The 60,948-nt window shown below is 34.4% G+C and overlaps 1 protein-coding gene and 2 non-coding genes across 3 annotated transcripts; all 3 read left to right on the forward strand.

Moving 5' to 3' along the window:
• The first annotated feature begins 3,607 nt into the window (after positions 1-3,607).
• On the forward strand, positions 3,608-3,679 carry Trnaq-uug (transfer RNA glutamine (anticodon UUG)). Its single transcript has one exon. It is a non-coding gene; the product is annotated as a tRNA-Gln (tRNA).
• Positions 3,680-39,370: 35,691 nt separating this feature from the next.
• Positions 39,371-39,442, forward strand: Trnaq-uug (transfer RNA glutamine (anticodon UUG)). The gene has a single exon. It is a non-coding gene; the product is annotated as a tRNA-Gln (tRNA).
• A 14,136-nt stretch (positions 39,443-53,578) lies between these two features.
• On the forward strand, positions 53,579-57,826 carry LOC129947293 (uncharacterized). The gene is made up of 2 exons (XM_056057808.1): positions 53,579-56,211; positions 57,199-57,826. Exons 1-2 carry the CDS (start codon positions 53,579-53,581, stop codon positions 57,824-57,826), a joined length of 3,261 nt encoding a protein of 1,086 aa, XP_055913783.1.
• The last annotated feature ends 3,122 nt before the right edge of the window (positions 57,827-60,948 follow it).

Genomic DNA, 60,948 nt, shown 5'->3' on the forward strand with positions numbered 1-60,948 from the left:
CGTCTCGAAACTTTGCTAAAACACTCTACATATTTACATCTAGTATTAAGGATCTTACTTTTCAATATTAATATTTTATTATTTTATACTAATTTTCAATCGTATGTAAATTGTTCAATAAGTAGTATCAAAGATTTCAAAGCCGACATAATGGTTGATTTAGGTATGTTTATTAATATTATTCTTGTTGTTATGTTTTTGTTAATAATGTTTTTATTTGATAATTTAATTATAAAATATAGTTCTTTACTGCATCAACTTGTGTCTTTATCAAATTATTGGAATCATTTTTATTCCACCATCGAAGTTTCAAGCCAAACAGTTGAAACTTACAATCAAATTATTGGAATCATTCTTATTCCATTATCGAAGTTTCAAGCCAAACAGTTGAAACTTACATATAGATATATAAATTTCATTAAAAAAGAAATATTTATATACGCAGTCTACAGCCAGAAATGGTATTCTTTGCAAATTTTATCACTTCTATGGGACAGACCTTCTGGCTATCAAAAAAGTCCTGTCTTGACTCAATGAAAACTCTATACCGTCTTCAAATATATTTATTTTCTCAGACAGTCCAGCCATAAATCATCGGACTCTGTCTCTACAAATTCAGAAAAAGCCAATTGGAAACAGATGGATTAACACCAATACTTGATTTTTATTAAAACTAATTTGACCAAAACTTGTGTCAAAACACAAACTTAAAAGTTGCCCGAATGGGCGACAGAATGGTTTCGAAACTTATAATGATTTCAGCGCTCCAATAGATTCAGATGTCTATTGACTTAAATGCTTCATAATAAATTGCCAATGGTAGTATAACGAGAAAGATCTAGAAGAACGAAAGTTTCTTAATGACTGACAATATTTGGTCTACTTGAATTGCACTTAAAATTTGAAAAATGTTTATTAGAGTTTGGCATTAAGCTCTTTTGTCGAAAATACGTGTACTTACTTACTTATTTACTCACTTACTTAAGTTGGTGCTCAGTCCTCAATCAGAGTGAATAAAACCAAGTGGATCTATTTATGGACTGAATAGTATGGTGCCCATATAACACAGCCGTATTCAAGTATTGGCCTGACAAATGATACATAAAGAAGTTTTAAGACGTATGGGTCACGTAAGTCACGAGAAAAACGTTTAATAAAACCTAGAATTTTGTTAGCTTTTTTAACTGTAAAGTTATAATGGTCACAGAACGTTAATTTACTGTCAAGAATAACACCTAAATCAGAGAAAGCGGATAGCTTACAAAGGGAGGAAGAATCTAATAAATAGTTATAATCTATAATTGTTTTTTTGCGTGTAAAACACATAGTTGTACATTTAACAATATTCAATAAAAGTCGGTTTGTATTGCACCATTCCCTAAAACTATGAAGATCTTCTTGAAGATGTGAGCAGTCATTAATTGAACTAATAGATTTGAAAATTTTAATATCATCAGCGTATATTAAAACGGAGGAGTTTTTTATAACGGATGTTATATCATTTATATATAAGATAAATAATAAAGGACCTAAATGGCTTAACTGTGGAACACCAGAGTTGACGTAAAATTGGTCGGAGAGTTCATTTCTGAATATAACGCTATAACTTCTGTTCTTAAGATAGGGCGAGATCCACGTCAAGAATTTGTCGTTAAACCCTAAGGCCTTAAATTTTTTGAACTAAAGTGAATCCTCACATATTGTCAAGTCAAGTGGGTTAAGGTGTTGATAATTTTGGGCTGGAAAGAACGAATCGGGAATTTGAAAAGAAGGAGGTACGCCGATTATTAGGGAGTCATTATTTGGGAGTCATGACTTGTTGTGTCATTAAAAGACATAGAGTTTGGGTAACCTTCAGTTTTTCTTTTACTTTTCACGAAATCTCAGAAGTTTTTTTGGGTCTGTTTCAATTCATTTTCAATTTTTATAATATAGTCAGAGTATAGAATATTGGAGCAGTTTTTCTGCTCTAGTTTTACTAAATTTTAGTCATGTCTTATTTATTTTATTTTTAAGTTTTTAAATTAAGTGTCAAACCATGCTGGAGTTTTAGATTTATAGCGAGATTTCCGTAATGGCGTAGTTTCATAAAAACAGTTAAAAAGAATACTATACAAATTTAGACACATGTCATCAATATTACGATTTAGGAGCAATTGATTCCAGTCAACATTACACAATAAGTTAGTTAGTACATTAAAGTTACATTTTTTAAAATTTGAATTCAAGTTTTTCATTTGATGTATTAGGGATATTGCATACATTTATATTCAGTGATATATTTAAAGCTGGATGGTGACGGTCTTCTTCTACTAGTTTAACATCGGCTGGAGATACAGATACGTCAGTATTTATCGTGTCGGAGAAAAATATTAGGTCAAAATATTTGTTGTATTGATTGGCGACCCCATTAAATTGACCAAGTCCACAAGAAGCTAAACCATCAATAATTGTGAATTCATTGGTGCTCGTTGGATCACCTACGATTAGCAGTTCATCATTAGGTTCCGTTTGGTCGTGGATCTTCTCAGTTAAATGTATGCAATTTTCATAGACAAAACTGGTAGATCTTGGATGTATATTGAGATGATAAAAAGATAACCTGTTTCCAATTTGATTTTAGCAATTCGTCATAAATATCAAAAGTATCAACCAAAGTGCATATAAGGTAGTTATTTTCATTTATTTACCCTAGACTACAATATAAACACAAAAGCTCAATGAGGTATCACAACAGACTAATAACTAAGTATATTCTAAGTGTTTTTAACTTAATCTAACCATTACAAATTTTAAGGTAATTAAATTAAACTTTAAACTAAGTTGTCATATTGCAATTGTGTTAAGCGATACTTTTGTGTATACTTCCTTTTTATTTTGGTTAAAGTGTTGTTTACGTCAAGATACACAAAAACATGACTTCTAAAATGACTCAGTATATACTCCCCTCTTTTTCCCAAAAATGCAAAAAATATAAACTTATTTTATATCTATCACTTCGTAAACAGGAAAACAGATATAAATTTTCTTTACATTGCCAGGACTTTTTTTGAATAGAAATCTAGGACAGATAAAATTAAGCTATCGAAAAAAGATGAGTGAACTCCATACACAAGAAGTGTCAGGATATCAGCCAAAGTTTTACCACCTACCTTCTTATACAAAAAAGCACAATCTATCTGTAGAGGTGTAAAATGTGGGTTATTTGTTAGACTACCAACAATTCCACATTGTAGTTCTTTTCAAATCTCACCCAATTCAGATAGGTCTTCGAGTATTTGTCGATATCGTGAAATGAAACACGCAACGCAACTTGAAAATACCGTGGACAGAAAAAAAATGTGTTTATTTTAAGAATATTTTAAAATTAAACAAAAACCAGGAGGTTGTGCGACGAGACGACCGACGCACGACGCGACGCACGTTGTCTGATAGAAACCTTCTATATTTATTGACTGTTTACTCGATTAATAAATTCTTCTAAGTTTGTGTGTAATAATAACAATATGTAATTATAGAAAACATGTGTTTTAGTTTGAATTAAAAAAAAAAAAAACAATGAAATAAGTTATATTTTATTGATGGTAGTCATTCACATTTTTCGATCGGTTCTATGGTGTAATGGTTAGCACTCTGGACTTTGAATCCAGCGATCCGAGTTCAAATCTCGGTAGAACCTTGATTCTTTTTTGCTATATAGGGATCTTTTTTAACGGTACAAATTATGTGTATACTTAAATGCTTGGAACATTTAATTCCAACGTATTTGCAACAAAAATATATTTATTTATTTTTAGCCCATAAAGAAAGTAACGTGGTGTACAAATTAGTTTCACCCTTAAAAAGGATCAAAAATACTGAATTACTAAGATGTGAATCTTAGACTGACATTTCGTGTTGCCTACACAGCTGTGGACGACTTAACAATGGTGGATCCAGGTAGGGGTCGTGGAGTTTATACCTCCCTCGTTTGAGCCATACAGTCCATAGAGTTAAGACCATAAACAATGCGGAAATAGCGGAGACATTTTAAGGATCCATATCAGTTTACAATAAAAAAAAAACATTTTTTCTTTTTGAACAGCTGTTTCAGTAAAATTGTTAAAATTGTCCCCAAGATACTTCTAAGTTGTACTTAAATAAAACATATTTAGGAAACTATTGGAATGATTTTATAAGTTAGGACATGTCGAAATATTAATACCATACTTTACTAGTCCACAGTTAAGAAACAAACTAAAAGTGTCACTGTTTAGCTGAACCTCAGCTTATTACTGGTACAAGTAAATCGGTGTAGTTTTAAGATTTTTTTAACATTCAATTCGATTTCAATTTTATTTTGAATTTCAAAGCTTTTACACTATTTTGGTATCTGCAAAGCCTTATGGGCTTGTCTGCAGAAGATTGTGTTTAACTTTTTTCAGCAATAGCTTTTTTGACAAAGTCCGAAATTCTAGGGGAAGCTCGTTAAATACTGTTGGGATTGCTACTTCGTATCGTTTTCGTCCATATTCATTCCAGTATCTCAGTATTTCATATTGCTTTTGGTTTCTTCTTCTGGTGTTGAAAATTTATTGGGCAGCAGGTTTGTATGTGTTATCGTCATGAAAATTAGATATCACTTCTAGTTTGTACATCTGCAGTATACTTAGCAATTTGACATCAGTATCGATTTTTTGTAATTTTAGGTGTACATTTTCGAGGCATTTAAGTTGAGGCGCCCTTCCCCACGCAAGTATACCATATCTAAGCTGAGGTTCAACTGATCTAAAGTAGATTTCTCGCAAGACCTCTGGTGGGCAATGATAACTAAGATGGAAAAGAGCGTATGCACTTTGCTGTAGTTTCTTAGTTAACGCTCTGATGTGGTAACTCCATTTAAGTTTGTAGTCGACTATAACTCCAACGTTTTTATAAGTTGAAACATTTTCTATCAAAGCCAGGGAGCTGTCTTCCTTTTGTAGATCAAGGTGATTCATTGTTCTATGCAAACACTGAACTTCGTGTACTTTTATTTTTATTTTATGTTTTAAAGTGTGTGGTGGATGAATATACATGACTTTAGTTTGTTGTGCATGATCATGGCACCATGTAGTGACAGCATCAAATTCCTTTTGCATTATTTTCTCTGCTATTTCAACGTTTCGGTGGCTCACTACAATCGCAGTATCATCGGCGTATGCATATCCCGTACCATGTGTTAAAACTGAGAGCAAATCATTAACGTATGTTATAAATAGCAGTGGCCCTAACTTTGATCCTTGTGGGACTCCATACGCAATTTCTTCTTCTGTGCTATATTTTCACATGATTTTAACTTTGAACTTTCTTTCTTCAAGGTAGTTTTCAAACCAATTCAGCAAGGAACCTCGTACTCCAACTTTTTCCAACTGCCTTAAGATATTTTTGTGACTTAGGGTATCGAAAGCTTTTTTAAAGTCAATAAATACCACCATTGAGTTCTGGTTTTTATCCAGACTTGTATATAACTTATTTGTAAAGTCTCCAAGCAGTCTATTGATAATATTATTTCTTGGGAATCCAAACTGGTTCTTTTATAGAAGCTTATACTTCTCTAAATAATTGTATAATCTTTTCGGAACCACTTCTTCAAGAACCTTATCTATCGATGAAAGAATGGATATTGGCCTATAATTACTTATTTTTGTCGCTTTTGTGTATTGGTGTTACTTTTGATGTTTTAAGCAGGTTTGGAACTGTCGATTGGTGGAGGCTCATGTTGACTATTTTGGTTATTGGTGGAGCTAGTGATTTAGCATTGTTTTTGAAATCCTTTGGCCTGATTTTATCGATTCCTGGTGATTTACGTTCATTCATTGATCTAAGGATATTTTCTGTCTCTCTTATAGCAGCTTCTTGGCTACTTCTAAGGATATTTTTTGCAAACTGATTTGCGAGGTCTTCAAAGTTTTATGTGTTAACAAAATTTTTGGATATAACTTCGTCTAAATTATTTGATTTTTTCCTAATATTGTATTTACTAGTTTTCAGGTTTCTTTGAGGTTCGATTTTGCTTCGTAAAATTTTTCTTTATAATACCCTGATTTTGTTTGGTTGATCCGCCTGTTTAATTTGTTTCGGAATTTTTTGAATTCCTTTTCGTATTCTTGGTTTCTCCTATTATTTTTAAATTGTCTGTATAGTCTATCCCTTTCAATACATGCGTTTGTAATCCATTCATGTTCTGTATTCCTTTTTGTTTTCTTCACTGATATTGGATAGGGGTACGTATGATTTAATTGAAATAAAAGTGAAATTTCCTTCAGCTGAGTTCCTGAGGCAGTAAATAAAATTAGTATAGCTTTTTAATTCCAATTAAAAAAAAGATGCTGAGATTCGACATACACTGATAATTTCTCATCCTGTCTGTCAATTTGGTTTGCTTAAAAATTTGTAGGTTTTCGTGTTTTTTTATTTTGGTTGTCAGTTGAACTATTCTTAAAAACTTGAAAATTACCAACAATATTTTGCCTTTAATGAAATATTTTGATTTTTAGTCGAAAACTATTTATTACCAATTTTAGTAGCATTTCTCAAAAGTTTTAGTTTCTTGTATAAACAAATACAAATTGGATGAATTAAATTAATTTGAAGTCAATATATTCTTTTGTTCTTCGAGATATCATCAACCGAACATACATTTTTACCAAATTTGCGTACTATTTTTTGTAGATTTTGTTTTTTTTTTTTTTTATAAAAAAAGGAATTTTTGGATTTTTATAAAGCAAATTGGTGAATATCAAAAATAATATTTTCTCTGAGATAAAATTACTTTGAAGCCATGTTTAATTTTTGAAAAGATATTTGAGTCGAAAATCAATTTTTATCAACTTTTACTAATGTGTTTTTTTAGGTTTTTATTTTTTGCAAAAAAACTATTAATTAATTTTTTCTAAAAATTTAACCGAATGTTGAAAACTAAATTTCTTATAAGAAAAAAATAGTTTGAAGCCATAATCTCATTTTTTCGAAAAGATATTGGATTCGAAATTCAATTTTTAAAAACTTTTAGTAATGGTTTTTATTTTTTGTAAAAAAATATTTATTTGATTTTTCTCAAGATTTTAGCGATTGTTGAAAATAATATTTCTTATGAGATGAAATCAATTAAAAGTAAAAAAACTGTACATTTGATATTTCTCAAAATGTTACCAGTTGTCAAAAACGTTATTGTTCATGGTATACAATTGTTTCGTTTTTGTTTTTAGTCAATTACTTTTGAATTGGTGGAAGGAAAATGATAGAATTGTATTGAGTCCTTTTTTAAGAGGATAACATTTTCTTTTTTGTATTTTGAGTTCATTTGCTCGCTATTTAGAAAATTCAAAATTATGAAAAGATGAAGATTTTCGCAGTCATTTAATATACTTTCAAAATATTGATGACAACTATAAGTAAGGAAAACAAATAAAAAAAATATAAATCATTGGCCAAAAAAGAAGTTTCAGCTTTAAAAAGTAAACAATTTTGAATCATAATACTAAATTTTATTTATTTTGAGGATTTTTTAACTTCCAATTACAAGTCACTGTAATTTTGACTTTTCTAGACGTTCCTTGAATCTAAATTCATGATTTTTAGGGATATGTCTTTGGAATACGTTTTTTTTGTATTCAATGTCGAGAAAACCAGCAACGTGTCGACTTTAATTAAATTTTATTCTACAGGCAATAATATCAAAATGTGCAAAAACGATTTTACAAAAAATTTAAAATTTTATTCAACTCGAATGCATCAGTAACGAATAATGTTATCAAATTCAATAAATTTAAATTGCACACATCCCAAAGTTATGACGCTATATATGAATTAAAGAAATCAAACAACTTTTTTAGTATTAAATTAAGAAAACTAAAAAAGAAATAATTTGTTTGTTCCACCAAAAAGACATTTTCAATGTTCTGGTAAAATTTGAGGAAAATAGAGTAGACAATTTTTTGACAAGAAATAAAAACATACCCAAAATTCTAATTAATTCGTTCAATTTCTCAAATATCTTCACGGAAAACAACTTAAACTTTGAATTTTGTGTAGCTCGCATCAAAGGTTTTTTTGTTTTTATTAATATTATGAGAATGGAATATTGGATTGTTCAAAAACTGTACTGTTTTTGCAACTCAAGTTGTCTGAAATAAAGTAGCTGCTGTCTTCAAATGCTTCAAATAATCTATAAGGCTTTAATGCAACAAACGCTTTAGGATATTCTTTAAAAGAATTTGCAAATGATCGTTATTTAACAATTCTCATTGCCCTCCTTCCCTAATGGGAGGTAGAGGAATCTGGCAAAGATCATTTGATTAATATATTAAGAACTCCGGGAACAATCTATAAGACAAAAAATAGGGAAGTTTATCGGAATCCCGCTTTTTAAAATCACGTTTTAAAAAATCCGGAAAAAAAGTTATAAAATCCCGTCTTCTAAAATAACGGTTTTTTTTAATTCCCGCTTATTCAATCAAAACTAGTTGTTTAGTTTTTATAGCAAAATCGTAATGGTAAAAAACGGGGTTATAAAAAATGAGATTATAAGAAACGGGATTATAAAAAGCGGGATTATAAAAAATCGGGATTATGAAAAGCAGGATTATAAAAAACGGGATTTTAAGAAAAGTGGATATATAAACCGGGATATCGAACCCAACATCATCAGTCAGGGCGACTGCAGCAGAATCAATTATCACTACGAAGTTACAAAGTTGCAACAAAAAAATTCATTATAGTTTACATTACAGAAAGTTGCATTCAATATAGAAAATGCTTCGCGATATTTCGTAGAGAATCAGTACATTCAAAGAACATCGTGGGAGAATTTTGTCACCACTATGGAACCATTACTTCATCTAAGAGCATTGTGGAGTAGAATAAAATCAATTCGATCTTTAAAACCTTCTCAAAATGTTGCTTATATGTTATCCGACCAAGACCTCATCAACGACCCAGAAATTAAAGCGAACACATTCTCACAAATATGAAAAGCCATTAGCTCTGACAGCAGTTATTCCGAAACCTTTGTCCCGACCAAACGAAACTTTTCGATTAATTATCTTCCCACCTCAACAATCAACATCACAATCAGAAATCCTAGCATATAAAATATCTCTTGTTGAATTTGAGATGAAAATCCATGATGCAAAGGGAGCTACCCTGGAAATGATAAGAATACGTTAAAAATAGCAAAACACTGCTATAAGAACCTGAAAACCAGAATATGTGACCTTTATAACAGCATTATACATACAGGAAACATTTCACATGATTGAAAAAGAGGGCAACTTAAACCTATTTCGAACGAACCAAGTATATATCATTTCTTCGATGAATATCGTCCGATATTACTTCTGCCTTCTTCTTTGAAAAAATCATTGCGAGAAAATGGTACATCCCGCTCAAATCTCTTGGCTAGATGATTTGTTGTGGTTGTTTTGATAACGAAACAATCATCATTAACGCATCAACAAAAATCTAATGATAACCATTGCTCCTGCTCTGACGGTCAGTATCGTTTCCACATTTTTAATAAATTGAATCAAATTTGATTTTTTAAAGATTCGCATCATAAAAATAAATGGAACGATTCATCTTCAAATACACTATCGATTTCATGTCATATATAATGAGCCACTTGAGAGAGAATGATTCTCCAGAAGATTATATTTTGTTTAAGTCTGTCCCCATCCAAGTTGAATTTATTTTCCCACTTAAAAATATAAAAATACTCTCAGACATCATTTTCAAGACGGGCAAAAACACAAGATATTTTCTTTCTCATACACTTCTTGTGTGTCTAGTTGGGGAATTATCTCTATTATCATCTCTGGTACCATCTATTTAAATGCGATTTCTGTCAAGAGATATCATCTGATGTATAGTTCCCTCAATCCATCAAGAAATCCAACACCACCAGACTAAAGACTTTTACTGCAAAAATAGAAAAGAAAAACATAATAATGTTTAGTCAATATCCTTGTTATAGTCTACGTATCGGGTAGCCTTAGAGATTTCACTTGAAATTGTCACACGTAATTCTATAAATTACGTGATCTGGTAAACAACCCCCTTGCCCTTCGCCACACTATTAGGTATAGGTTTCCCTCTCCGTGTAAATTAAAATCTCCATCACCTAGTCAAGTCAACTATGAACATGTAAGAGGGCAGATATAGGGATGGACAAGGGTAGGGATACATACATACTTTCACTTTCAGTTCTTGAATTTAGGTTGGAAAAGACACGTTTGTCTCTTTCTGTTGCAGGGGATGTCAATTCACTTTTGGTACTATAATACTTAACAGGTTCAAAAAACTCTGCAGAACTGACGTGCCAGACATTTGGGGGAATTGGTTCTAAATTTAGAAATCGATGGATAAATAGGTCTGGATGAAAATTCGGTGATTGTGTATGTTTTTCTGATTGATTGGAAAGAATGGTATCGGTATGTCAAATGTCAATCTCATTTCTTCGTAAGGTGATATGTTTAAGTCACAACGCTCCCCTTATTCCCTCATATCACTAAATTAAATTGCTTTTAATTCTCTTCCGGACACCTGAGTGTTATAAGCTGGCAGGAGCATCAACATTCCCATTGTCCGATCTTAAACAATACAATCACATTAACGTTGGTTGGCATCACAGTGTTTTTTTGGTCTTTATCACGTCTTTCAATTTAACGGTTTAATTGCACGTCCTTTCATGGTGAATGAGATTTTTATGCACACGATTGCAGTTGTTGGATAAATAAAAGTGTAATTCCTCCCCACCACGAAGAACATGCACACTGGGTCCCAAAAGGATTGGGAAAGGCTAAACCTACACCCATGAGGATAGACCATCAAGGCTATGCATGCCCTAGGTAACGAAGCCACCCGTTCTGTACTGAAAAGTCAGTGCAAAAAAAAGATTACAAAAGGCAACTTTCGTAGAGGGGTAGCAAAAGCAATTTATAATTATAATTTTCAAGAGGTGTTTTGCGGGCAGAAAAAAGAGTCTCAAGTGGTTTGAAATCCACCATCACCTTGTTCGTGGCCGTTGGATCTAGGAAATTGGACAGCGAGATTTATATAATGAGGTTTTTTTCTCATCCTGCTTAAATGGGTTTGCAGGAAAAAATTAAAACTTGCCCTCAACAAAGCAATATGAAATAAAATTAAATGATATAATGCTACATAAATGAAAACAAAGAAAAGTCAGCTTTGAAAGTGCTAATTGAATTAGATGGAAAAGGGTATGCAATGAAACACAGGTAAAATTGAGGTATTTGACGTAACAAGTTGGCAAGAAGTGGGCTTTGTGGAATTACATAGTCTAGCATAAAGAAGTTTTTACTTTTTCCTATGATAAAACACCTTTCTGTAAGCATAGTACATTGAACTGACTGGCTTCACCGTGTTAGAGAGACTTTTCACGACTGAGAAGGTTAGATTAATACAGAGTCCATCGGAGAAGTAGAAAGGATTTTAAAAAATAATAGTGCCATCTCTTTTTTGTGTTAGGGAAACTAATATTTGTTCAGTACTATAACGAATCATGATACACGACTGGTCTGTCAACCAGTGAACATTTGCAACAGAGTGCTTTTTATCGCCATGTTATAAGCCAGAGGTCTTGAGGTACTGCCTTTTGCGATTAAATGACAAATCTTCAATGACAAACTTGTCATGAAAAGTGCTTTCTCAAATTACCCGTTTGGACTCGGCTTATCTGTAGTGGGAATTGTTGAGAGTTGTAAGTCGCTAGGCTCTAGTTCTCAATGAACTGTTACTCTACCTAGTTTATTTATTTTATAATTCTTGTTCTGTTACAGGTCAAGAGTTTTATAAACATTTCAATGTGGGTTGTAAATTATACTTATTAAACGAAAAGATTCTGTGAAAATTGGTTACCAAATTCTGTGAAACGGAATCTGTGTGTAAAAATGCAGTTTGGATGGGAGTAGCAGCGGCGTTAGGCGTCATTAATCCTTGTTTTTTTCGACAAAACGGTTAAAGGCGAACCTTACAGATATCTGTAAAACGGGTTAATGTGGGCGGTATTGAGTCAAAAGAGGAAGGTAAGATGGTACAACTTGTCATACCGCCGCACCACTGAAACCATTCATCGCTTACACAAAATGTTTGGCAACCACTTATTTCTGTGTAGCTCAGAAAACGTATAACCGTTGCTCTCGATTGAGTTATCAGTGCCCGACTTTTTTCATGGGGTATTTGAAGCTTCCATTCGACAACATTCTACCAACATTTCAACATTTATGAGAAGAAAAGTTTACGAATTCTGTCCTCAGAACTTATCATACCAAAAAACATTGCTCGACAACGGGTGAGGGAAGTAGAGCATCTAGTATCTTGGGAGTATTGCCTCAACTGACTCAGAATGGAGCCAGACGGCGGCGGCGCGGCGGCGTTTCAGAAAATGATGTTGTTCAATGTTTGATGGGCAAAATAATCTCCCATATTAAACACAAACTACTGTCTGTTCGCTTCAATAGTTGAAACAGTCATTTTATACGGATGCATCATCAATATAATTTGATATAATAATATATAAAGGGTGCTTAAATTTTAAGGGCAGAAGTTGAATGTTAACCACACTTAAGTGTCAAATTTTTGTCTGCATTTCGTTTGACATTTATCAATTTCAGATTAACTCAATTTAAATTATGAAAAAACACAAAACCCATCAAAGCTTTAAAGTTATTCAGGTTTATTATGAAAATGGGAGTTCAAATCAAAATGCATATCGTGCACTTCGTGATTTGTCGGTTAATTTATACGTCCAAATGTGCGTACCTAAAGAATCGGAAAGGTCGTGCAAATATTTAAGAAAACCGGGTCTGTAGGAGATGTGAAAACACCAGTACATGCTTGTACAGCTCGTACTGCTGAAAATATTTCCGTTGTTCGCAATAATGTGGATAGGGAGCGTTTCATCTTAACTCGTCATTTCGTGTCCAATAATTGCACCTCTCACGCACGTCGTTGGTGAATATTATACATAAAGACTTGCATTTACACGCTTAAAAGGTACAATTGACTTAACAATTAAAGACTCTCGACCATTTCAAGCATCGTCTAAGGTCAAAATTGTGGCAAGATATGGCAACAGTGGATGATCAGTTTTCGAAGGAAATCATCTTCGGTGATGAGGCACTTTTTCACCTTATGGGATTCGTCACCCAAAATGAGGCAGGTCAGTCAGCTACTGTGAATGGTGTTCGCTATCGTGGGATGATGTTGAACTTTTTATGGCTTGGGTTGCAAAATATGGATGTAGACGATAAGTGGTTTCAACAGAATGGTACCACTTGTCAGCTAACGAAACAATGGCTCTCTTCCGATACAAATACAACGGAAGTATCATATCAGATTTTAATTGACCACAAAGATATGATACCACGCCGTTTAACTTCTTTATTAGGGGTTTTTAAAAACGAAAGGTGTACGTCAATAAGCCAGCAACAATTGAAGATCTAAAGGGTGGGTTAATTCGGTGCATTAACGACATATAAAGTCATTTATGCTACTACAGTAATTTAATAAGCAATTTGTGTTCTATTCAAAATCAAAATTGGTCCTTACAATTTAACCACTCTTTACTAGGAAACTAAAATCCCTTATTTAAATGCATCTATAAATCATTTAAAAGTTTGTATCTTAGCCCAATCGTATTTTTTAGTGAAGATAAATAGGAAAATGTAAGTATAGTGCAAGCATTGAGATACACGCTCTTCGGTCCGAAAACCTAGTGACTGCGTTTCAGGTCAGGTGATGCAGTAAAATCTGCTTAATCAAGAAAGCAAAAGAATTGGAGAACCAAGAAGCACGTAGAGAAGAACATTCGATGAGATATTGGTAAGATAAGGGAAGAGCTGGAGAAATTTCCTCACATCGTTCACGGACTTAGTAGTTCTAAGGTTACTTTTGTATTTACAGTAATACATTTTTCAGCAAGATATAGGTACTTCGGTCTACCTACGTATATACTTAAACATTTTAAGGGAAAAAAAATGTTGCTTAACTTGAGATTGTTAGCATAATAATTTTAAAGGACTTTGTTTCAAATATGTCCAATGTTAATAGATTTAACTGATGTTGTAGTTTGGTATTCTTTATATATGTTTATATTATTTGTTTTTGAGACATTATTTTTTGTGCAAGGAAAAGAACATAAAAATACAAACTTGCCATCAGTTTTGTTTCTTCTTCTCCTCCTTACAAAAGATATCCTGAGCTTTATTTTATTTTGTCGAAACAAAAATGTTTAGTTTATGTACATACATATACTATGCATACATATATTATTGATGTATATATTTATTTTATAATGTATATGCATGACATCGGACAGGAAACTTGGTTTTTGTATTTAAATTCCTCCTCCCTGCCAAGTAAATTTTTTTCTATTTATTTGTATGTCTGCCCAGGCACAGTTGGATCTGCCGGTTGCTATTTCAATTTTATGACCATTCTTTTCGTCATCGGTGACAGAAAAATAAGTCAATCAAAATGCTAATCAATTAAACTTTTTTTGTTTTATATGCTAGTAGTAGATGTGGGTCATGGGTATTATTAAGCTTTTTTTGAAAGTAACATAAAAATGGTATAGATTTTTATTTATTTCATAACATCACATCCTTTGCATTCAAATATTTATATGATACGAATGTCGAAAGATAATAAGAAAGTTAAGTTTACTAACGGATGGGAAATGCTTCTTTTTAAAAACTTTCAATTTTTATTTTCGCAACTCATGTGATGATTTTTGGTAGTAAGATGGCAATTCTAATGAAAAAATGTTTGAGACACTTTGGACAATATCATAAAATGTGTTTTCATAGAACGAAGCATCAGGGTTTTTGCAATTGAGTCATAATTTTTGGAGTTAGAATTAAATATTGACATATCAAAGAATTGATAAAAAAGGATCCTCGAATGCAAAATCTGCATAACATTAATTAAAAAAAAAAACTAAAATAACATAGCTTCAATTTTTTAATAAATAAGACTTTTAGTTGGTGTCAAAATTCATTTCGCTTAAAATTAAGCAGAACAAAAGGCTGTAAATAATCCTGAAAAAGAAAAATTCTTTTGAGGATGAGGTATCATAACAATTTTTCATTTACTCTACTTTGCATAGTATATTAAGATGGTAGCATGAATTAATATTTTTTCAATAAACCTGAATTTATAGTGGTCCTTAAAAGTTGTTATCATGTAAAGTAAAATTGAAAAGTGTTTCACAAAATTTGTAAAAGTAAATATTTTTCACTTTTTAGACTTTACTTGAAAAGTGCAAGCCGCGTATTACAGCATCTATTGGGAAGAGCTTCACAGAGCAACCTGTAGTTTTGGCATGAATCTCGAACTTATCCGTTTGTGCAAATGACGCTGAATGCACACTACTCTATCAAGGTCAGAAATGATCTCACCGATGCGATTTCTTCAACATAGTTCTTGAAAGAGTTGTGCAAATCTCAACCGTCAAGACTATAGCCACAATCTTTTGAAGGTCCATCCAATCACTCGAAAACGCCGATGATATTGATATAAATGGAAGACTAAAACGTTATGTCAGTGGAGCATTTTCGAGCATTGCGACGAAAGCAGATGAGATGAGTTTTGTGGTAAATGAGGACAAGACCAAGTATATGCTGTCATCAAAAAGGATGTCTTAGACAAAACTTCACCAAGGACAACCATAATTTTAAGGTAGTTAAGGACTTTGTCTAACTATGTTGGTCCCACTATAAATTTAGAAAACGTCACCAGTGCTGAAATCAAACAAAGAAAAGCTCTTGCAAATCGCTGCTTCTTTGGACTTAGAAGGCCATTGAGTAGTAAAGTCCTCTCTCGAGCATCTACGATTACCATCCATAAGACATTCATCATCCCAGTTCTAATTTATATTGCTAAGGCCTGCACCAAACCAAAGAAAGTTGAGAGCGTCTTAAAAGACTTCGAGACAAAATTCTTTGGTTAATTTTTGGTGCCGTCTGCATAGATGGTGAGTGGAGGAGAAGATACAACGACGAAATGTACAGGCTGTACAGCGACATTGTCCCATTTGAAAGAATAGAAGTCCAAAGACGAACGCAGGTGGGAGAAGACTTCAATCAACTTGGTGTGCAGGGACCGAGTTGGGTGGAGGCGCATTTTGGTTTAGGAATAGATCCGCCCAGTACAATAGCGCCAATTTAAAAAAAATAGTAAGTATCCTGCAGAATTATTTCCCTAATCATTTGTATGCTTATCAAGGTATTGTATTTCCCATTCAGATGAATTTGAATGTCTTTTTTATAGTTGGTGAATTTCTTCCAAAGCTATTAAGGATTGAATTTGAATTCTTAGCTGATTCCACTGTTGTAGTATTCAGCTAGAAAAACATTAACTTAATAAAATGAAAAGCAAACAATATTTTCTTAAATCAATCCAAAAATGTTGATCCAAATTTTTGAAACCTTATTAACAAATAATTAAGAACGTTTCTGGGGAAGGAACCTTGCCAACGGTATAAAAACTATATTAAACCAAAATGTAGATAAATATTTCTGAAACTTTGACAAATAATGACTCTTATAATAAACTGAGAAACTGTTCAAACTAATCAATTTTACATCTAGATAATTAACACTTCTAAGGCTTCTACTATAGATTGACATATGAGACTACTTGCCTACATTTTTCGTTATTGCAGTATTGAAATCTTAACTTCAATGCAGTTTCTCAACGAAAAAAATAATTAAATTTAAAATAAAAAATAACTTTTAATATTTGATATAATTTGATATAATCTAGACACCTATTTCACCGAACCATTTTCTTCTGATAAATCAATGGATTTGTTTTCAAAGGATATAAAGTAGTGTATCTTAAACTCTTCGTGAACTTAACACTCTTTTTTTTATAATAAGCGAACACTAAAAGGGTTTTGTATACCATTAATATGCCAAAAATAGTGTGAGCATTAGGGCAAGAGGAAAGGGTTAGATAGGAGGTGCCGGTGTACATTGACTTTGAATTCCTGATCATTGCAATGATAGGGAAAAATATAATGTGCCAAGGCATCCCACATTGGCGTAGTACAGCTAAAAAATGAATATTTGTGCTTCATATAGTAAGCCGAAGTTGGACTCAAGGGTAAACTGATGGGCATTCCTATTAGCGCGGGTATTACGGTTAAATTGTTAAAGGGGAGGAATGTAACTGGCTATTTCACTAGCTAAAAAATTGTAAGACAAGAAACTTTACTGCGATGTTCGAGTGGCGTTATCGTAAGCGTGTTGTTAATGTCACCAATCATTTAAAAAGCTCTTCTTTGACTAATATGCAAGAGGCTTAAATAAGTTACTCTAAATACAAAGATCTACTCATTTTTTTAATTTAACTCAGTTTTCGACCTTGAGGATAGAAATGCACTAATGTATAAAACAACCAAATTCAACTCCAAATTCTTTAAAATTTTGAAACCTTTTCAAAATGTTTTAAGAAATATGTTAAATGTAATAGAGGTACCGGTATATGGAAGACCAAACGACAATAGCCTGCTTGTTTGATATTAACAAAGCATTTGATTCCGTCTGGAAAGAAGGTCTGGTCTTCAAGCTGAAATCTTTTCAATTTCCTGTCCACCTTGTCCGTATTGTAGACAGTTTCCTTTCAAACCTTTAGTTTTACATTTCGATAGGAAACACTGAGTCGACTCTTAGGAATTTCCTAGGGGGGGTTACTCAAGGATTGGTCCTTGGACCTGACTTACACCTTCGGTCAGCCGATCAATAACCCCACAAACAACGAAACGTATGGTACCTTTAGAAGTCCTCAATGAAGAATTAAGATCAACCCCCCAAAACAGAGCAACAAAATGTAATCTGTTATCCTTGACCCTCCCTGACAATACTGTAGTAATACCTAAACAAAGAGTGAAATATCTTGGAATTCATTTCTCTGAGTGATTCAAATTCAACTAATACGCTGAATACACCCTTCGAAAGGTAAACGGTGCCTTTCCTCTTTTGCGCAAAAGAGGCGGTCTTCAAACCCGGAAGCTCTTGCTTTACAAGCAACTCATTCGTTCTATTCTAAATTACTGTTTCCCTATATATGGTATACAATAAGTCAAACCTACATGAAGAAGATTCAAGTTTTTGAACGTAAGGTTCTCCGAGCTTGCACTTCTCTATATAGGAAACCAAATTCCGTTCCCTTTTATAGCAATACGCATCTTTACAAAGCTGCTAGCATCGTGCCAATCGATGTATACCTCCACCACCTTAGCACTTACATGCTTAGGAAAATACCAACCTATCCCCTCCCTCTTGTTCATTTAATTACAGGCAACTCAGCACCAGGCGACCGATATCTAGATGTGCTGTCCATAACGGATGACCACTTGGAATATGGACAAACGAAAACTCCGGCACCTTTTACGTAACTGCCACCCGCGGCACAACAGAGGCTGAAGCTCTCAGAGAAGCCCTGAATCCCTCCGGATCCGTTCCGTAATCGCACCCAACAACAACCGACAAGGACGCATGATTCTGCTCACACCATCCGCTACTGATCATCATTAAAAACCAATTAAACTTATAATGTTAAACTTCAAATTTATCTAAATACCTAAGCAGAGCCTCTTCTGTGTTCGAAAATTCTTATCAATGTCAGTTTGTTTCTTCTAATTGTACAAAATAACCATAATTATCTTTGAGCTTATAATAAACAGCACTATAGGCACCGATATATGGGCTGAATCTTTTTTCTCACCATGGTTCGATATTAATATTGGTGTTAAACAGAATGCCTTCTGAGTGCTTTGTTTGCAAAGCTTTGTTTCCTCTTTTAAATTAATAACGAATCCCACTTACTCAAAGTCAAAAACAGGGTGTTTCTTTGAAAAACAAATCAAAAAACTTAACAAGCTTGCGCTCTTCTACCAAAACGTAAGGGGACTTCGTAGCAAGACTACTGACATTTTTCTTAACTCCCAATCATTTCCACACGACGTATTCGTTTTGATAGAAACGTGGCTTAATTCAAGCTTTTCCGACACAGAACTTTTTAGTCAAGAGTTCGAAGTTTACAGAAACGATCGTCATGTTGGTAATGCAAAGGATTTAGGTGGAGGTGTTCTTATAGCGGTAAAAAATACATATTTCTCTTCTTCTGTATCTTTTCCATTTGTATTATCAATTGAACTTGTATGTGTAAAGATAATGGTACAGACTGAGACTTTTTTCATTTTAAACGTTTACATTCCTCCAAAAAGTTTGGAGTCTGTTTATAATGATCTCTCATTGGCATTAGACTATCTTATAAATTTGTCCAGCTCTGACACCAATATCTTACTTCTAGGTGACTTTAATCTACCACACAATGACTGGATTCCATCCGAAGATGAATCCTGCCTTGAAGCCTCTCCTTCTTCTTCACAAATGGAACTATCTCTTCTCGATAAAGTCCTTCTTACTGACTTACAGCAAACAAGCTGTATTAAAAACTGAAAAAATCGAATTCTCGATTTAGTCTTTTCTTCTGACCCTATTAGTACTCTTGTTCTAGAATCTAGATCAGGAATTACTAATATTGACAAATATCACCCCCCTTTGGACATTTATTTTGACTTAAGTAATCACCTTACTAATCACAGTAATGCTTTTGATTGCTTATACAATTTTGATTTCAGAAGAGCCAATTTCCAGCAGTTGTCAGAAGATTTAACCCTTTCTGGAATTGCTGATACACTAGGATTTTCTAACATTGACGGAGCAGTTTCAACTTTTTATAGGATACTTAATTATTGTTTTGAAAAAAATTTACCGATAAAGAAATCAAGAAATACAAACTTTAGCCATCCTTGGTACACAAAAGAATTGCGTTTACTGCGTAACAAAAGAAATAATGCATGGAAAACGTATCTCAAAACTCTGTCTCCAGTCAACTTCTCTTTTTATGTTGAACTCTTTAACCAATTTAAATCTCTTTCTAATTTTGTATATGCTTGTTATGTTACTGATATGGGCAGTGGGCACCTCTTTTGAAAGAGAATCCTAAAAAATTTTGGAATTTTGTAAACTCAAAGAAAAAATCAGATGGCTTTCTAGTTAACTTCACTTACAAGAACCTTTCGTTAGATAAAACTTTTGATATCTGTAACGCTTTCGCAACGAATTTCCGTGAGTTATTTGTTAAAAGCCCTCAAGAAGTTGCTGAAATATATTTTCATAATCTTCACATTTTTTCGCAAACTATCTGTAGTGACATACCTGTGGTACAGAGTACGGTCCTGATGGTATTCCAACGATAGTACTAAAAAAGTGTAGTAATGCTTTAGTTGAACCCCTTTCGTTTTTATTCAAACTTTCTCTAAAAACAGGCAAATTTCCCAGTATATCGAAGAAGTCATTTCTAACACCAATTTTCAAGAAAGGTAACAAGTCGGATATAAGCAACTACTGGCCCATTGCAAAGCTTTCTTGCATTCCTAAAGTATTTGAACAAGTTGTTTTGTGAAAACGTAGCAAGTACATATATGCCAGGTGAAAGTTGTCAACATACTGCAATAAATAAGGACTTAAGGCCCAACTAATAGGCATAAGCAAACATAAGCTTATGCCTATGCTTCCTCGATAGTGACGTGAATTCCAGCGCAGATATGGGTACAAATTTAATTCTTTGTGGAATGAGAAATTTTATCCCGAACAGGGTAAAATCTATCAAACCCAAAGAGAACTCATGGTTTGATTCGAGCTGTAAAGAGGTTATTAGGATCAGAGATGTAAGTTTCCGTTGTTACAAAGCCAACCCGACTGAGGAAAACCGGAATAAGTTCAAACAAGCTATGATCAGAAATTAAGGCAAAAAATACTACAATGTCAGAAAGGTAGTTAAAATTTCTGGTAATTTGTAAAAAACGTACGAAACACCACGTCATCCTCGGTTCCAACGCTCGTCCACAATGACACTCCCTATGTAAGCTCGATTGATAAAGCCAATTTGCTTGCAGCACAGTTTGCTGTTAATTCGACGCTACCGGAAAGTGTCATGAATCTTCCTGTTCTTGAGAGCGGAATTGATTCAATGGGACGAATCTTCTTTCGCACTCGTGCAGTTGCAAGAGTACTGAAAGACCTTGACATACACAAATCCGCTGGCCTGGATAGTATCTCCCCAATTGTTCTGAAGAGGTATTCTTCATCGCTGGCAAAACCACTGCGTAAACTTTTCCATCTTTCCTACTCTACAGGTCTCTTTCCGAGCGGATGGAAAATAGCATTTGTCCAGCCTGTCCCTAAAAAAGGCGAATCCTCCTCTCCCTCTAACTATCGTCCAATAGCACTAACGTCCCTTCTTTCCAAGGTCATGGAAACGCTGATTAATTATCTGCTCAAGAAATATCTCGAAGAACGGAAGCTTCTTAATGACCGGCAGTATGGTTTTCGTAGCAATAGGTCCACTGGTGATCGCATGGTTCATTTCACCGAACAGTGGAACAAATCTTTCCATCGTTTTGGAGAAAGTAAGATTATTGCACTTGATATTTCAAAAGCATTTGAAAGAGTTCGGCGCCAAGCTCTCTTATCGAAAATGCGTGCTTTTGGTATTGATGAATCTCTTCTTGGTTGGATTAGTAATTACCTTTCGAATCGTTCAATACAAGTTGTATTGGATGGTTTCAAGTCTGAAATTCATAAAATAAATGCTGGTGTTCCCCAGGGCTCCATTTTGTCTCCAACAATCTTTCTTATATTCATAAATGATCTTATGTCTGCCACTTCTAATTCATTAACCTGTTTCGCCGACGACAGTACCCTCAGCTTCTCATACTCGTTTATAGATTCACATCCTTGTCCTTCGGATGTGGAACTTCAACGGCAGCGTATGATAAGCTCATTAAATTCTGATCTTGACAGCATTGTACAATGGGGAATCAAAAACCGTGTAGAATTAAATGCTTCGAAAACTCAATGCTGTCTCCTGTCGTTAAAGCGTAACATACCCCGATGCCACTATCTATGAGTGGCACTTGCATCCAAGAAACTAATCAACTGTCAGTACTAGGTATGTGTATCACAGATCACCTTTTATGGAACGATCAAATATTTGATATTGCCAAAAATGCTGCCAGGTGCTTAGGATTTCTCCGAAGGTGCAAAAAATTTTTCACCCCTTCTGATCTGGCTGAAATTTACAAAGCCTTCATCCGTCCAAAGCTTGAATATAATTCGCATATCTGGGCAGGTACCCTTAAAACAAGTTTAAGTATCTTGGAAAGGATTCAAAAAAGAGCTTTAAAAATGATAGGCGATAGAACTATGATTGAAACATTTACATCGCTAGAACACCGCCGCAATGTTTCATGTGTTTCGTTGTTTTATCGATATTTTTACAAACAATGTTTTGTTGAACTAGACAGTTGCATTCCACCCCTTAAACGATTCTGCCGTAATACTCGCACTTCCAGGAATGCTCATCATCCTTGAGCTCAATTTCGGGCGTACTGTCAAGTATAGAGATTCTTTCTTAAATCGCACATCGAGAATGTGGAATGCTTTAGCGAACTCTGTTTTTCCATCCCATTTTGATGTTCAGAACTTTAAGACCAATGTGCACTGATATTTCCTTTTTAATCCTTCCCTATTTTCCTAATGCTCGCACTGTGTTTAAATATAAACATATAAAGGGTACTAATAACCCCTTGAGTGCCTGCAAATTATAAAAAAAAAAATGTCAAAAACCCAACGAAAATTCACTTAAGTTTGCGAAATTACTGCATGGCCACAATGCAAATTTGCTCACGTATCTACATGTCAGATTTTACTTATGCGGCGAGCGACTGGGATCGCTCTTGCTTAAGTGTGGTTAAGTTAACGAGCTAGACTCCATTATGTTCACTCGTTTTGCGATTCTTTGTATTCGCACGTTTACCCATGCACGCATATGCTAGCTTATGCCTATTATAGTTGTGCCTTTAAAATAAATGAGGAAAAATCCAAAATCATAGTATACAAAAGATCTCAAAGTGCTGTTAGAGACTGTTTGTTCCTTAAAAGTCACGACTTGAAATCAGTAAAGACTGTAATTATCTAGTAGTCAAGTTGAACATTTTTGAAAAGGTAGGTCTTCCAAGATATATTTTCAAAAAAAAAATATATTGTTATTTACTAAATACAAAATATTTGAATGCATTCTGAAAACATCACATCAGCGTGGGGTATGGATGAATTTGAAGAATAGAAAAATTCCAAGCAAATTTTATTAAAAATTGTTTTTAATTTACCAAATAGAACTCCTAAGTACTCAGTTTACTTAGAAACAGCACTTGAAAAATTGTTTATCAACACTCTTACTATATCTTTAAAGTTGTTTCACATTCAGATAATCGCTTGACTAAGAAAATGCTCATGTATGAATTGTGTAATATAGATTGGTTAATCATAAAGTGGCAGAATAATGCCGGTATCTGTAGAGAAATTATTCATTTCGATCTAAACAGCTTAGGTCAACTAAAAAAAATATCTTAACAATATAATTCAAATGAACGAAGACTTTGCTGAGCAATAGTTATTTTTAAGAAACATTCTATTTAACCTTAAACGTAAGTCCATACAACTTACATTTCCAGCAATTCTGTACCCTCTGCAACATTAGGGCAAAAGAAGGCTGCTTTCATGTTATTAGTATTTGTGTAGCATTAAAACACCAAAGACATTATTTTATTTGGAAAAAATAGAATTCTTAAATGGAAACTATTGTACAGTGAAACCTATCAATAACTTAAGTCATTTAAATTATACAATGTTTTTTTAAAATCGCTTTGTATATACTTATCGATACGTACATTGGCAATATGTATACATAGCTTTAAGTTTCGATAGTTTATATGAAAACTGTATTGAAATATTGGTAAATAAAATGAAATGAACTTACTTCAATATTTAAATGGTTTTATTAATTTATTTTAGATACTTTTTCCCGATCTCTGATAATTTTGCATTGCTTGCACTTACTTTGTTACGTTTTGTTACAACAAAGCAACCTTGTTCATATTCTTGCAAAGATATCTTCAGTTCTCTTACTTTACATAATCTCGTACAGCTCAACAAAAATTAAATAAATGACAACAAATATTCTGGCAACACTGTATATTGAAATCCATTCGCAAAAACTAGCTTGTTTATATCAAAGCTCATCACAAATCCCCTGCACTTCAGTTCATACTTTATAAAATGTTAAATGTTCTCCCTTTCCCTCTTTTTCCTTTCGAACGAACGTCAAGTTGTATTTAAAACATTTTCATTTCCAAATAAAATGACAAAAACAACAACAACAACGGAAATCGAAGAATAAGAAGAAAATCCCTTTTTCAATGTGCTGTGCATCCTTGTGTTTGAAATTATCTAAATTTAATTTTCAAGTGCAGAACAAGCAAATAAAATAGTAAAACATCACGACAAAATTCCCTATCCCATACATACTTGGTTGTGAAATACTTTTCTGGAATATCAGAAGATGTCGCTTTCAGAGCAAGTATAGAGTTCTATTTCACCAACATAAGACATAACTCCCTATAGTTGCATTCAAACATATGTACGTATATTGTTTGTTCAAAACCATCAGCCCATACGGAAAAGTCATTAGCAGTAGCAGGGCTTCAATTTATTATGAGGATGAGAAAGTATCACACATCTCGGATGGAGTCGGGTTGACACGTTAACCCAGAACGGAAAGGATTTATAGCTCTTCCGTTCCGTTGGCCTAGAGAAACTCTAGCTCTATAAATATATATATGACTATATATGACAAAACAGAGATTATGTTCACTATCTTACTGTAAATCGGTCCTCTGGACCAAACTGTACCAACCTAACCTATATGGAATAGAGTGTCAACCCGAAAGGATATTTATATTTTCTTATCCTAGAAAATTCGTCTTCACAAGAGTAGAGAGATGGTAGTAGTCCATTTGTTCGAAATCATGTTAAACACACACGACGGTGGCGGCAGCGGGCAGGCGTGTTAATTGCCCCATTGCGGCAATATAATTAATTAACTTCTGCGGCCGTAAAACACCGTTCATGCCTCATTTATTTTGGGGGAGCGTGACATCTAATCAAATAAATAATTTCGCAAAACTATTTTGGTAGCAGCAAAAACGGTCCCACAATAAGCACAGCGAATGCACCGTACCGCACTGCATATTCTAGTTCCGATCCCAGTAGACTCGTACTCGAGTCGGAAAAATAAATTACTCAACAGAATATTTTGGCGTCTGTTTGATCAGTGAAAATTTATTTGTTGCAGATGGCGCAGAAGTTGGATTTTTTGGTTTTGGTTTGGTTTCGTTTTTGTTTCTTTTTTGTATTTTGGAAATATGTCCGACCGTGTGACCGCTAGGTGTGAATTAAATTCCAGGCAAATCGCTCCGGTCTCTATGGACGTTAGAATATAGGAAAACAATTTAGGTCACACCGTTGGGCGTCTATTTCTATACTTATAATACGACGCACGATCGTTCCTATGGCAAATGGAATAAAAGCGTATTTTCATTGATCGAGTTTGTTGTGCGCAAACAAAAATTGCGTGCAAAGTAATAAACATCACGCCTCGCCCAGGCTGCCCCATCAGCCAGTGTTGTTGGTGATGGGGTACGGGGAGGGAACGAGACGCGTGGTGTCGCTTATAGCACACATAATATTATGCGCGACAGAGTTGGCGTGTCTTTTGCGTTTGGGTGGGTGTTTTGATTGCGTTCTTTCACTTTTCATTATTTTAACGCGGCAGGAAGTTTTCGTATATTAATTTGTGTAGCAAAAGCAATTGAAAATGATGGATCGTTTTTAAGCAGGATATGGACGTAGGAGGAATTTTATTTATATAGATTATTATGCAGTTATATAGGCGATACAACAGATTAATTATAAGTTTGATAGAACAGGGTCGTAGCTTTTTTTTAATTCTTTACAATTAACTAGTTTAAAAATTTTAATAGACTAAACTCTGATCGGAATAATAAAGGGTGATTTTTTTAAAGCTGCAGGAAAGTTTGTCAAAAAACCCTAGTTAACCATGGGCGAATCATTATACAGATTTTTTACTCTTCTGTTATTGAAAAGTTCAAATTGGAAGCTTGTCAGATTATTTACCATAGTTAATTGTCTGAATTGTGTTTTTATTAGTCTTTGAATATTATAATGGTGGATGAATTCAGAGTTGATTTTAGCAACATTCGTGGGCTTGGAAAGAATTTCTGTGCCGCATATGCTAACACTGCAACAAACAGGTCAGCTGTTTTGGCATTAAGTGAAACTCAGATAGGTGAAGATTCCGATCATTTGGAATTTAATCTAAATGGGTATAGCTTAGTGCCTTTATTCTTTTTATATATAAGAAATGATGTTGCGTACCAACTTCAACCACAATATGGTTTGTGCTCTAACACAAACTTTAACTTCATGTGGTTAAAATTAACGGTTCATAAGCACATCATCCACGCATGTTTTTTATATCGTAGTCCAAATGTGGACAGAAATTCAACTTTTAACGAATTTGATGCTCTGTCCGACTCCATTCAAAGAATTGTTGCCCATTATCCTCACACTGAAATCGTTATTGCGGGCGATTTCAATGTACACAATTTTTCTTGGCTTCGTTATTCTGGCAAGTAAACATTGGAAGGAAGGTATGTTGAGGTCTTTGCTGAGTTAAATCAATTAACCCAGCTTGTCGATGAGCCAACGCAAATCCCTGACGTTGCAGGTCAATCCGCCAACACCCTAGACTTGTTTCTTACTTCTGATCCTAATAAATACACGCTCATGTGTAAAAAACCCAGTTAAAGAAATAACTCCTATGAGAACCGTTTGGCAATATGAGAAAGCAGCATTTGTACAGCCTATCCCTAAAAAAGGCGAATCATCCTCCCCCTCCAACTATCATCCAATAGCACTCACGTCCCTTATTTCCAAGGCCATGAAAACGCTGATTAATTATCAGCTTAAGAAATATCTAAAGGAACGGAAGCTTCTTAATGGCCGGCAGTATGGCTTTCGTAGGAATAGGTCCACTGGTGATCCCATGGTTTATATCACCGAACAGTGGAACAAATTTTTACATCGTTTTGGAGAAAGTAAGATTATTGCACTTGATATTTCAAAAGCATTTGATAGAGTTTGGCACCAAGCTCTCTTATCGAAAATGCATGCTTTTGGTATAGAAGAATCCCTTGTTCGTTCGGTTAGAAATTACCTTTCGGACAGTTCAATTCAAATTGTGTTGGGCGGGTTTAAATCTGATATTCACAAAATAAACGCGGGTTAAAGTGTAACCCACCCTCGATGCCGCTATAAATGAGCGGCACTTGCATACAGGAAACTAATCAACTTTCAGTACTCGGCATGAACATCACAGATCACCTCTTATGGAATGATCATATATTTGATATTGCAAAAAATGCTGCTAGGTGCTTAGGATTTCTCCCACGGTGCAAGAAATTTTTCACCTCTTGAACTTGAACACCGCCGCAATGTTTCATGCCTTTCGTTGTTCTACCGATATTTTTATAAACAGTATTTTATCGAATTATCCAGTTGCATTCCCCCCTAAAACAATTCATCCGTAATACTCGTATTTCTAGGAATACACATCAGTTTAACCTTGAGCTCAATTTCGGACGGAGAATAGAGATTCTTTTTTTAACCTTCTCTTTAATCCTTCCCTATTTTCCTAACGCTCGCACTTTGTTTAAACTTTAAACATGTTAAGGGTATTAATAACCCCTTGAGTCCTCATTTATTATTAAAAAAAAAAAACAAACATATACAATTCAGAAAAATGCATGAAATCTTTATTTATAGTACGGTCCATATAATTAAATTTTTGAAGATTATTTTATGCAAATATTGACCTTAACTAATCCTCAAATGGTCCATCCGTGGTTCTCTTCCAATGCATCAATTTAAGTGGACTTGTCTTTATATACATAAGGTTTCACATAGCCACACAAAAAATAGTCTAAAGGAGTTAAATCGCACGATCTAGGAGGCCAATTGACCGGTCCCGAAAGTGAAATAAAATGTTCACCGAACTCGCTTGCCAATAAGTCCATTGCTGCGCGTGCAGTTGGATATCATCTCACGGTAGCGCTCACCATTCACAATTACGTTACGATTTCCATCAATTTTGAGAAAGTACGGTTCAATGATGCCACCAGCCGCAACAAACTGAGACTTTTTCTGGATGCCTTGGAAGCTCTTGCAATACTTCTGGCTGATATTCACTCTAAAATCGACAATTCTGCAAAACACGAAACGTGTGTCAGCTGTTTAAACCAGTGTTTCCAAAAAGATAATAGGTAAAAAATCACCCTTTCTAACATTTTATAAGTTGTCAAGTGTCAGAATTTATCAATAAATTAATTAATGGAAGAGTGTGTTTTGCTACTTCTCTAATTATTTACTTAATAACGATTTGATATGATACCTGGCAAACACCAGAATAAAAACATCTTTTTCCAAAATGTAGATGTTATACTCTTAAGCTTGAAAATGTTTATAATTGAATGGATAAAAAGGTGAGAACATTTCTAAAACGTAAGTGAATGTTTCAAATGAAAAAAAAACTGTTATTGTATTAGCCAGAAACTAACAAAACGAATAAGTTGAGTAAAAAGTTAGGTATCAATCAATTTTTACTCGAACTTGTTTCATATAATAAAGATTGCAATTTGAAAAATATTTGAAATTAAAAAAGAGGCTGTGATGCGTCTGATTGCTTCACATTCATACCCGCCTGTCAAAATTTGTAAAAGTTATTAGTAACAAAATGTTGTGCAAGATAAAAAAGTTTAAAAACAACATATCTTCATTTGTTCTCAAGATAATTGAGACGTACATTTCAATATGTGTTTTTGTTCCCGAGACATTTTTCTAGGAAACCAAATTTTTATCAATGTCAAGAAGAATTTTTTTTAAAGGTTTTTAGTTCAAGGTTTTTAGTTCATGTAAAAAAATACAATAGCGTTTTGTTAACAATAATAATACAGGTTTTTTTTTGTCATAAGGTTTGAACGTTGACACTATTTGTGAAACACTAAATTATTCAAATCAACACCACGCGAATTGTTGCAAGCATTTTTGACACATATTGGGCGGTATCTCAGCTATTACTTGACGAATGTTGGTTTTTAAGTGCTCAAGAGTTAAAGGTGTATCTGCATAAACACGGTCTTTCGCATAGCCCTACAAAAAAACGCCACCAAATCACATGAGCTTGGTGGCTACTTGATATCGCTACCATAAGAAACTTCGCTGCCAGGAAATATCTCTTACAAAAAAAGTCATATTCCCTCGAGTTGTGTGGCATGTAGTACCGTCTTGTTGCAACCACATATTCTCTAAGTCCAAGTGGAAGTAAGGTCCAATCACACCTCCGGACCAAAGAGCTTACCAAACCCTGACTTTTTGAGGATGTAAGGGCCTCTCTTCAATTACTTGAGGATTCTCAGAATCCCAATTACAACAACTTCGTTTATTAACATACCCCCCGTGTGAGAAATGTTCTTCATCGCTGAAGAAAATTTTGTTAAAAAAATCAATCGTCGCCCACCGTCTGTTGTCTATACGCGATTTTTTGAATGGTCAGCTGGCTTCAGTTGTAGTGTGAGCTAAACCTTTTATGAATGTATCAGTAGATCTAATTGCAAAATACGCCATAATGAGCCGTAAGACAGCCCTAATTCCTAAAAACGACGAGAAATCGACACATTCGGGTCCTCGTCAACGGCAACTTGGTCGAGAAATTTCAATATTTTCAATGCGACAAATCGTACCGATTGCAATAACTGCTTATGGGAAGGTTTTTATAATGTACACTCCCCTTAAATAGTCTCATAGAATAAGCTTGTTTTGCTCAATCGTTTAGGCAACTATTCAAGATTATGTGTGTGTGGTCAAATTCGAAGTGTTTCGGTAGAGACACGGATAATCAGTCGGTCACACACTACAATTGGCGGCCCGGAAGATAAGAGGATGAATGAAGATTACGATGGGTCTGTTAAGACTTATCAGCATTTTTGAAACTGTTTGCATCACAGAGATGCTGTTCTTTGTTTTAGAAACCTGTTCGAAAGCATGTGTGGATTCGTGTCTCGGAGAGTACGTGTTTTTGGATCCCAGTATTGTTTTAACTTTCAGAGCTTACTTGTGAGTCATGTTTTTATACTTTGTGATTTCCGGGCTGCGTTGATTCAATCGCTCGTGAAGCGCTTTTTTATAAGCTTTAAAAGCTTGGAGTATCAAGTAAAGTCGTTACTCTTGTCAGATCGATGTTTAAAAAAATAATGTGACCTACGTATGGGATGGGTAGTATATATATCTGAAGAGTTTTCAATTGTATTGGAAGTTAACAAAGCTGTGTGTTGAGCACACTACTCTTTGTTTTGTTCATTAATGATATTTTTTAGGAGTTCGGAGGAGGAATCCAGTTTGGAAGTACTCAAGTACCAGGACTTATATTTGCTTATATATTATTATATTTTTTCATCTGAATCGGTGGAAGGAAATGCAGCGTATGGTGAACAGGCTGGAGACAAACTGTGAAAATTGGAATCTGTCAGTTAATTTACAGAAGTCTAAAATTATGATATTTTGGGGCGGAGGAGGAAGATATTCAAATAATGAAAAGTGGATGTACAAAGGTGAATATGTTGTTAATAATAACATCTTACCTCAACATAAAAAATCATTTTGAGTCCAAGCTAGCGGAATCAAGAAGAGCAGTTTCTTCTGTGTGGAAACTTTGCATATTTTGCAAATTTTCATGCGACAACAGCTTCTATAATGCTTTATAGCACGTAAGTTTGGGGATATTGCCAATACGAGGAGGTGGAAAGGTTTTTCCGGTATTTCTTAAAGCGCATTTTTCGGCTGCCAATTTGCACTCCAATTTATATGTTACATTTGGAAGAAACTGAACCTCCATTTTCTTAAGGACCATAAAGCTGCATTTTGACTACATTATTAAGGTGATGGAATTGGACGAAGAACGATTGCCGAGCCAAGTACTTAAAAAGATTTTGTCATCCAGGGGTAAACTAGTCAAAAAGTGGGAGGAGTTAGCTCTTAGCTTAGGTGAAAGCATCGAATTTTTACCCGGTATAAGCCCTTCGGATCTAAAAGACAATTTTAGACCAAAAAAAGAGACAATAAGCCATGTTGCGTATAGAAGTTTTATAGAGGAAGCTCAATCTTCGCAACATAGAATGATTAACAGTCAATTTAATTTAGACCTTCAATAACGAACATACCTCCTCAACCGTTTCCCCACAAGTATGATAAACGTTATATTTAAAGTTAGAGGCGAACTGTTAAATTTAAATTACATTCCGCATCGACCAGATCTGCCGATCGAATGCGACCTTTGCAATCTCAATGAGAGAGAAGATGTACACATCATTGCAAGATGTCCTGTTTTGAAAGAATTTCGTATAAAACGTTTTGGAGCAGCTGTGATGGAATTGGATGAAACATTGGAAGTTCTGAATGCAAAACTGCATTGCGCTCTAGACAACGTATCCGCGAAGGAGACTTTTAATTAAACAACTAGGTTAATTATACAATTAAACTTAAATACATTGTCAATCTGGTAGACGGTCACTGGCTAAACCATATTTAACTTGTGAATATAGTATGATAATTGTAAATTCTAAAACCATTTTTCAAAAAATATTTTTCTAACTAACCAAACACCATTTGTCATAATTTTTGTTTTCTGTTCTTTTGTTGGCAACTCAATACTTTGAATTCCGAGTACAGTTCATTCAGCATAGTTTGAAATTCGGCAAACCGAAGCTTTAAAAGACATTTGCCATTTATCTTTACTCCTTTCTTTTCCCAGTTTTGCCTTCTTAAGATTTCTTCTAGAGCTGCGGAAAAGGGGGAAATTGGATCTCCTTGCTTTATACCTCGCGATATTTAAACATTTTGTCCATTGCATTCCGTTTTTATGAGTGAAGTGCTACTATCATGCATTTTCTTAGCCATTGGAACTATTTTTTCGTGTATTGTGAAGCGCCTTCCAAACAAGGCAGAATACATAAATAAATTCTTGATTTTTGTCCAAAAAAGTCCGAAATTTCTCAATTCATTAAGGTTAATCATATTTAAAATTTCCAAAATTGTTCAACGAATCTTTTTTACATCTTCATGCCATAGTTAAGAAGAGAAACAGAGCGTTTCAATTTTGATTAAACATCTCGGCAATCCATCAAACAAATTACCACACAGTATAGAAATCCATTAGTGATTCATTCTTTGATTTTTGTTCCACAATTTTTCTTTGTCCAGTTTGAGTTATGCCCGTCGAGTGCTCACAAATGCATTTCCAATCAATAATCCCGGAATGAATATTGTTTTTAATTATTATTGCATAGCTGGCGCTGGTTGTGCTGTACAGTGTACACCCGGCGGCCGGCGGTGCCGGTGGCGTTCCCTGGTGCTTTTTTGGCTTCCTATAGCTATGACTACAACGACAGACGATATGAATTGTTGTTTACTATAAAATCGCAGGAGAAAACTTATTTCCATCAATACATTTTATCGCACAACACATTCCACTCACATGTCATAAAGGACAGCTTGATATCCTTGTTTATGGACCACTTTCAGCAGCTCATTTAATCAGGACTGCCCGTTTCAGTGCTCAGCTGAACTACCATTCCTTCGATACACGCACAAAATATAGCAATTAATCAGAATGTATCTTCGATAGAACAGTTTGCCTCCTCACACATCATGGCTGATGTATCTACAAATTACAGACTATGAATAGTTGCGAGATTGATGAGCATACTAACGCCTTTTATTGCTCCCATGGATATTTTCGAAGCGTTTTTGTTTTGAATAAATCGGAATTTGGGACCCACATCAATTAAACGCTTTGTTTTGTGACAGTATCAATTAAAGCGTGAACCATATCAAGGCCATCTTCTGTATTGTATTGATCATTTATTCAACAATGTTGCTGATGTCAGAGCTGTGATGTGGTTTTTCAACATAGGTGGAATATGTACATGAAAATAAAGTTTACGGAAGCCCTAATGAGTTTTTCAGTAACACAAGTAAACATGTTAAGGGTACACAGTATATTACATTAAGTGTTCAAACTTAATTAAATGCAGCGAAATAATTTAAAAAAAGCTCAAATTGTGACAATAACACCAAGGCACCATATTTCTTTGAGAATTACATTGGCCAGACAATCACCGTCAACATCGAGCACTGTAAGTCAATAAATACCAACTTCTTTTGCCATGACATGTCATATTGCCAACCAACGAATTGTTTTCCACCAAAAAGGAACTGCCGCGCTATGTGCCAAAAAATTCAAGCAACATTAGAAATATGAAAGAGCTAATCGAGAGCGATGTAAACTAGGTACAGAGATCATAGGATTTGAAGCCGTTAGAATTTTTCTTATGGAACTTGAAAAAAATTATGAGTTTATGAAACTAACTGACAACTTAAATATCAACAAAACTGCATCAAATTGTTATACCCATATGAACTACAATTTGCAATACATGAATTTAATTATACTATAAGTCCTTGGCTTCGATGCCAAACGAATTGAACTCTTGCGCAAGTATTATTAATTCTATTCGTTCAGACCTAGATGTTTTTGAGAAAATTCCCTAAACAATCAAGTAAGTATTTCTCTTAATAATAATTTCATGAAAAATAAGGAATTTTTTCTTGAAGAGCTCTTCCTAATGTTGAAATAATTCCTGGGATTATATGCCACATCTTCAGCAAATCTCTAAATTTATGATGCATTTCTCAAATTTTCCAAGATTTCAAGGAGTTCAAGTAAATGCAAGAATGAACAATTGATTACATTAAAATGATTGGAAAAGAAATGTTGAAGTCTTTTCAATGACAAAGAATTGGTGCTTGAAAAATTTGCAGCTTAAATCTTTAAGCGAATTCCATGAATGCAGTCTTTAAGTTTATTGCAAGAAATGGTTTGTATATTGACTATATATTGGCTATTGCACCCCCTTTGGCCTTTTTTACCCCAAAAATAAAAAATATACACGTGCTTTATTATACAACAGGACACCAACAAGAATTCTTAAAACATTTTTAAAGAGGAACTAACATTCATACATATAATGTATGTAAATTCTTCACCAGTTTTATTTTTTATACCTTCATCATGAATTTCCGCGCTATTATTCCTTCATTTTCCTTACGAGGTTTGACAAATTGGTCCTATGACGAAATTCATGAATTCATTTACATACATAAAACATATAACCTGAGCTATACGAATATGTACCTAGTAGTAGCTCTAATAAAGAAGTACAACTGGAATGGCTAACAATTTCTTGATAAAAATTTGATTAATGAAATCATTTTTATCTTAAAACAAAAAATGATTAATGACACAAGAGACAAGACACAGAGCCCATACACGCCAAAAAGAATCAGTGTTCAGAAACAAAATTGAATCACAACCAAAAACGCGCAAAGGTCAAATCAATCAGTTTTCGCTATATTTTAGGAGTGAGAAAAGGAGTGCTCCTAAAAAGGTTGATGAACTTATAAGCATTGAATTTCCCTTTTATATAGTCACCCAATTCATATACCTACAGTTTTTGTAAGGTATATAGTCCTTAAATCAAGTTGACATGAGTTCAGCATGAGTTGCGATTTTATGTCAGGTTTGAATGGCTTCTTGTCATAGCTCTATATACTTCCGTTGCAAAATGGTTCATTTAGATTTAATGGATTTTGGAAGAAAACGTGTGTTGTGTACCCGAATAATGTACATATCTTGGATTTTCATGAAATTTTCATGTCATTGAGTTGAATTGAAAATTTCAACATGCCAAAAAGTAAGTAATTAGAGAAAAGTTTGTATTATGCTATAAATACGAAAAGCATATAATAGGTATATTTCTTCTAGGTAAGCTTATGTTTTTATATTTAAGACAAAAAATAAACCGAATAAAAATATTCCTCAAATTACACCATTTCTTTAGTTTTTTTCTGAGAGGTTATATGGCTAAGTCCATCATAAGTTTGAGTTCCTTAAGAAACTAACAGACTGAAAACCAGCTGCAAAATAATCAGTCACTTTACAAAATTGTCTGTACGATATCAAAAGATAGGCCTCTGTTATTAAACATTTTTGTTTAGAAAATTATTCTATTTTTTTTGTCGTTGGCTTTTAGACTTTACTAATTTAAAAGCTATTAGTAACAAATGTTGTGCAAGATAAAAAATTTTGAAAACAACATATCTTCATTTGTTCTCAAGATAATTGAGACGTGCATTTCAATCTGTTTTTGTTCCCGAGACATTTTTCTAGGAAACCAAATTTTTAACAATGCCAAGAAGCATTTTTTTAAAGGTTTTTAGTTCATGTAAAAAAATACCATAGCGTTTTGTAAACAATACAGGGTTATCCAGTTTGCGGTTTCAAAAGTAAACGTCAAAAAAATACATATAAAATATTTTGTTCATGATATTTTTTTTTGTCATAAGGTTTGAACGTTGAAACTATTTGTGAAACACTATATTATTCAAATCAACACCACGAGAATTGTTGCAAGCATTTTTGACCACTTTTTGACACATATTGGGCGGTATCTTAGCCATAACTTGACGAATGTTGGTTTTTAAGTGCTCGAGAGTTAAAGGTGTATTTTCATAAACACGGTCTTTCGCATAGACCTACAAAAAAAGGCCACCAAATCACATGATATGGTGGCCAGTTGAAATCGCTCCGATAAGAAACTTCGCTGCCAGGAAATGACTCTTGCAACAAAGGCATATTCCCTCGAGTTGTGTGGCATGTAGTACCGTCTTGTTGCAACCACCTATTCTTCAAGTCCAAGTAGAAGTAAGGTCCAATCACACCTCCGGACCAAAGAGCTCACCAAACACTGACTTTTTGTGGATGTATTGGCCTCTCTTCAATTATTTGAGGATTCCCAGAATCCCAATTACAACAACTTTGTTTATTAACATACCCCCCGTGTGAGAAATGTTCTTCATCGCTGAAGAAAATTTTGTTCAAAAAATCTTCGCCGACCGTCTGTTGTCCAATCATCTATTCTAGCTATACGCGATTTTATAAATAGTCAACTGGCTTCAGTTGTAGTGTGAGCTAAACCTTTTATTTTAAACTACTTTAAATGCACTTTATTTGAAAATAGAGGCACATTTTAAAATTATCTGAGTAAAAGGATGAAGAAACCTCATCTTTTTCTAATGCTTTCGCCAATAAAGTGAAGATGTTTTTCGAATGTCATCGTTTATGTTGTCAACCAACATTTTCTTATCCCTTCAAACGGAAATCCTTTCGGTTACTTATTTTGTCCATAGATTGTCAGCTGTACGTATACATGTCCAGCATATTCCTATAGTTAATTCGTTGAGTAATATAAACGTTTAAAATGGCTCTCTCCGCTGATATTTGACATTATAGGATTTTTTTTTCAATATTTTGTCGTGATTTGCTAAGTTTAGCATCCATATTTTGTTGTTTTATTCGAAACATTAAATGTTATAAGAGGCTTAAAATTCCAGAACTGCTTTCGAGCGTTTGTCAGTAGCCGTGCTTTTATATCCTTTTTTTTCTATAACTTTGAATGAGATTGCTTGACTTAAGTATGTGTAATCTTCAAAGGATTCTAATATTTTATTATTAAAACCAACTGACTCAGAAACACCATTCGTCATAATTTCAGTTTTCTGTTGTTTTGTTGGCAACTCAATACTTTTTGATTCCGAGTACAATTCATTCAGCATCGTTTGAAATTCTCATCGGCAAACCAGAGGTTTGAAAGACATTTGCCATTTATCTTTACGCCTCCGTTTTCTTAGTCTTGCTTTTTTAAGATACCTACTAGAGGTGCAGAAAAGGGGCAATTGGATCTCCTTGCTTAATACCTTGCGATATTTAAACATTTTGTCCATTGCATTCCGTTTTTATGCAAAAATATTCCTCAAATGACACTATTTCTTTAGTTTTTTTCAGAAAGCTTTTGTGGCTAAGTCCATCATAAGTTTGAGTTCCTTAAGAAACTAACAGACTGAAAACCAGCTGCAAAATAATCAGTTACATTAAAAAATTGTCTATACGATATCAAAAGATAGGCCTCTGTTATTAAACATTTTTATTTAGAATTTTTTTGTTTTTTATTGTCGCTGGCTTTACCAATTTACGAACTGTTACTGTTACTGTTACTGTTACTGTTACTGTTACTGTTACTGTTACTGTTACTGTTACTGTTACTGTTACTGTTACTGTTACTGTTACTGTTACTGTTACTGTTACTGTTACTGTTACTGTTACTGTTACTGTTACTGTTACTGTTACTGTTACTGTAACTGTAACTGTTACTGTTACTGGTACTGTTACTGTTACTGTTACTGTTACTGTTACTGTTACTGTTACTGTTACTGTTACTGTTACTGTTACTGTTACTGTTACTGTTACTGTTACTGTTACTGTTACTGTTACTGTTACTGTTACTGTTACTGTTACTGTTACTGTTACTGTTACTGTTACTGTTACTGTTACTGTTACTGTTACTGTTACTGTTACTGTTACTGTTACTGTTACTGTTACTGTTACTGTTACTGTTACTGTTACTGTTACTGTTACTGTTACTGTTACTGTTACTGTTACTGTTACTGTTACTGTTACTGTTACTGTTACTGTTACTGTTACTGTTACTGTTACTGTTACTGTTACTGTTACTGTTACTGTTACTGTTACTGTTACTGTTACTGTTACTGTTACTGTTACTGTTACTGTTACTGTTACTGTTACTGTTACTGTTACTGTTACTGTTACTGTTACTGTTACTGTTACTGTTACTGTTACTGTTACTGTTACTGTTACTGTTACTGTTACTGTTACTGTTACTGTTACTGTTACTGTTACTGTTACTGTTACTGTTACTGTTACTGTTACTGTTACTGTTACTGTTACTGTTACTGTTACTGTTACTGTTACTGTTACTGTTACTGTTACTGTTACTGTTACTGTTACTGTTACTGTTACTGTTACTGTTACTGTTACTGTTACTGTTACTGTTACTGTTACTGTTACTGTTACTGTTACTGTTACTGTTACTGTTACTGTTACTGTTACTGTTACTGTTACTGTTACTGTTACTGTTACTGTTACTGTTACTGTTACTGTTACTGTTACTGTTACTGTTACTGTTACTGTTACTGTTACTGTTACTGTTACTGTTACTGTTACTGTTACTGTTACTGTTACTGTTACTGTTACTGTTACTGTTACTGTTACTGTTACTGTTACTGTTACTGTTACTGTTACTGTTACTGTTACTGTTACTGTTACTGTTACTGTTACTGTTACTGTTACTGTTACTGTTACTGTTACTGTTACTGTTACTGTTACTGTTACTGTTACTGTTACTGTTACTGTTACTGTTACTGTTACTGTTACTGTTACTGTTACTGTTACTGTTACTGTTACTGTTACTGTTACTGTTACTGTTACTGTTACTGTTACTGTTACTGTTACTGTTACTGTTACTGTTACTGTTACTGTTACTGTTACTGTTACTGTTACTGTTACTGTTACTGTTACTGTTACTGTTACTGTTACTGTTACTGTTACTGTTACTGTTACTGTTACTGTTACTGTTACTGTTACTGTTACTGTTACTGTTACTGTTACTGTTACGGTTACTGTTACTGTTACTGTTACTGTTACTGTTACTGTTACTGTTACTGTTACTGTTACTGTTACAAAAAAGTAAAATTTTGTATTCAAATTTCTTGACTTCATTCATCGTCACTAAAAAAATGAGCAAATTTATACATTTATATTTAGAATATATCTGATATTGTTTGTATTTAATGTACACGAGTGTTGTATATTTTCAAAAAAAGATCTCAGGTCTTTCTAATATAGCTGTAAAAATAAAAAAATAAAATTAATTTTAAAAAATCTGCTTAGACATGATTTATGCATACAAACTCAAATAAAAAATTGTTTGTATTAAAGTTAAAAATATAATCCCTTAAGCTTTTAGCCCTATAAATAAATTAATAAGCAGTCACGATACACATAGAAAACAGAAAACAATAAACAATTTTTGTGTTTATAAACGTATAAAATTTAAACGAAAAAAAAAACATCTGTCTTGTGTTTATTTAAGAGTTTATTAAAATATCTGTTCACGCATTAGCATAGTTGAGTAAAGATCAATTTTATTTTATTTTCTGGCAAGGTAGGTGACTAGACTTTTTATCGTGTGGGTGGATATATAATATGTATAATTGATGATTTTAAATAGATTAAAATTAAGCAGATCGGTTCTATGGTGTAATGGTTAGCACTCTGGACTTTGAATCCAGCGATCCGAGTTCAAATCTCGGTAGAACCTTAATTATTTTTAGAACTAGCTTTATACACACAAAGGAAGATATCCAAAAATTATTAAGGGCTTATAAGAAAATCTTTTAGTACTTGTGGGCATAAGTTGACAGTTAGAATATTCAAACAATAATATGTTTTTTTAAATTAAAGAGATTCATTTTTTGTTTCAGTACATTTTTTTGTATGAGTTTTAGTATTACCTTTTCTTTTTTGGAATATAAATTATTGAAAAATCGTGAATTTAATATATTTTAGTTTTGAGGTATCAACATTACTAAAACTGCTTTGGATTTACATTTTTTTTTATTTTAAGGAAAAACATGCTTAAGAAAAAATATTTCACTAATTGAGATTTATATCTACCTTTCTTTATAAATATTTTCTAAGTCAGAGGTATATTTTTGACATTTTTCTACAATCAAACATTTTGCTTAAAAATTAATTTAAAAAAACAAATCTGTTTTATTTTAGTAAAAATAATATTCAAAAACATTTATAAATCCAATCATTCTCTTTTTTGAAATTCTTCATTTTCTAACAAATTTGAATTTCAAATAGAACCTTAATATTTCCAATTTGTAAGTTAGATAAACGTTTTATTCAATTTCATTACATTTTTTGAGGAACATAGATCCAGCTCAGAAACCTACGCATGTAAATAAAATGATACTCGTACACTTGGGCGTATATGCATCTTTTTTTCAACGTATTTTTCTACTTGACCAATTTAAATTTACAACAAGTTCCCGCATATTTTTGGCCATTCTCCTTTATTTCTAGCGTACATAACCTAAGAATTACATGTTTCAGTTCTTGTTAATAACACTGTTGAATAAGGCAATGTAGTTGACAAACAAAATAAACTTTTTCTAAGGTTTTTGATATTTCTATTTCAAATGTGACTTTAAAATCAATCTATACCACTAGGCTTTCGAAAAAACCTATATAAGGCTCTTTGAGGCTATAAAGTAGCGAATTTTTTTTTAATAAAATTCGTGAGGATTTTTTAAAAATCTAATATGTCTAAAATATTCAGAATCACTTATTTTTGAAAAAATCCTCATCAATTGTAAGTCTTTAACTTCCATACATTAACCTTAAAAAGAAAAAAAACCTATATAAGGCTCTTTGAGGCTATGAAGAAGTTTTTTTTTTTCAATAAAATTCGTGAAGATTTTTTAAAAATCTAATCCGTCTAAAATATTCAGAATCACTTATTTTTGAAAAAATCCTCTTCAATTGTAAGTCTTCAACTTCCATACATTAAGCTTAAAAAGAATGCTAAATGTATTTATGACAAACCGATTCTTAACACAAAAACGCAATTTTTGATCTTCTTACGAATTCGTAGGCTTTGAAAATATAAAAATAATGTTGAAAACGGGTATTTTTGAGTATGAGCACTAAAAGTCAAACATTTGGTTGGCATTTTGGATTTGGAATCAGCACTAAAAATTAACTCTTAAACGAACATTAAAAAACAAAAATTTCATCTTGAACTGAGAACCATAAAGCTTCCAAATAGTTTACATACAAACATTTTTAAACTTACTCCTAAGGATCTCTTAGAAGAAGTGTCCATCAATTCCAATACTACATACAAGTTTCTTATCTAACAAGTTTTCCTATATCCAGAAAATAATTTTTCCTTTCATGTTAAATTCTACCATATCTAATATAAGTTACCAATAAGACATCGTATGATAAAAAAATATTCAGTTCATGAAGCCGATTCGCGGAGGTCATATTCCAGAAACAATTTTTAAACATTAAACGCAATGGAATTTGTGAGGTAATAAAGTCAACATTTTGGTGTTTTATTCAGGTCGTTTTGTATTATTTTTAAAACAAATAATATGCCTGTAAAAAACAGCCGTTTCGAAGACCTCAATATTATTATTGTTTTTTAAGTATTTTGCATATTTTCTTTCAAAATAATTATAATAAATTGTCGTTTACACTCTCTTATTGTATACTTAAAATTAATACATTTTTATTCATAAAAATAAAATAAAATCCTGTCAAAGCAATGGCATTGTTTTTGGTAAAAAAAGAAGAAATTAATAACATGTCGTACGTACACCTGAAAGACGTAGCTAGGTGCATACTTAATCAACTGATGGCTATAAAGACGAATCCATACAAATAAATAAATACCTCTTTGCGGTGAAGAATAAAATTGTTTTATAGAAAAAGTTGTGCTTGCCAAGAAATCTAACAGGTGGCAAATTAAAACTAGGGGATTGGAGGTGCACCTGAGGTGAACGAGCTTTTTGCTCTCTGAGTCTTTGAAAAGTCAGAAATAACAGACATGCGCTATCTGAAGAACGAGAATAATATCTTATCGAGTATTTTCTTGCAACAAAAATGTTTCTGAGCATTTGTGAAAATTTCATAACTTTACAATGTTTCAAGTAATTAAATGTTGCGAAAAGAATTAAAGGGTTTTTGTTTCTATTTACTACTATTTTGTTAAAACGTAAGTAAAGTACACTCTTTTGGATCTTGAGCCAATGTATTCAAAATGAAACGTAGCCAGCATGCAATACATTTTTTTTTTATTTTTAAAGTGCCACTTGAGCAACTATTAGTAATGGAAAACATTTGCCTTTAAATCAAAACTGGCTAAACAAATGTAACTGCTCAAGTTTTTGGAGATTATAATTCTGGAAAATAAAGTAACAAAATCCCTAAAAAAATATTGACACTAACTGGACTCTTAAAACACAAATCTTTCCAAACTTTTCTCTCTCTAACCAACTTTCATCCCTTAAACGGAAAACTTCTCCTACATCTTTAAAGCCTCCATATAAACGAGTTTATTTAAACCTTCTCATCCGGGTCTTGGTTTTTGCTCTCCGATGGTTGATGCTCCTGCTAAAATACCCGCTTATACAAATTTCATCCAGTCTCACACCATTAACCCTACTTCTTCTTCATCAGTTTCCCAAGAACGTCAAGGATTCCTTAACCCAATGATCCCTCCAAATGTTAAATTAACTAAACATTTATCTTAAGCCAATACTAATGATCGGTATGTTATGTCCCGTCTTAGAGACCACAACATCTACAATAATGTTCGTCTTTACCTAGCTTTCCTGCACGACAAACCAGATTCTGTTTGCTTTGAAGGTAAAACAAATACAAACATTAAGGTTTTAATCTCCCAAGAAGGCCTCCCTACCAAACGTGATGCGCTTATGGAAATAGTCTGGAAATTTCATGATGGCCTTGAAATTTCTCCTCAAAAAGTGAGAGAAGGCCTAACCTCTTTTGCGTTGTTTATCTCTTCAAAACGACTATCTCATATCCAAAAATCCCGTGCAGATATAAAGAAATACTATCGCTCCTAACCTTAAGACCACTAAACCAAAATGTCTTAGCCTTTACTATCAAAATGTAAGAGGGTTAAGGTCTTAAACGGCTGCCGTCTTAAATAACTCCCAAAACCTTCCTTATGACAACCTTGCCCTTACCGAAACCAACCTCACCCCTGATATCCTTAGTACTGAATTCTTCACTAACGACTATTCCATCTATCGAATGGATGTCGTGGAATATGCGAGTAATACACACGGTCGTGGTGTGTTTTTAGCTATCACTAGTAATTTTGAAAGTTCATTACTCCGTATTCCCACTTCAATCGAATTTGAAGGTGTATCAGCTAAGGTTACACTCCCTAAGTTTTGTCTTTTTGTCCTTTGTTGTTATATTCGACCAGCCCAACAAATTAAAGCATACCAAGCCGCTGTTGATGCCATTGATTATCTGCTTGAACTAGTGCAACCTAATGATTTAATCATCGTTCTTGGAGACTTTAATCTTCTCCATCTCAACTGGTTCACCTCAGATGATCAGACATCCTTCTTTCCAACTAACATCTCTTCTGAATCTGAATCGCTGTTCATTCTAATGCAAGGAAATTTTTCAAGTTTATAAATGCCAAACGAAAATCTGATGGGTTTTCACCTTCAATGAGTTTCTCAAATCTATTTGCTAATTACTTAAGCAAATCATATACTGAACATCTGCATGATCCTGTTCCACACTACTTTAGTTATTTAGAGGGTTGCACTCAAACCTCCCTTTAATCGTTTACAATAACTGAAGAAATGGTACTTGCCAAACTCGTAAGCCTCAAAAAAAAAAAACTTTAGCCCTGGTCCTGATGGCGTCCCATCAGTTGTTCTAAAAAAATGAATGCATTCTCTGTCAAGCCTCTAACTGCACTCTTGAAACTCTCTCTTTCCCAAGGTGTGCTTCCTCATATATGGAAAGATTCATTTATATTTCCCATTCATAAACAAGGCAAAAATAAAATAAAACTGAAATTAACAATTATAGACCTATTGCTAAACTTTCATGCGTTCCAAAACTTTTTGAAAGCTTAGTTTATGGTTCCGTTTATTTCCATTGCAAGCCTTTATTCCCCCCCGCTCAACATGGTTTTCTTAAAGGTAGATCCACTACGACTAACTTAATTTTATTTATATAAAAAGTTTTGTCAGCCCTTGAGAATGGCAAAGAAGTTGATGTTGTATACACTGATTACAGCAAAGCCTTTGATAAAATATCCCATAACATAATTTATCTCAAACTAAGAGCTCTGGGCTTTCCATCTATATTTATAAACTGGATAAGCTCCTATATAGCGAATAGAACTTATAGAGTCCTTTTCCGTAACTCAGTCTCCAGTCCTATACATGCAACTTCTGGAGTCCCACAAGGTAGTCACCTTGGCCCCCTTCTCTTCGTCTTATCTGTTAACGATGTCTGTCTTAAATTAAAAAGCTCAGATATCCTAATGTTTGCGGATGATAAGAACATTTTTAAGATTATCTCTACTCCATCTGATTCCTTACTTTTACAAAATGAACTTAATATCATTTTTGTTTGGTGCATGCATAATTTCCTAAAGTTAAATGTAGGTAAATGTAAACAAATGACCTTTTCGCGCAAACAAATTAAATCTCATTGAGTATACTACTTCCTTAATGACGCCGTCAACGTAGTCGATTCTATTAGAGAAATCGGTGTTATGTGTGACAAACACCTGAATTTCCATTCCCATTTTCACCAAATTATTAATAAAGCTAATAGATCTCTCGGTTTTATTAAGAGATGGTCAAAAGAATTTTCCAACCCCTATGTAACTAAAGCGCTTTACATTTTCCTAGTCCGTCCTCATCTTGAATATGCATGCCAAGTATGGTCTCCCTTTTATGAAAACCATTCACTCAGAATTGAAAATGTTCAAAGACGTTTCGTTCGATTTGCCTTTCGTGGCCTCCCCTGGGAAGATACATCCAACTTGCATCCTTTACTTTTTCCCTTTTTGAGTCCGAATTCCTCGTCCTTTGTACTTTTATGCGAGCTGCCAAGTGCTATGCTAGTCCGTCAGGTTTGGGGTTTTCAATAATGTGATGAATTACAAACATTGCTAAGGTATTTTCTTAAAAAATATGGTCTTTTTCGGAATTATTACGGATAGAACATTAGTATAGCGTCGAACTGGGGGAGAAGGTTGGGGAGGAAGGATTGAAGTAGCTGGCATAGATAGAGAAAATATGTTTTGAACAGTTTGAAGAGATGGCGATATGAAGTGAGCCAAAAGGATGCAGCACAACCTGGGTGCTAATAATAATTTTAATTAAAAAAGAAATGGATTCTTTTTTTCATGACATGAATTAACACTCTTGGCGGATTTTCCAATTTTTCGAAAAGCCAGTACTCGTCAACAAATCTTAAGATGGCAGAGACTCTAGTTCTCAACGGACTGTTGCACTACCGCATATTTTTGTTTTCTTTTTAAATATTCAATTCATACAATCTACAAGTTCTGTACAATCTTTAAACCCAGAGATGAGCTTTATAACGGGTGATTTTTTTGAGGTTAGGATTTTCATGCATTAGTATTTGACAGATCACGCGGGATTTCATACATGGTGTCGAAGAGAAAGATGCTCAGTATGCTTTGACATTTCATCATGAATAGACTTACTAACGAGCAACGCTTGCAAATCATTGAATTTTATTACCAAAATCAGTGTTCGGTTCGAAATGTGTTTCGCGCAGAAAATCCGCTTTTTTATCGACAAATTTTGTTCAGCGATAAGGCTCATTTCTGGTTGAATGGCTACGTAAATAAGCAAAATTGCCGCATTTGGAGTGAAGAGCAACCAGAAGCCGTTCAAGAACTGCCCATGCATCCCGAAAAATGCACTGTTTGGTGTGGTTTGTACGCTGGTGGAATTATTGGACCGTATTTTTTCAAAGATGCTGTTGGACGCAATGTTACGGTGAATGGCGATCGCTATCGTTCAATGCTAACAAACTTTTTGTTGCCAAAAATGGAAGAACTGAACTTGGTTGACATGTGGTTTCAACAAGATGGCGCTACATGCCACACAGCTCGCGATTCTATGGCCATTTTGAGGAAAAACTTCGGAGAACAATTCATCTCAAGGAATGGACCGGTAAGTTGGCCACCAAGATCATGCGATTTGACGCCTTTAGACTATTTTTTGTGGGGCTACGTCAAGTCTAAAGTCTACACAAATAATCCAGCAACTATTCCAGCTTTGGAAGACAACATTTCCGAAGAAATTCGGGCTATTCCGGCCGAAATGCTCGAAAAAGGTACCCAAAATTGGACTTTCCGAATGGACCACCTAAGACGCAGCCGCGGTCAACATTTAAATGAAATTATCTTCAAAAAGTAAATGTCATGGACCAATCTAACGTTTCAAATAAAGAATCGATGAGATTTTGCAAATTTTATGCGTTTTTTTTTTTTTAAGTTTTCAAGCTCTTAAAAAATCACTGTTTACTTCACCGTTTATTCATATGTGCAAAATTTACATCAACAGAAAAACATATAATTTGTTAGCCATCTATCCTGAATGCATCTAAATTAAATAAACATGGTAAGAAGGGAAAACCTAACATAACTTCGAGTGAAGCTTTTGAATCCCTTAACGGTCATGATTGGACTGCATTATACGGATATGTGAAAGCCACCCTAAGATATTGCAATCAAATTTTGAATGAAACATAATCGTATTAATAAGTTGAAAAAATTCTAAACGATAAATTTTGATATACCTACTTTGCTTGCTTATTTAAAAAAAAAGAGGCTTGGATTTGACACTGATAACTTTCCATCCAGTTTGTCGATTTGTCTTGCTTAAAAGATTGTAGGTTTTCGTGTTGGGTAAAAAAAAGTTGTTAGTTAAATTATTCTTAAAAAAATTAAAATTACCAACAATATTTTTCTTGTAAAGAAATAGTTTTGTTTGAAAATCTAGTTTTGTTAAATAGATTTTTAGTCGAAAACAAATTGTTATCAATTAAAATAGCATTTCTTAAATTTTTACAAATTGGAGGAATGAAATTAATTTGAAAAATATCAAGAACCGAAAATCAATTTTTACCAAATTTGCGTACTATTTCTTGTAGATTCTAGTAGTACCCGTGGCATGATGGTTAGTGCGTTGGACTATAGTTTAACTTAGAGAGTCCGTATGGGACCATTAAGTTAGTTGCAAGTTATGGATAATTAGGCTAGTTTTATGAATTTTTTTTCTAGCTTTAAGATAGGTTTAAGAATGAATTAATAAAAATGAATTAAAAACAAAAAAAAAGTGCGTTGGGCTTTTATGCCAGAGGTCTTGGGTTCGATCCCTGCATGACAACATTACTCGCACCCAGGAATGGTTGAGAGTTGTAAGTCACTAGGCCTTAGTTCTCAACGGACTGTTGCGCCACCCACAAAAAAAAATATCTTGTAGATTTTATTTTTTATGAAAAAACGGATTGTTGGATTTTTATTAAAAAAAAATTACTGGATGTCGAAAATAATATTTTCTGTCGGCTCAGGCCGAACCAATTCGAATGCCTGCCTCACAAGTCACTACTCAACTCATTGCAACCTTTTGACCCATAGAATTTTCCATTCATATGTCACGAATAAACTAAAAGCTCTAAATCAACATCATCAAGATAAGAAATTAATAATCGGAGACGACCAGCTACCTCATCTTAACTGGATTTCTTAAGACCAATAATCGCATTTCATGACATCCAATCCAAAATTAACCAAGTAATGTCATTTCATATATCGATTAACCGCTTATGGCAAATGCACTACAGATCCAATCAACTCATTACAGTTTCACTTTGTCTTTTATCCCCTTTCTGTCATTTTTCTTGAAGCGTCTACACAGACTTTTCCTTCTTCAAAGTTTGTATAACTTTAAAACAAATTTGACAAATTTATGTTTACCGCACTTTTAATACTATGTACCTGTTAATTAATTTATGCCCATCAGAAAGTTACCCCTTCTTAAGTCCTTCACACGACGACGGAAATACCTATTAAGTCCGTGACAGACATATTTATTTGAGTCTTCCTAAAACTTTTGTCTTCTTGCCTTGACCTTTTCTCAAAAAATTAATTAAACAACAAAACATCAAGAGAAAATAGTTTACCTGATCAATAAACACTATATCCCATTAAATTAATGGACTTCCATAAAGCATAAATATTAATATCTCCCCAATCGGTATTTCGGGGGTTTTAATTAACATCGATCTCGAATATCAATTTCCACATTTTATCTAACTTTAACCATCATTAAAGGCATAATTAAAGCAAATATTCTGTATTATTGGGGTTAATTGTTGCCGAATGACTTAAATCTAAGTCTGCCAACTTTTTCTCTTGATGGACGTTGGCGTTCGTTGTTCACGGTTCACGGACTTATAAGTTGTTGTCATCCTTTCGTTATAGCTTCTACTTTCTATTTATAGTTTAACTTTATGATATTTAAGATGCCATTGCTGTTTACACTGTAAATTCCTCCTGTGCACACATTACGTCCGTGTCGGTGGGGTTGACATAACTCTTAACGACATTGCACTTGGTTTATGGAGTTTATACCGCGGTCGCGGTGTCCTTTTTCCATATCCTGCATAAATTCTTGCGCTTTTGTAAACAGAATTCAGTAAAATAAAGAAAAGAATCCACAGACGTGCTAAAATGCATTGGAATGAAGTTTGAGTTCAGCAAAAAAGACGTAAACGAAGAACCAAACAACACCAGCAGGAATATCATTTCCTCGTACTCGTAAAGGAAGACTTGATATGAAAGGAGTGGCCAAGCAGCAGCAGCAGCAGCAAAAATTTGGCATCATTTGTAAACAATTTATGATACGAAAAAGCTATGCAAACCCAAAGGAAGAAGTCAGCAGTTGTTGGTGGCGTCGTCGGGGGTGGCCCTAGAGTTCATAGGAAATCGCCACCTTTAATTCTTAGGAATCTCTTATCGTGTTTAAAACCTCACCTGAATTTGTATACCTACTCCATACATACTCGACGCTGACGGAGCAACCAGATGGTTTAGCTGTGGAAATGGTCGTATTCGCAGGAAACTATCTCAAAAACATGGGGCATTCATTTTCGCTCGATAAATTCGCAAAGAGGTTAGGACGTATTTAGGACATGCGATGCGATGATGGTGTTTCCTCCCTTCTGTCAGGATTCATGTGTTCACAATGTGAATGACCTAGATTTTTTTGCGTCACGTACCTACCTACTTCATGGAATAGGAATTGATGCTATGGGTGCCAGAGCAAGGATAGCCGTTGCTATAGCCTGGCTTCCCTAGTAAACAGACAGACGTACGCAAAAAGAGATGGGATTTTATTTTATTCACAAAAAGATCGGATAGTTCTGCAGGTTTTGTATAATCTTCAAAGGGATGATGATGGTAAGACTTTAAAAAGAAATAAATTACTTCAATTTTACCGAAAACTCTTCAAAATACAAAAAGTGGAAAGTGTCTTCTATACTTAGGATATTACAAAATGTATTACTTTCAACAAAAGCTATAATACATGCATATGTATGTAGCATAACAATGAAGTATGAAATTGGGCGAAACATTGTGGAGCTTTATAGCTTCGTTTTTATCACCGTTCTGGTCCCTTTAGTTTGCTATTGACTTGACATATTTGTTGCTGTCTGAAGAAAATCGATTAGTTTTGTGTAGAGAGGGACTCGCTCGTGCATTTTATTTTGGATTTTAGTTTTCTCTTTTCCTTTAAGCAGGCTTCTATGAAATAGCCTTTTCAAACATAAGAACTCGGCTAACTGGGCGAGCAACGTACATTTAACTATGCCTACAAGATTTAGATTCATATGTGCGTAGGTATACTGGTAGAAAGTTGGTCCCGTACAACAGACGCTTAGAAGTCATAGTAAAGTTCCTCGTTTCTGGAATTATACACATTGTTATGGGCTGCTTCTTGCGGTCAAAGGTATTTAAAGGATTTGAATGCGCTTTGAATTTGTAATTCTCTATTCTAAACTTGGGTTTTTTAACTACACTGTTTGGCCTAGTCATGTGTTATACAGCCTACTTTTTGTAAAGGTTGCTTGATTTTAGAATTGGAGAAGGGATTCGATTACAGATTGTTTGATCTCACCAAAGTTGTAGTATGCCAGTATGTCTGATAGTAATTGGTCTTGCTGACTTGTTTGAGCTTTCTCAAGTCCTATAGGTCAGAGTTAATAAATTTAATAAAACAGTTTATTGCTTTTGGATTAAGATGCGGATATATTTTAAATGTTGCTTAATGTTTTATGTTTTTTCCTATAGAGTCATTTAAATTCATTTTGGATGCTGATTTCCCTTGATGCTTCAATTCAATCCTGGCTCAGAAGCACACAAAAAACTAAAATTTATATTTTTGTAAAAAAAATCCATCCCGCAAAGGAATTTCAAAGCAATGTGCATTAGCGGAAACAAATCATTTGCACACCGCTGCTGTCGGTTGCTATGCTTTTAGTATTTTATATTGACAAAAAGCTACAGGAATAAATTTGATGTACTTATTTACGATTTGATTTGTTCAAATAAAAACAACATAAAGAAATAAGCATTTCCAAATTATTGTTAACCTTTTTGTAAAAATAAGAAATCTCCAATAAGATCCAGCTAGTTCTTTAAACGACACTTAACTTAACCAACTTTAACTACTTTTTTTCAATTATCTCACATTTGTGAAAACAAACTTTGATCTTAAATTTGTGGCCCATAAATTGCTTCAAATGAAGAGACAATCACATTGGTCTGGTTTTTTTTTTATTATGTTCCACAAACGGAGGATATTTTTTCCTGATTTATGTATCTTATCGAGTAGTCTAATGGTTGCTATATGAAATAAAGAACACTACTTGGTTGAAGAAACTTCCTCATGAGAAATAAAATCTGAACAAATTTCTTGACAAAGGTTAAATCCTTAAAACATGTTTTTTTTAACAAATATAGAATTTTGATTCCATATTAAAAAGTGCTCATTTGAGATTCTTTATAACTTTTTTATTAATGAACAAATTATTTTGACAGGAATCCTTATTAGGACATTTATAACTTTTCTGTAAAGTATAAGAGATTATACTCGTCAAGTTGCTCTCGCCAGTGTTGCCTTTCTGTTTTTTTGATCGCATTTTGTATAACTTTCCGTTGATAACTGTTTGCATTGCTGCCATTTTTTTCTGTAAGGGCTTCGATCATCTGAGTCTTCAAGTCATTTGAAAGAAAGAAGTGTGGATGGTTAAGTCGAATACCCCAACATGAAAGGCTTCCATCGCAATATACAATGTGCTAGTCTTGTACCGTCCTTTTGAGACGTGCATTATCGTAAAATTAATTTCTTTTTTATATTTTCAAATCAAGGTATACAATTATTATTATAAAAAGATATTACAATAGCACGGCAATATGCACTCTTACTTTACTTTAGTTGGAGCTACAGCGCATTGTGCTCCTGGGCCTCAAGTAATAACTTACGCCAGCTTACTCGATCTCTAGCTTGCTGCCTATAGTTTCGAATACCAAGTTGACGTGCTTCAGCTTCACCTTGATCACTTCACCGGAGATGAAGCCTGCCTATTGCTTCTTGTTCCCTCAGGCTTGGCGTTGAATACCTTACGGGCTGGAGCTTCAATGTTCATTTGCTCGACATGCCCTAGCGATCTTAAGCGTTGTACACGCAGTTTTTTTACCAGTGTCAAGTCGCTGTACAGCTCGTATAACTCCTTTTCTCCGCCAGATGTTACTTTGCCTGTCGACACAAACTGGACTATAGAACCTTCCTCTCGAAGATACCATGAGATCCTTCATCCGATTGGGAGAGGATCCATGCTTCTGGCACCTCAAAGAAAGACTGGGATGATTAAAGTTTTGTACAGTGTCTCTTTGGTACTTCGCGATAGGGCCTTATTTCTCAACTGCTAACTTAGGCAAAAGAAACAGCGATTAGCAAGGGTAATTCTGCGTTTGATCTCCGTGCTGATATCATTTGCAGAATTGAAAGCAGTGCCCAGATAAACAAATTCATTTACCACCTCGAAGTTGTACCTGTCAATTGTCACATTTTGACAAAGTCTACGGTGAGAATCGACTCTATTTGACTACAGTAAATACTTCGTTTTGTCCTCATTAATGTCAAGACCCATTTTCTTCGCCTCAGACTCGATAAGTCGTATCAGTTCGGTAGGGATACCAAAACTCAACATGGTACTGTATAGTTCGTTCCTGTCTACACTGTCATAAGCTGCTTTCAAATCGATGAGAAGATGGTGTGTTTCGATTTTATGTTCTTGGGTATTTTCCAGGATTTGGTGTAAAGTGAAAATTAAATTGAACATAATACGCTGGACAAGATCTTGTACGCGCTGTTTAAAAGGGTAATGCTTTTGTAGTTGGCGCAGAGAAGGCAGTCACCTTTTTATGGATCGGGCAGATGATGCTTAAGTTCCACTCGTCGGGCATGTTTTCTTGCGACCAAATTTTAGTAACTAGCTGGTGCATGCTTACCAGGTCTGCTCCAGCGTACTTAAAAAGCTCCGCCTATAGACCGTCATCACGGGCTGCTTTGTTCGACTTCAGCCTGGTGATGTCTAGTTTTATCTCACTCTGGTCGGGTGGGTGGAGCTCTAGATCGTCAACCAAATGGATTTGACGTGGCTGCTCGCTGGCGGAATCGTTAACTTCATCACCAATAAGCAGCTGGTTGAAATAATCTCTCCAGATTTTTAGCATTGACTGCATCTACGGTATTCCCCTCCTTATCTTTTCATTGGCTCTTCTCTAAAAGCTCCGCACATGTTTCCTGTTAAAACATCCCTGGATCTCCTCGACTTCACGCTGTTCATGGGCTTTTTTCTTTCTTCTGAGCAAGCGGTTCTCATCCCTTCTCTTGTCGACGTAGAGCTGGCGGGAGGATCGTGTCCTCCTTTGCTGCCACAATCTGTATGCCTCCGTTTTGGCTTTGTTTGCCTGAGCCCATTCAGAGTCAAAGCAGGGGTTCCTTGTTGGCGGCTGTGAAAAAACCTAGCACAAGAGGTGCAGCATTCCTGATGCAATCTGCCGTAAGGAAATTGCTTATAAATTAACTAAAATGCAAATGCTATTTAAACTTTTCTGATTGAACATTTTGGTTTACCCTAAATATCTCACGAACTAAAAACGCTAGAGACTTGAATTAAATTCAAATAATATATATTGTTACGTGATACCAAAAATATATTTTTGGAAAAAAATCCAAATAACGTTTTTTTTTTTAAATCAAAAAAACTGAAAAAAGTGTCACCTCGAAAATTTTACGAATAAAAAATGGTTTTATCTTCAAAAATTTGTGCAACGAAGAATAATGTTTTTATAACATCTGGTAAAATTTTGGGTAAAATCGAATTGACAGTTTTTTTTTATAAAAAATAAAACCTTAAAAAAACAGTACTAAAAGTTGGTAAAAATTGAATTTCTGCTCAAATATCTTTTCAAAAATTTGAGATTATGGTTTCCAACTAATTTTAACTTATAGGAAATATTATTTTTGTAATGTATTCATAAACGCACCATAGATTAAATTGTGTGTTATGATAAAGTAAACGCACTCAACCTTATGTAGTTAACAAAAGATGTCATTTATTAGTAAGTAAGAGAGAACAATGAATAAAGAATAGTATTATATCAGCAACCAAACAGCACACATCTCTTTGAATACACTTCAATTGGCGACGAGGATTAGTAACATTTTTTTTCGCGCAAAATAAAATTAAAGTAAAAGTCATAAGAATGCCAAACGGTGATACATCAAAAACCGAACAAAAGAAGACTATTTTTCAAGCGTCTCAAATGACGGAATTTTCGCCAGAAACAGACAGTTTTACTGAATGGAAAGAGCGCTTAGAAATCCATTTCACCGACATTGATGTGACATTGAGGCCATCGAATAAAGCAACGCTGTTGAAAAGTATCGGTACACATGCGTATTCACTGTTACGAGCACTTTGTGACCCAAAAAGGCCAAGCGATAAAAAATATGACGAACTGTGCACGCTGTTGGAAGAGCATTTTATGCCACCGGTAATGATTTATCGGGAACGATTGAATTTTTACACCGCATCGAAAAATTCAGATGAATCAGTCAATTCATGGTACGCACGCGTTAAAACATTAGCACTGAAATGCAAATTTGCCAATTTGGACGAAGCTGTACGTGACCGATTTATCATGGGAATGGCCAACAACGAGAAATTGTTTGAGAAATTTTGCGAAGAGGACGAGAAGCTGACGATAGCCACGGCATTGAAGAAGGCGCTCATACACGAGGTGAAACTCAAGGGTAACTCAATGTCAACTGATGTAAACTTTGTCCGAGGCAACAACAGTAGCGGGACTCAACGCAACAGGCGATCTAACGGACATCACCAGAAAAGGGATGCATGCATACATTGTGGCTGGAGGACACACAAATCACAAACTTGCAAATTTAGAGACGCTACTTGTGATAATTGCGGAAAAAAGGGACATTTAAAGCCGATTTGCCGCTCAAAAGAGAAGAATTTATCGACAAATTTTGTTAATTTAAATCACACTATTTCTCATGTTCAAGAAACTAATCCTAATATTTCGACTTTCGTTAACACAGGTACTCAAGTTGGACCGACATGTGGTGATGGAACGGATTGGTATTCTATTTTTAATATTTCCGGGAGCCGTAAGTCAAATACTTTCGATTTAACTGTGTACATCAACGGTATCCAATTCGATGTGGAATGTGATACTGGGTCTCCGATTTCGTTGATGCCTTTAACTCAATACAGGAAGCATTTTGACACGCGTTGTTTAAAGCAAAACACAGAAAAATACGATGACTACGGTGGTCATGGAATAGAAATTATCGGTGAGTTTTTACCAAACATAAAATATCGAGATCAAACTGAGGAAGTAGAAATGGTAGTCACGAATGTTAATCGACCAATTTTATTAGGGAGAAATTTTCTTCGGGTTTTCAACTTTGAATTAAGACAAGTTAACGCGATTTCAAGTTCGAGCTCAACCGTTTCAAATCAGAAGAATTCAGTCAATCCTGTTCCAATTCAAAATTTTGCATCTAATTTAGATAATACAAATGTTTATAATACAATTGTTCAAAAATTAAAAACTACTTTTAGTGAAGTTTTTGAAGAAGGTTTAGGTAAATTTACCACCGCGAAAGTACATTTAGAGGTCATGCCGGGCACGAAACCAATTTTTTGGAAACCGCGTGCGTTGCCGTTCGCATGGAAACCAATTGTTGAACAAAAACTAAATGAATTTTGTGATTCTGGTATGATGGAACCAGTCGATAACGCTGATTGGGGAACACCGATTGTGCCAGTGATGAAACCAAATGGTGATTTACGCATCTGTGGTGATTTTAGCGTCACTCTTAATAAATTTTTGGTAGATTTCAAATATCCATTGCCCCGTATCGAGGAGATTTTCGCTTCGCTGCAGGGTGGACAGTTGTTCAGTAAATTGGATCTATCGAATGCGTACAATCAGTTAGAATTAGACCATGAATCCCAAAACCTTTGTACTCTTAGTACACATTTAGGCTTATTTAGAGTAAAGCGATTAGCTTTTGGCATAAAACCAGCGGGGGCTATCTTCCAAAAAACCATTGAAACATTGTTACGTGGTATACCTAACTACATAAATTTTATGGACGATATTGTCGTCACTGGGCCAGACACTCATAGCCATAGCAGAACATTAACGATCGTCTTAGGTAAATTACAATCTGTTGGATTGAGACTGAACCCTAAGAAATGCATATTTTTTATGGAAGAAATTTCGTACTTAGGTTTTACCATTGACAAAAATGGCCTAAGGAAAAACGACACCAATATTAGAAGCGTGCTTCACGCACCAATACCTACAAATGTATCTGAAGTTAAGGCATTCATTGGAATGGTAAATTTTTACTCCAAATTTGTTCCAAATTTTGCACAAAAAATGGAACCTTTTTATAAGTTATTGAGAAAAGACACTAAATTTCATTGGAATGACGCCACGAATTCTGCATATGAATTGTTAAAAAAGGAGATAACCGGTGACCAAGTGTTAGTTCATTTTGACAGAGAAAAACCAGTTATTTTAACAACAGACGCTTGTGATACAGCAGTGGCTGGTATTTTATCACATGAGTTTGAAAATGGTGAGCTCAAACCAGTAGCATACGTTTCACGTTCATTATCTCCAGCAGAACGAAATTATAGTACAATCCAAAAAGAAGCCCTTGCCATCGTTTTTAGCGTAACTAAATTATATCAATATTTGATAGGCATTAATTTCATTTTGCAAACTGACCATAAACCATTAATTTCAATATTCGGAGAGCACAAAGGTATTTCTTTGATGGCGGCTGCAAGAATGCAACGGTGGGCATTCATTTTGTCTGGTTTTAACTTCAAGATACGTCATGTTAAGGGTTCATTGAATCACGCTGACACTTTATCACGCATACCACAGGTCAAATTTGAAAATGATTCCGCGAGCGAAAATAAATTTATCAATTTTATTGATGTTGAACAGGCAAATTATATTAACTTTATTAATTCGAATAATCAACTTCAATTAAGTTTCAAAAATATTCAAATTGAAACACGAAGAGATAAAGTTTTGTCCAAATTGATAGACGCTGTTCAAAGTGGTACAGTGTCGACCTTAACAGGTGAAGAATTTATTCCGTATAAAAATAAGGGTAATGAATTATCGGTCGAATCCAATTGTTTATTATGGGGTTACCGTAGCATTATCCCTAACAAATTAAGAAAACAAATTTTGTTGGATTTACATAAATCCCATTTAGGTATAGTCAAAACCAAGGCATTAGCCCGTTCATTCATTTGGTGGCCCAAAATCGATAGAGACATTGAAGATTTAATTAAATCATGTCACGCATGCAGATTACAACAGCCCAGTCCAGAAAAAAGTGCATTGATTCCGTGGAACGCAGCGGATCATGCATGGTCAAGAATTCACATTGATTATGCAGGTCCAATTCACGGATATTATTTGCTAATAATTGTTGATTCTTTTTCAAAATGGATTGAGGTGTTTAAAACAAAAACGATTACATCGGCATGCACTATCAAATTTCTGAGAGAAACATTTTGTAGATACGGTTTACCCGATATAATTGTCAGTGACAACGGAAGGCAATTTACGTCAAATGAATTCGCGGAATTTATTAAAAATAATCATATCAAACATATTTTTACTGCACCTGGCCATCCGGCTACAAATGGCCAAGCAGAAAATTCCGTAAAAACAGTAAAAAAGTCACTCTTAGCCAACTTGGAAGACAAAAAACAAATCGATTTCGATTATGTTTTGAATATATTTCTATTCGATTACCGCATTAGTGTGCATTGCACCACGGGAGTTTCTCCATCACAAGTCATGTTAAACCGAACATTAAAATCACGTTTTACATTGTTGAAACCACCTTTGGTAAAGGAAAGCATTGTTGAAGCCCAAAAGAAAAATATATCGAATTTTCGAGGTAAAAGAGAAGTAGCATTTGAGATTGGTGATAAAGTATACATTCGTGACTATACCAATCCCAACAAGCCAAGCTGGACACCAGCGAAAATTAAAGAAAAATTTGGTCCTCGAAATTATGGTTGCGTAATTACTCAAAACGGGAGAGAAATAAAAAGGCATTTGAATCAAATTCGTGAAATAAGCACAAGTCAAGATGTTACACCTGAATTGAGTACAGCGGCCATCAAACAGGAGACTCAGCAAACACGAGAACATACGAATTTAAGGAGAAGTACTCCCGATACAATAGATGTTCACGCAGTGCCATCGAAAGGGGAAGAGGAAGTTATACCAGTCAACGATGCACTTGATTCGAACGAAGACGATTTAAACGAAAAAGTTATTGAAAAAACTCGCAACGTTCCATCATCAAGTCGACCAATTCGAGAGACTGCAAGCATTGCAAAAGCGAGCATTGCTGATCAATATCGAAGTAATTTAGTCTAAAATTTGTATGGCATAATTTAGTTAATTTGAAACTATGTATATAAAAAACTTTAGTAGGGAGTTGTAATGTATTCATAAACGCACCATAGATTAAATTGTGTGTTATGATAAAGTGAACGCACCCAACCTTATGTAGTTAACAAATAGATGTCATTTATTAGTAAGTAAGAGAGAACAATGAATAAAGAATAGTATTATATCAGCAACCAAACAGCACACATCTCTTTGAATACACTTCAATTTTCAACATTCGGAAAGATTTTGAGAAAAATAGAATGGCCAATTTTTTTTACAAAAATTAAAAAAAAAGTTGGTAAAAATTGTTTTTCGACGTAAATATCTTTTCAAAACTTTTGAGATATTGGTTTCAAACTAATTGTATCTAATAAAAAATATTGTGTTCAACATTCGAACAAAATTTGAGGAAAATCGAATTCATAGGTTTTTTTTACAAAACATACAAATTTTAAAGAAAATTTAAAAAAAATTGTTAAAAATTGATTTTCAATTTAAGTATCTTTTCAAAACATTGAGATTTTGGCCTACATCTAATTTTATGTTATGAGAAATATTGTTTTGAACATTCGATAAAATGTTTGGAAAAATCGAATTTAAAGCATTTCTAAAAGTTCGTAAAAATTGCTTTTCGACTCAAATATCTTTTAAAAACTTTAAAATATTGTCTTCAAACTTTTTTTATTGCAGAAAAAATATTGCTTTCGATATTCAGTAGTTTTTTTTTATAATAATCGAACAGTCCGTTTTTTCATACAAAAATTAAATATACAAAAAATAGTACGCAAATTTGGTAAAAATTAAAGTTCGGTTCTTAATTTCTCTCAAATTATTTTTTATTCTCTCAATTTATATTTTTTCGCATTAGAGACATATTCTATAACAGACTTCTGACCCTGACTAGCATTTAAAATATTGATAAAAATTTTTTCCAAAAATAGAGCCTCCAGATCTCCTGCACTTTGAAAATAATGCTCATTTCACGACCTGTAGCTCATTTCTAAAGAAGTTTTTCTCCCCCAAATTAAAAGGTATTAATAGGAAAGTTTGAATTTGAGCCTCCCGGGCTGGAGCGATGATGTCCATCCGCTCTACATGACCTAGCCATCTAAGCCGTTGGACTTTAATTCTGCTAACTAGGTCAGTTTCGCTGTACAGCCCGTACAGTTCGTCGTTATATTTTCTCCTCCATTCTCCATCTATGCGTACGGAACCAAATATCACCCGAAGAATTTTTCTCTCGAAGCATCCTAAGACGCTCTCATCTTTCTTTGACAGGGTCCAGGCCTCAGCGCCATAAATGAGAAGCGGGATGATGAGTGTCTTATAAATGGTGATTTTAAATGCTCGAGAGAGGACTTTACTTCTCAATTGCCTTCTAAGTCCAAAGAAGCAGCAATTTGCAAGATTTATTCTTCGTTTGATTTCAGCGCTGGAGTCGTTGTCTGCATAAATAGCGGTGCCTAGGTAGACAAAGTCCTTGACTACCTCATAGTTATAGCTGTCCTTGGTGACGTTTTGTCCAAGACGTTGTTGTTCGGTCCTTTTTTGATGACAGCATATACTTGGTTTGCCCTCATTGACCAATCTTCTTCGCTTTCGTCGCAATGCTCAAAAACGCTCCACTGACATCACGCTTTGATCTTCCAATTATGTCAATATCATCTGCGTATCCGAGTGTTTGGATGGACTTTTGGAAGATTGTGCCTCTAGTGTTGACGGTTGAGTTTTGCACAATTCTTTCCAGAACGATGTTGAAGAAGTCGCATGACAGTGCATCGCCTTGTCTAAAACCTTTTTTGACATGAAATGCATCGGTGAGATCTTTTCCGACCTTGATAGAGCAGCGTGCATTCTCCATCGTCATTGTGCACAAACGGATAAGTTTTACAGGGATGCCAAACATTCTAGACAATGCTCTGTAAAGCTCTTCCCTATAGATGCTGTCACACGCGGCTTTAAAATCGATAAAGAGATGGTGGGTATCGATTTACATACATAATACGGCAGAGAGGATCTTATACGCAATGTTAAGGAGACTGATGCCTCTGAAGTTGGCGCAGTTTAGAGGGTCTCCTTTCTTATGTATCGTTCACACTATGCTGAGATTCCACTCATCGGGCATGCTTTCTTCCGACCATATTTTGCAGATGAGTTGGTGCATACTCCGTACCAAGTCATCGCCTGCTGCTTTGAATAGTTCGGCAGCGATTCCGTCAGCTTCAGCAGCTTTGTTTGACTTAAGTTTAAATATAGCTATCTTCACTTCGTCAAAGTCGGGTAGGCGGAATTTTTGATCTACGTCGCCGAAGTTGAGTGGTTCTATCTCTCTTACAGCGGAATTCGGTTCGTCATCTACGTTATATAATTTGGAGAAGTGATTTTTCCATATTCTCAGCATCGACTGCGGTTCTAATACGATGTTCCCCTGATCGTCTTTACACTCTTCGGTTCGTGGCTGGAACCTCATTCCTGTTGTGACATCCCTCTATCCCCTCGATCGCGTTCTTCTCATGCTCTCTTTTTTCCGTCTAAGAAGCCGGTGTTCCTCTCTCCTCTTCTGCTCGTAGAGTTTGCGAGCAGCTCTAGTCCTTTTGTGCAGCGCCGTTTTGTATGCCTTTTGTTTCGCTGCGTGCGCTGTCCGCCATTCGTCGTCGAACCAGGGGTTTCGCTGTGGTGGCCTTGTGAAACCTAGTACTTCAGAGGCGGCATCTCTGAATTGTTGCAAGGCAATGTTGCCACTGGTTTTCAATGCTTAATGCAGGAAGCATAGGACTCCTTAAGAGGTTATTAGAGACTCGATCGGAAAAGGACATGGCAGTCTCTTGCGATTGTAGCCATCTAACGTCTAATCTTCTCTCAGTACTTCCTTGTTTTGGCTTGGATCGGCATATCCGTAGCCGTACCTTGGCTACAACGAGGTAGTGGTCCGAGTCAATGTTGGCCTCTCGGAATGTTCGGATATCCTGGATACTGGAGAAGTGTCGTGCGTCGATCGCAATGTGGTCAATCTGGTTGACGGTTGATTGATCAGGAGATTTCCATGTCCCCTTGTGGATATTAAGATGCGTGAACTGCGTACTAGCTACCAGAACGTCTCGCCCGCA

Source organism: Eupeodes corollae, chromosome 1 (genome assembly GCF_945859685.1).
Source record: "Eupeodes corollae chromosome 1, idEupCoro1.1, whole genome shotgun sequence".
In the NCBI taxonomy this organism is placed as follows: Eukaryota; Metazoa; Arthropoda; class Insecta; order Diptera; family Syrphidae; genus Eupeodes; species Eupeodes corollae.

Bases quoted from the DNA above. Each gene is read 5' to 3' on its own strand.
- LOC129947293 (XM_056057808.1), top strand. From the start codon at position 53,579: ATGCCAAACGGTGATACATCAAAAACCGAACAAAAGAAGACTATTTTT. The intron at 56,212-57,198 runs GTGGGCATTCAT...TTACCGCATTAG, and splicing joins GCGGCTGCAAGAATGCAACG to TGTGCATTGCACCACGGGAG.